The sequence below is a fragment of the Cynocephalus volans genome, chromosome 7 (assembly GCF_027409185.1).
Source record: "Cynocephalus volans isolate mCynVol1 chromosome 7, mCynVol1.pri, whole genome shotgun sequence".
Classification (NCBI taxonomy): domain Eukaryota; kingdom Metazoa; phylum Chordata; class Mammalia; order Dermoptera; family Cynocephalidae; genus Cynocephalus; species Cynocephalus volans.
Genome location: NC_084466.1, coordinates 73,578,349 through 73,650,437, shown reverse-complemented (window position 1 = coordinate 73,650,437; position 72,089 = coordinate 73,578,349). Strand labels below are relative to the sequence as shown.

General features: G+C 40.4%; 1 protein-coding gene and 1 pseudogene across 1 annotated transcript; one reads left to right on the top strand and one right to left on the bottom strand.

Moving 5' to 3' along the window:
- Positions 1–13,351: 13,351 nt before the first annotated feature.
- SERTM1 (serine rich and transmembrane domain containing 1) lies at positions 13,352–13,675 on the top strand. Its single transcript, XM_063101670.1, has one exon. The coding sequence runs from the start codon at positions 13,352–13,354 to the stop codon at positions 13,673–13,675; it is 324 nt and encodes a 107-aa protein (XP_062957740.1).
- A 40,769-nt stretch (positions 13,676–54,444) lies between these two features.
- LOC134381665 (transcription elongation factor A protein-like 4) lies at positions 54,445–55,010 on the bottom strand (annotated as a pseudogene).
- Between the last annotated feature and the right edge of the window lie 17,079 nt (positions 55,011–72,089).

The window sequence follows — 72,089 nt, the reverse complement described above, 5'->3', positions numbered from 1 at the left end:
AATCAAGGAATTGTTGTGTTTGTTGTATTTTCTTTCCCACCCCCATTTTTTTGTTTATTTACTTATTTATTTTTATTAGCTCTTACAAATAAGTGAGAACATGTGGTATTTCTCTTTCTGTGCCTGCCTTGTTTCACTTAATATAATTCTCTCTAAGTCCATCCATGTTGCTGTAAATGGTAGTATCTCATTCTTTTATATAGCAGAGTAGTATTCCACTGTGTAGATATACCACAGTTTCCTTATCCACTCATCCAATGATGGGCATTAAGGCTGGTTCCAACTCTTGGATATCATAAATAGTGCTGCAATAAACATTGGAGTACAGGCATCCCTTCGACATGATGATTTCCATTCCTCTGGGTACATTCCCAGCAGTGGTAGATCTATCTGTAGTTGTTTGAGGAACCTCCATACTGTTTTCCCTAAAGTCTGCACCATTTTATAGTCCCACCAACAGTGTATAAGAGTTCCTTTTTCTCCACATCCTTACCGGCATTATTGTTCTCAGTCTTTTGGATATTAGCTATCCTAAATGGAGTGAGATGGTATCTTGAAGTGGTTTTGATTTGCATTTCCCAAATGCTGAGTGATGTTGAGCGTTTTTTTCATATGTTTGTTGGCCATTCATATATCTTTGAGAAATGCCTATTCAGCTCCTTTGCCCATTTTTAAGTTGGGTTACTTGTTTTTTTTCTGTTGTTTGAGTTCCTTGTATATTCTGGTTATCAGTCCTTTGTCAGATGTGTATTTTGCAAATATTTTCTCCCACTCAGTTGGATGTATTTTTGCTCTGTTAATTGTTTCTTTTGCTGTGCAGAAGCTTTTTAGTTTGATATAATCCCATTTGTTTATTTTTCCTTTGGTTACCTGTGCTTTTGGGGTCATACTCATAAAGTCTGTACCCAATCCTACTTCCTGGAGTGGCTACCCTATGTTTTCCTTGAGGAGTTTTATTGTTTCAGGATGTATATTTAATTATTTAATCTGTGTTGAGTTAATTTTGTTATATGGTGAAATGTATAGGTCTAGTTTCATTCTCCTACATATGAATGTCCAATTTTCCCAGCACCATTTACTGAAGAGGCAGTGTCTTCCCCAGTATATGTTCTTGGAGCCTTTGTCAAAGATCAAATGGCTGTAGGTGTATGGGTTGATTTCTGAATTCTGTTCCATTGGTCCATGTGTCTGTTTTTATGCCAGTACCATGCTGTTTTGGTTACTATTGCTTTGTAGTATAATTCAAAGTCAGGTAGTGTATGCCTTTGGCTTTATATTTTTTGCTCAGGATTGCTTTTGCTATTCATGCTCTAATGCTCTTCCATGTGAATGTTAGGATTGTTATTTCCAATTCTGAGAAAAATGTCATTGGAATTTTGATGGGGATTGCATTGAATCTGTAGATCACTTTGGGTAGTATGGACATTTTCACAATGTTAATTCTTCCAATCCAAGAGCATGAGATATCTTTCCATCTTCTTGTGTCCTCTTTAATTTCTCTCAACAGTGGTTTGTAGTTCTCATCATAGAGATTTGTCACATCCTTGGTTAAATATATTCCTAGGTATTTTATCCTTTTGGTGGCTATTGTAAATGGGAAAGCTTTCTTGATTTCTTTTTCTGTTAGCTCATTGTTAGAATATAAAAATGCTACTGATTTTTGCAAAAACACAAGTATTTTTAAAAATTAGGAAACTGAACACCAATCATAGGTACAATAAGAAAAAAATGAGACTGAAAAATTAGGCTTAGCCAGAGAATAAGGGACACAAAATATAGGACAGATAATATAGGAGAGGTGTTTTGGGTTTCTTGCTCAAGATGGTAACTATAAAAATTATATGTGAATTAGACTCATGCACATATGATCATATTTTATCCCTTCCTATATGTAGTATGTAGTTAATGAGTATTTGTTGAATAAGTTATCAAATGCATCAAAGAATATAGCTCTTCTTAACCAAAGGCAACACACTGCCCCTTATTTGTACAATGAATTGTTTTTTCCATTAGGGATCAGGTGTCAGTCTTAATATCTATGTTGTCTCACACCTATTCCCACTTTAAACCATTTGTTATGTTTAAGTGACAGCTGGTCAAGTTTATCCTTATACAGTAGTAGCTCACCATATTCTAGCCAATATGTTTTTGGCTCTACCAGTAGCTAATACTCATCCTTTCAAGTCTAACACTTACATGAAATTAAAGCTGACCAAACATCCTCCAAAACCTTCTTCCTCACCAGTGCCATAAGGGGGTTTAATATATTACATATGCAATTCATGCAACTCTCAGTTATTCAGAATTTTACATTTTTACAGTAAAGTTATTGGAGACCCATCATAAACTCTATTGTTACAGTACAGTGAGATCTTATGTTGGTCGGTAGAGATGGATTATGCTACAATAACAAATAAGCCAAAAATCTCAGTGGCTTAAAACAACAAAAGTTCATTCACTGTTGACGCTAAGTGTCAATGGGGTAAAGGCAGTCACTGTGGTCACTCAAGGACTCTGATGGAAGCTGGAGGCACCTACACAACGATGGCAGCAGAGGGAGGGACGTGGCAAGTCTCACAGTGGGCCTTACATTTTCTGTCCAGAAGTGACACGTTACCATGTCATTGTCCAAAACAAGTCATATGGCCACTCTAAATTCAGAGGGTGTGGGAGCAGCAGTCCTGTGACATACCTGGAAGGGGGAGCATCAGAAATAGTTTGCGAACAACACTAATGACCACAAGTCTCAAATGTGAGAGAGGGAATGTCATGAACATGGAACTGGGAGACATAGGGATATGGATTTGATTTCCAGCCCTGCCTCTGAGTGTCTAGGTGACCTTTGGCAAACCTTCAAATTCTCTGAGCTTTAATTTTCTCATCTGTTGAAAAAAGGTGGGGAATAACAATATTAACCACCTTGAAAAGTTGTGGAGATCAGAGAAAGTACACATGCGCACACACACAAATGCACGTCCAAACCTGATCAGCGCTTGTATTCGGTAAATATGGGCAGCTACCATTCATGTTGTTGTTTCTGTTGTTGTCTGTTGTTGTTTGCCAGACTGGCTTGTCTGAACGTTCTTTCTCCTCCACAAGCATCCTGGGTTTGCCTTCTTCTGCCTATTGTGCTCTGAAGACAGATCCCCATTCCACCAGGACCCAGGGGTGCCCCCACCCCCTCTCACCCTCCCCACTACTTCCCACCACTCTTCTGGCATGATATGTCCCTCCATCCCAGCCACACCACTGAAATAAAAGAGAACTAAGACTGGATGTAAGAACAGCAGATGATGGCTGAATGCACATTTCTGGCCAATGCTATTTCTACAATTGGATACAATACACAGAGCACAGAACCTTAAAAAGTAAGGTGAAGAGCTCAAACTTGGTAAAGGACAAGTTAAAGTCAGTTACATCTTATATAAAAGATTACCCATGATTTCCTTGAGTAAGACCATATTAATTTATATTTTTTAGATATTTGTAAAAAACAGACTACCCCACTCCTGGCGTATATAAAATAGTTACATGTAATTGTTTATGTAATAGTTGCATTTTATGTATGTAACTATTTTATATAGGTCACCAGTGTAATAGTCTGTTTTCTGCAAATAATTCCTAATTATTTTTCAATTTCAATTTCACCTTAACGTTTTTAAGTTGAAATACATTGGGGAGAATTTGAGCCTGTACTTGTTTATTGCTTCCATATTATCTTTGACAGGTTCTGAGTTGTTATCTAAAGTGACAACAGGCTGCTGAGGACTTGATTTCCTCCCACACTTGATACCCTGCCATATCATTTTGTTCCGTGCTGTGAGGAACATGTAGACATTTTCTTTGTTAGCCAGACTTTTGAGTTTGCTGTGTTGCCTGTGAGAGAAAGAGAGAGCATTCAGGCAAGTGCCACTGCTCTGTTCATGCCAAGGATTAGCAGGACCACAGGGAATCCCACATGGGAACGTGCTTTCCTATCAAGGACACATATCCTCTTTCTGTTTCCTGCCTTCCCTGGTGTACCTGGAGATTCAGGTAGACAGTTTTACAGCCATGGAAGAGCAATTTGTCTCCTTGTAGGGATGGTGTGTTATGTAACTCTGTCTAAAATCTGACTCATCGGGTACTTATCATTGCAGGGTACCTACCCATGTCCTCAGTTGTATGGTTGGTGATGACTGGAAAAAAGCGTATTTAATATAAAAGCCCCCTGCTTTTTTATTCGCAGCTTTTTTTTCAGTGCCTAGATTCAATTTCTAAATTGTTCATTCGTCCCTATTTCACAGGATTCTGACCCTGTACTGTAAGTGAGTTCATGAGGTCAAGGTTAGCCTCTTGCCACATTAGAGAACTCACTCAAGCTGGGTGATCAAGGAAGTGGTTGCTAGTTTTAGGAGTTGTAAGACGTGTGAGCTCTTTGACCTGTGGAACTTGCTGTTAGCAGCCCATTTGCCTTTGGCACCCAGGTTAAGTCTCCCACTCCTGTGTGGTTCATCTGCTGCTGCTGAGTCCTATAGTCCCTCCTTCAAGCCTGGATCTCACTGGCTCTTGTGAGCTCTCCTTGAGCTTCTCACAGTCCACCTACTCATTTTCCCTCATTAGACAACTACCCTCTTGACTCAAGATGCTGCAAGCCCCAACCCTTGACTGGGTATTTAAACTGCAGGAGAGATACCCTGGGGTGCCTCTGAAGATGACTGATGATATAAGATGAACATAACTCGATTCCTTGATACTGGAGGCCCAGATGAGATTCAGCCCTGTGGGTGGTGGCAGGAGTGAAGTCAGGAGTAAGGCTGAGCAGTGAGTCACCGTTCCTGGCCTCAGGCAGCATCTACCACCACCGTGGATCCAGCCTCCTGGCCATGAATTACACTCCCTCTAATTCATCCTCTGAGGTATCACTGCGAGTACCTGGGGGTTAGTGGGCATCATGACTGATGATAGCAGCAAATATTTGAACTTTTCCAATGCCCATGGAAGAATCAGGCTTCCATTCTTGTGTTTCTTTAGAAGCTTCTAACATTTTGGCTGACTTACCACATATTATTCCAAGCATATTTTCTTGATATCCTTGGGGATAAATCATTTTTCCTTAATTTGTATGTTGAAAATTTCAAACCTACTGAAAAGTTGCAAGAATAATAAAAATCAACACCTATATATCCTTCAACTAGATTAACCAATTGTACACATTTTGGCACCTTTACTTTATTATCTTTCTATGTGTGTCTGTGTGTATGTTTTGTTTGTTCATTTTGGCTGAACGACTTGAGGGTTAGTTGCTAATATTATGACACTTAGTGGCCAGATACTCCAACATTCTTCAGCCTTTCCTAGAACAAGAACATTCTCCTGTATCACACTTAAGAAATTTAATATTATTGATATAAAACAATTATTTAATGTACAGTCTGTATTAAACTTTCCCCAGTGGTCCTAATAATGTCCTTCATAACAAAGCTGTTTCTTCTTTTAATTGCTCCGTGATCCACCGGCAATCTTGCATTTCATTAAAAAGAGATAAATCTTGAAACCTGCATCCTACTTTTTTCTGAGTATTCAGCCAACTATTAAATAATATAGTGTGGCCAAAACTGGATGTATCCAAAACTTAGCCTGCCTAAGCTGCCAATTACTAAGCATTATTCTTTTTAAATACCCATTTTACTATGAAAAGCGTCATCGTACTGAGTGCCAGTCAGCCATAGAGGACTGGAAGAAAAAGAGAATTTATTTTGCAAAATTTGTATGTATATATTATGCTAAACACTTGGTTAATATCAAGATGAGATGGGCAATTTACCATCTATATCATAAACTAGGGCTCTATTTGTAGTTGTATTATGAGAGATGGTGGTTCATTAATTTAAGTAAATGCTATGTCTTGATATAAAACACCATTAAGTGAAAGACTGTGAGCTTGAATCCCTGTTGGGAAATGCAAGACACATAACATTTATACATATTTGTGATATTTTGGTCCATTTTTAGGGAATAGGCTATAAACCTCCCTAGTTTAAACAAATATATGACTATAGTTGTTAATAGGGATAGATATAAATAGTGTCCTGCTTTATTATTTTGCTAATACTGAAGTTCTTTTCAGAGAGCCTGTATCATTGCTTTTTTTTCCCTTCCAAAACATGTCTTTTTAAAATACGTGTGATTTCATGGATATATAATGGTTATTCGTTTCTGGTGTATTCTTATGTGCAAACACAGAAGATTGAATACATTATATAATTTATATTCCTCTCTTCCCTATGCCTCAATTATCAAGATATTTTAGGTGGAAGTGAAATTTGGGGTCTAAATTATGGAGTGAATGGAATATTTACTGTATATCCATTCTTGTGAATTGAAAATACACACACACAATGATGGGCATTTAACAGGAACATATACCAACAGAAAGGACCTCATTAAACACATTAGCCTGGACACCTATGGGAGATGGAAGCAAATGGAATAAGGAATGGAGAGAAAAAAAAGACTGACGATGCCAATAAGCCACAAACTGAGGAATGTACCTATTTAAGGAGGAAGGTAGCAGTAGAAACAAAAAGGCAAAGAAAGAGTGGCATTTGTAGGGCGTGAATGGTACGGTCCCACATTTTCCTCTTATATGGAGCGGTTCTATGGCCCATGGCTGCCCATTTCTGAGGGATGTGCTTAAATTTAGGATGGACTTCATCAATGGTTGTAGCAAAAGTAAATTTCCAAGCTCTTCCCTGCTCTCTTAGAGCAGTTTTAGAGGAACCCAAGGGCCTCTGAAACATGAAGATACCTGGTAGTTTACATGTAAAGTACTAAAAAAAGGAGAAGAAAAAGATAAGCTCTGGCTGGCTGACATTCTCATGGATTAATGACACTCACAAAATGAAGTTTATAAGAACAAGATCTTTCCAAATAACACATTATATAAGGGGACTGTTATTTCCTGAGTGGACAAAAAATATATTGTCTACAAATTATTTTAACTGTAGAGACAAAATGAGATACAATATAAAAGAAACAAACACCGTTCCATTGTCCTACTGCAGCATGGTTTAATGAGAATTTTTTAAAACATGTCTATTCTAAAACTTGCTAAAAATGAGCAAGACTTTTTGTAGACTAATGCTATGATTTAACCAATTCTAGCTACCCTGAGAATAAAAAATGTTTTTCTTAATATACTTTTAAAAGATTGAAAATGATCAGAGCTGGGTAGGGGGAGAGAATTGAGCCTAAAGCCCTCATTAAAAATGCTGCAACGTCTTGAAAGGCCAATCTTGCTTTTCACCTCCTTTCTTCCCATTGATTCATTATGACCTTGCCTATGATCTTCAAATCATTATTTCACTAGCTGCTTGCTTTTTCTTTAAATCAGGAGGTTAGCCCATGACCTTTTCTCCTGCTTCCTGAAAGTGACTTTCATCATTCTGCTACTTCTTAACCAGTTCATGCTTCCTTCCACCTTCAAGCTGCAACTTTTCTCATTCTTATTTAGACTAATTGTGTTAGCCAAGGTAGGTCCAATCTTCCTGAAATGCAGCAAGTCCCCTCGGTTTTTTCTAAACACCATAAAAGTATCATGAAAATGCTATGCTTAGAGTTGGTTTTGTATTTGATCCTCTTTTTATCTAGAAAATTACCCGTTTAGGCTACCTATCTTATTCTCAGATAGTATCATTTTTAAATGGTTATTCTTTCTAAGGTAGTGATTTTGACATAAGCTCTTTCCATGGGATATAAATATACTAAAATTTTATTGAGAATAATAGTTTGATTTCCCCAGAAAGACAGTGCTATATAAATGCAGGGACTCATACCTACAAATACTTTTGAGACTGTTCAGTGTAGATGGTCAGAACAGTTATGTTCATATCTTTTGAAATGCTGTGTGCTGTTTTTTTAACTTCCTTCAATCTAGTGTTTTGTGTATCAAGAAACGTATATTTTGAATATTCTGAGAATTATACCATATGTGAACAACTGTTTTAAAGAATTAGGACAAAATAGCTTGTCTAACATAAAAGTATTCTGAGTATAATTTAATATTTTTTCCTGAGGAAATATTTTACAGAGCCTGAGAAATACAAGTAAATGAAATTCATCACTGAGGGAGAGATGTAGGACATTGGATTGAATCCAGAGCAACCTAAAAGCCTGACTTAGAATTGCTTTTTAAAACAAATCACTGACACCAAGCTATTACTTTGTCATTTCCCTAATTTTTGCCAAAGTATGATGGTAAATTCTGATTGTATTTCATATGAACTATAGGTAAAGAGGATTGTTAATTTTAATTTTTTGTCTTAAATTATCCAGTCCAGATTCATGAATTCCAATGCTCTATTCAGAACCTCCATCTCTCCACATTTCTTCTCATAAGACGGCCCTCTAACTCAGACAGATGCAGTTTATTTCTTTAACTTGATTTTAGTTTTTATTGGGCTGATAGAAGGAATCATAATGAGAGCTTATGCAAAATTCTACTCTCCCAAAGCATCGTACAGATAAGTAAGAACAGTTCTCAAATAGGCATATATACAGACGGCTGAATCAGCTTTGAGTGAGGATAGCACATAAGATAATAAACTTTATTTTCATTATTGAAGGCCCGGGAGTAAGTGTTGTGTTAGCCACTGACTGCAAGTAAAGATTTACATTTAGAGAAGGGCAGTGGGAAGAGTGTATTGTCTGTATCACCTTCTCTCATCTAGCAAGACCTAAAAGGCCATTAGGCAAAGAGAAAGCAATAAAAGAGAAGATAATCATGCAAAGGGTAAAGGAGTGGTTGCAAAGTCTTATATAAAACATGCTATTTTTCCAAACAGAACTAAAAACAACTTTGCTCAGATGTGATAAGGTCCCTTCTGGATTCTAGAAATAGTAGTTTCTATGTGTTCTACAGAGAAAGAAATTCGATACATCATCTAAAAGCATTCACTACATTATGATATCAAAGTTTACATTTGTGTCCTGGAAAAAGCATTTTATTATGTCATGTTAATACTCGATTGCACCATTCCTAACGGTCTTAGGAGGACCACCTTTTGGCGTATGACACAGCAAGACTTGATAATGATGAAATGCTGTTGTGACATCGTACCAGCCAGGCCACTCTAAATAATGTCTGCATGGGAACAAGCAGTTTGCCCTAGTTTTCCCCAACAACCAAAAAATCCTTTCCAATAGTTGTTATTCACATGCAGATGGATTTGAATAAAAGTCACAAAATCCAAAATTTCTGTGCCACATTTGAGGCCGACTAGTGGGCTGAGTATTATAACCCATTGTATTATAGAAGTCAAGGCCACAGGTAGGCTCTGCCCACATACTGGCCACCATGGGTCCTGCAATGCTTGCATGAGAGGACTCAGAGATAAAGGAACATGCTAGAGAGTATGCTTTTGTTCTTCCCAAACATTACAACCCTCATAATCACCCTGTAGGAGGAAAAGCTTCTGGTGCCTAAGAGGGATCACAGGCTCGTGGTGCAGAGTGACTTGGAACCAGAGTCCCCAGGTCTGCACTATCTATGCTCTCTCCATCCCCCTGCTCCACTGTGCTCATGGTGAGAGACTGCACATCCCTCCTTCCTGGCTTCAGTGGGTGACTGCTTTTTTTGTAGATTTCTTCCCAGCACAGGTTTTTATTCCCAGAGACAAAGGGAAAGCTGGCTGACCATGAGCTAAAACATTTCCACAGATCTTCATCTATAATGTCGTGATCCAGCTGTCTCATTTCCTTCCTCAAAAATCACTTTCCGAGGATGGCTGAGAAAAAAAGCATCAAAATCCCCACGTGGCTTTAGGTGTCACCTGAAATGAGAGTCTGCCCGCACTACCCGAGACAGGTCAAGGCTATGCATTTAAGATGAAGTCTCTTTCTTCTTTTCTTTAAACCTTATCTTCTTGAGAGAAGCAGCCCAAGAAGCATCATTTTGAAACACACTCATTTGATTTCATTTCCACAGTGCCTCCTCCAGCCTCATTCCTCACTGTCACAATGCCTAAACACGTACAATTTGGTCCATCTTGAGCATTGTATGTTTACTGTCAAATAAAACATTCACCAGGGAGAAAGAAGACATACCGAGTTTTTAAACTTCACTGAAGAAATGAGAATTAATGTTGCCAAATTAAAATTATCTCAACAGTGCATGTATTGTATTGTTTCAGGGTAGATAGTGAAGTGAAATTTGTATGTTGTCATTTTAAATGAAGAAGTACTCTGGAAATGATATTAAACCTGTAATATTTGGGGTGGGGGGTGGCTATTTAAAGGAGAAGATATTTAGTTGTGAAATGTCAAATAAGAAGACATTGTTTCATTTATTTATTTTCCATCGTTCTTCCAAGGCCTCTTAGATCAGATGTTTTACCTAAATCTTCCTAGCATCATTTCCTGGAAACTATTCCATAGATAGTTGAGATTGGCCATGGGCTTTTGGTCTGAAAGAAGACAATCTTCAGGAAATGAAAAAGTACTCCTGGAATCTTTACCCTGTAAAGAGATACCCTTGTTGTAACAAGTGGTCTGGTAGCCAGTTGTGAGCCCTGCCACTGAATTGCTCATACCACAGTGACATTGTCTGTGCCTCCAGACTCACCCCTAGAAAATGATAAGATTTGGATAGCAGAGAAGGCGGCTTTAGAAAAATTAGCCAATCCCAGTTGAATCTATGACTGCACATGTCAGAACTGTAGGACTAGCAGAGACCTTGAAGTTCCTCTGATCTTTCTAGGCACTCAGAAGGACCTGTATGTCTACTGGTACTTTACTTGAGATGGCTTTTTTATTATTTTCTAAGTATGATTATGGAAACATTATCACATCTTAACTCAGGCCCTCCCGTAGAGGTAGGAAAGGTAAGTAGCATTGCTGTGCAGAGAGAAAACTGAACTATCGAGACTGAACTGCAGGCTTGCCCAAAGTAAGCGGCAGAGGGGAACCAACTACCCAAGTCTGGTAAGTTTTCTCTTCCTACCCCAGTTGAGGAAACAAAGAACACAGTTCTGGTCTGGTTGTAGTCACTTGTCTGTCACTGTCTAGCTGTGTACTCTGAGTAAATCCCAACGTCTTTGCACCTCAGTTTTCTCATCTGCAAAACCAGGACTAATTCATGCTCTACCTGCCCTACAAAGTAGTTGTGAGGAATGCACAAGATGCATGGTCCTTACTTCTTTGCCCATGCTAGAAAAGAGGTGGTATAAAATGCTTACTACCAAAATGACAGGAAAATTGAGACCAGATGGTGTAAGGGTAAGGGAGGGCAGCAGCCTAAACTCCTGGCTTATCTTCTAATTAGATATGTTACTTTTGTCAAACCAATTACTTTCTCTGTTTCTCCATTTTCTCAGCTACACCTAGGAGATGGTACCAGAACATTTTGCGTATTTTTTCCAACTCAGGCTAGGAGATTTCTCTGTCCTAGTATTCTTTTCTATGCACCGTGCTGCCTCTGAGACTCTTTGCTGTATTCCCTACAGATGAATGCTTGGAACATTTACGTGCTGTAAGAGGCTAGGTATTGCCAAATCAGTGTAACACATTTGCAGTCCCACTGTGATTCTGTTTTTTTTTTTTTCCAAGCATTGTTAGCAGCCTGCAGCACTCTAATAGAATTAAAATCACTAGGCAAAGCATAATGAGGAGTAGGAGTCAAATTATTTTAGGAACTACTAAGATGTTGTCCCTGGCCTACTCAGAGGAACTCACTAAGACTCATTAGTCTATGTGACACCCGCTAGGGGCAGCCCTCTCTGAAGGGCCCCCTCCTTCCCAGGGATCATTAGTGCCACTCAGCTCTGGCCACAGCAGCAAATGTCAGCCACGCAAAGAATTAGCTGCTTAATTAGATCTTGAGAAGAGAAGGAAAAGGCAAGTTGTCAAGGTAAAATGCAGGGCAGAGTTTTGGAAGGGAAAGCTGGGGGCAGAAGAGATGGCTTCCATTAGCATTGCACCACACTGGAAGCAAGGTTTACAAATTCACAACAAAATTGTCTCATGCCATAAAGAGCTAGGAAGAGCATCGTTTCTGGATTTGCAGAAAGTTATCTACCGGGAGGGGTCCTTCTCTCTCAGGCTGCTTCCCTCACAGCCTGAACACAGTGAAGAGCATCTCTTTGCATCTGGCCAAGAGGAAATCATTCAGCCTCCGCACCCCTTAAAACACACACGTGCACAACTCATTTTTGTCCAACCCTTTACAATTCACAGAGTGTTTTCATGTCTATTAACTTGGTCTGTGCATAACACAATGAGGAGAGGGGGCATGGGCCGTACCATTGTACAGACAGGAAAACTGAAGATCAGAAAATGTAGGTAATTTGCCCAGCTTCGCAAAGGTAATGGGGAATTCAGGACTCAAACCTCAGTCTCTTGACAGCAAACCTAGAACTTGCTACCATTTAGAGGGAATCTTTGTTCTTTGTTCTTCCAAGTTAAAGTTTTTTTTATTCAATGCCTAAAGTATGTAAAATAAAGTACCTAGGTATGAGGGTACTTTACAAAGTTCGTGGAAAATTGAATTAAAAGATAATCTGAATCCTTCCATTAACGTTTTGAAGACCCCTTGAACATTTAAAGAAGAGAAATATGTAGAAATGGCCTCTGATCTCAAGGAGATAAAATTTTTAAAAACAAACCAACATATTATAACACATTCAACAAAAAGCAGACTTAGATGGGCAGAGAGTCTCCAAAGTGTGCAGGAGGGAAATACCAGTTAGGAATTAAGCTGTTGGGCTGGAAAATGTGCGGAATTAATTTTCTGGAGGAAGTCAGTTTGGAGCTAACTTTTTAGATTCTAACCTCAGAGCACCTACTTGGAGCGTCGGTTGAAATCGCAGCAGATGGAGCACATCAGAAACGTATTTTCCTTTTTATTTTATCTTTAGTTCCTTAGAGAAACCTGGCAATAAGGGTACCATGAGAGAAAATAAAAGTTCATTTTTATATCATCACTTGTAATATAAAGACATAAACATTGCTTATTCCTGGGGTAGTTATTTCATTTTTTTCCCCTCCCTGGTGGGTTTTATAGCTAAGTCTTACTGAAATAAAAACTAAAATTGAGATTTAAATGTAATATTTTCTGAAGAATGCACTGAGTTGCTTTTTTCTTTCTTTCTTTCTTTCTTTCTTTCTTTCTTTCTTTTTTTTTTTTTTGCAGTCTCAATGGACACCTGATCCCTTACTGCCTTGTTTGAAATCCAAGAAGTTTTGTTGTGCCGATTTAACAACGTGCAATCTCTGCTGACACTATCATGAAAAAAATGTCAGTTCTGTCCGTTTTAACCCCTGTGTGAAACTTTGACTTTTAATATACTCGTTCATTCCTTCATCCTTCATAAAGATGTCTGAACCCGACCCTTCATCTGGATTTTCAGGAAGTGTGGAGAATGGAACTTTCCTTGAGCTGTTTCCCACATCACTGTCCACATCAGTGGACCCGTCCTCAGGCCACCTGTCAAATGTCTACATCTATGTGTCCATATTCCTCAGCCTTTTGGCGTTTCTGCTTCTGCTTTTAATCATTGCCCTCCAAAGGCTCAAAAATATCATCTCCTCCAGTTCCTCCTACCCAGAGTATCCAAGCGACGCTGGAAGTTCTTTCACCAATTTGGAAGTCTGTAGTATTTCCTCTCAAAGATCCACTTTTTCAAACCTTTCATCATGAAGAAAAGGGAAGAATCTTTGAATGCAGCAGCAGCTTAGGTTTTCCTATATGGGAGCTGTCACATGGAGTGTTGCCTTGTCAAAAAAGTGACCCCTTTGGTTTAGACCTGTTTCCCCTTCTCCTTTGTCTCTGATTTCTTTTCTGTTCATGATGCTTTTCACTTGTGAATTTCACACAAACCAGTTGAGGGCTCTGGGGCTGGCTTCTTCAGGCTGGATCCGATCGGTCCACCTGGTTGGATGCAGTGGACTTACTTGTGGCATCCTCTTGGCGATGCAGTTTGCACTTCATTCCTCTTTTGAAACCAATCGAGCCCCAGAAACTGGCAAAATTAAGTTTGAACTATTTAGAAGATATTTTCCATATTTAAAAGACAAATTGGAGATACCAAATTTTAAAAAAGGAGAGAGAGTCAATTTAGATTTAATGTACAACATTTCTAAAACTGGGAATAAAAATATGCAAAATTGTTTTCTTTAATGTCACTTTAACCAATGAAAATGACATTTTATTGGTGAGGACGTCATTTGGAAAACTTTTGGAGGAGTTTAACTTTAAACAGCAAGACAAGTATGTGTTATGATGCGGTTTGTAATGTATTTCTGCTCCTGGGCTTCTTTTTCTGCTTATATGGCAGTCACGATGCTCCAGGGTTGTGCAACTCTTTGTGACAATTGCTGCTACTATTACTAAGAGAAGCACCAGAAGAGACACCGAGATGTTTTTATTTTATGTCTAAAATTACCATCAGTGGGAATTAATATTTATGTATTTGCATTTTATACAGTAATAACTTCCTGGCAGTCATGTACACTCCTTCACTCAGTTTCATAGTCTTTATAATTTTCATGCAGAATTATATTAAGGCTTCGAGATGTCAAGTGTTTGTTCGCTCACGTTAAGCTGTGAAACTTAGAGACTAAATTTGCTAGCATAGATGTTATTACATATGCCACGAATGTTACGTCTCTGATAAATAATTGCTGTATGTCAACATAATACTTTGCATTAGAATTCCAGGATGTGGGTTTATTTTTTAAATTGTAGACTCTCAGGATGTGTAGCTGCTGAGAACTTCAGTGGTCCCAGGAGCTGCCATCCTGTGGTCATCCTGTGGCCTGGGGGTGGGGGTGGGGTGCCACGAAACGAGGCACAGACATGGAATGTGGGAGAAATCAAGCTGCCCCTAAAAACAAAATAAAGCAAACTACTGCCTCTTGCAAGTAAGAATTTTAATTTAATTTTAAAAATGTTGAGAGAGTTGAGGACTGGGAATAAGGGTCAGAAGGCTGCTGCTGCTTCTTTTTATTCCATAAGCTTCACTTAAATCAGACATTTAACTATTTATATATCAAGAATGTCCGGAAACACCATAAGACCAGCACAGCACTGCTGCTCTAAAATGTATAATTAGTGAAAAATTTGCCTCTGCTGCCATTTGAAGCCTGGCAGTGGGTTGGGTGTTATTATGTAGTACAAAAACTGGACTAGAGAAACTCTGCTATTTTAGAGCTTTATTAGCATTCTCTCAGTATATACATATATTATATATGCACTTATGTAATATATGTGTGTGTGTGTTGTGTGTGTGTATATATGTATACATATATATTCACATACTTTCAATTAAAAGTTGTGTGAAAGCTATACAAGATTACAGAGGCATCTATGTTACCACTTTTGCTCTTTGATTTATCTTGTGCTATTTTGGTTATTGAGTTAAAAAAAAAGGACATGGGTGAGGTGATTTTAGAAGGACAAATTTGTCATACAACAGGACAAGCTGAGTATGATTCTGTCCTTAGGAATGACTTTATATTTTTTCCCCTCTGGAATAGACATGAGGACTTCTGGACAGCAGAAAAATAAAAACAAACAAAAACCCAAATAATAATAATAATTTTAAAAGACTCACAACAGCAAAACTACTTTAAAAATCAAATTAAATCAAATCTGTAAGCACACTCCCACCCCTCCCCTACTGCATCAGTTCGGTTCTTGCTCTCAACCTTCAGTAGAGTGATTAGGAGCAACATTTAAAGAGGTAAAATAGGATTTGTCATTACAAGCTTGCCAAGGTAACAGATTGTATAACTCAAGATGAATTTGTGTTGTTCAGAGAGGTTGGAAGACGGGTTTATAAATAAAGATGTGGAGCCCATAGAAAGCCTGGTTCTTCTTGTTTTTTTCTGTGAAATGATCAACAATCTTCTCTCCTAGAGAGGAGGCTTTCCCTGGGACTTTTAAGTGCATGTACATATGTGTGTGTATACATATGTGTGATAGAGATATGTCACCCCTTTTCTGCATGTCCTCTCTGATGCAGGGTCAATAATATGTGATCCAATTGTCAGCCTAAGAGTACGTAGGGATAAACAAACCAAAGTGCTTTTTCTGTACTCTTTCTCAGCCACAATCAACACAAAAGACACCTGGGACCAAAAGTGTGGAGATTTCTCCCCACCAGCAAGGAAGCAACCAGTTCTGCAGTGGACACTAGCTGGGTGTCCTCTGATTCATATCTGTTCTGACATTATCTATCTGGAGATAGTGTCAGATCCCACAAGTGTAGGGCTCAGTCACCAGGACTGCCCCCACTTCAGATGATAATCCCAAGTCCAGGCCTTTGGAACTTCTGTCCAACCACCTATAAATTGAAGGTTCCCACAAACCCCTCCTCAGGTTCAACTGATTTGCTAGAGCAGCTCACAGAACTCAGGGAAACACATACTCACACTTACCAGTTTATTATAAAGGATATTACAAAGGACACAGCTGAAGAGATGCATAGGACGAGGTATGAGGAAGGGGTGCAGAGCTTCCATGCCCTCCCCAGGTGCATCACCCTCCAGGAACCTCCACATGTCAGCTTTCAGGAAGCTCTCCAAACCCTGGCCTCTTGAGTCTTTATGGAGACTTCATTACATAGGCATGATTGACTAAGTTACTGCCACTGGTGACCAACTTAGCCTTCAGCCCCTCTCCCCCCCCCTTGAGGTTAGGGGTGGGCTTAAAGTCTCAACCCTCTAATCACAAAGCTGGCTCCCTTAGCAACCAGTCCCCTTCTTGAAGCTACCTAGGGGTTGCCAGCCTTCAGCCAACTCATTAGCATATAAGAACACACTTATCACTTTGGAGATTCAAAGGGTTTTAGGAGTTTATGCCGGGAGATGGCGAAGAAGACCAAATACATATTTCACAATATCACACAGCCTCTGTCCACCCCTGCAAGAGTCACTTCCCTCTGGGGTGGTGAGTCCCACATTTCCTTGATGAGAAGCGTCCCCTTGATAGTTGGAAAACATATAGGTTTCCAGGTCACATTCCGAGCCATGGAATAGGTATTTTTAACAAGGGCCCAGGTGATGCTGATGATCTCGAGACACACTGTGGCAGAGGAAGGGTCCCACACATTGTTTGCATATATCTGCAGAGGACAGAGGGTCTCACCTCCCAGCCACTGCCCAGGTAACTGCAGTTTCTCCAAGCTGTGCAATCCCTCACCCCCAGATCACAGTCCTCACTGGGACCTACCCTCCTGCTGGTGTAACCAAGGCTTTTCAATTAAAATTTATTCCCTGTTTCAATTGCTTGTTCTTTCAGTAAAATTCCGTAACTTTCTGTTTCTTCTTATCCTCCTTTTTAAGATGACACCTCTGTGTGCTTAAGGTGTTCTTCAAGATCATTGGAGTTAGCTTGTCCCGACACAAACTGGGCTAGGCTGGTCCAGCTTACAGACCTCTCCACTGAACCAGTGCAAATGTCTGATGGGTGACATTTTTGATATCAGAAGGCTGAAATCTCCACCCCCCAGATCCCGCTAATGCCATCATTTTTCGGAACATGCAGAGGCATGTAGAAGGCTCATGCCTGTGCAGATCACAGGGGAACTCCCTCAAACCTTTTAACCACTCGCAATCCCCACGCCTTGTAACACCCTAACTGCTTCTACATAAATATACCTCCTTTCTTGCTATGGACAAGATGGGTTTGAGATAGACATATATTTCCTATCTTCTCACTTGGCCACCTTGTGAATATACCTTTTTCTCTGCTGCAAAGACCTGTGCTTCAGTGTTTGGCTTTCTGTTGGGCATGGACAAACGAACTCCGTTTGGTTTGGTAACACTGGAGCCTGAGCTCCAGACCCCCTGCTCCTCAGTGGGAAACTGCTGCTATTGTAATGGACTTGGTGGGAGAAGGACAAGAATATGTCACATCTCTTTCCTGTCACGTCTCTTAATTCCCCACAACTCCACTTTCACAAGCTCATGCGCATGTAATAGGCTAGATTAGAGGACCGGGGGTAACGGACAGGATTTATAAGATGAGAGGAAACATTGTACACTGTGTACAAAGGCAAGCAACAGCACAACTAGAAAATTGAACATTTTCAAGGAGAAGAGCCAGTTTCTAGACTTGCTGACCTGCCTTGAGGTCTGCCATCCCCTCCAAAAGAGGCTCTCACTGCAAACAAATGCCAGAGCTCACTCTCCCAGTCTCCACTGGAAAGTCCCCCAGGATCCATCTCCATCAGTCCAACACACAGGACCTAACATTCAGAGGGGCTGAGTTCTTCAGGAGAGAACACTCCTAGGCTGTGCATGGAGGATGCAGTGGGTACAGGTGCATGTGGTGGGTACGGGCGCATGTGGTGGGTACGGGTAATCCAGGGGAAGCTCGGGCCTCCTGGGCCAGCTTTCTCCTGCATCTCTCCATCAGTGAGAGGACACTTGTGCTGCTCTTGCTTCCCAGTTATCCAGCAAGTGACTCTTATAATCAAACATGTGTCTTTGCATGCACACACACACACACATATACACACACATACACACAGAAACTCACAAACATACACCCTCTTCCATACACTTACACCTCCAAGAATAAACAGTAATTCTCAATGTTCAAAGACAGCACCTCAGTTGTCAAAGTCCATTTACCTGCATTTAACCTTGCCTTCAATGGCGAGCAGAGCACGCTTGTTCCCCTCGTTCACCCTTCCACTTCAAAACCATGCCTAAGCACCCACCACCGCATGAGAGACAACTCCTAGTAATGGCGCTTCTACTACACCAGAGCCCACTAACCCCATAGTCATGTCTGACTATCCAGAGGCTTCATAAAACCATGGCGAGTGCAGCTTTCCTTTAGCTTGGATTGGGTCTATACTGAGGAAGGGTGTTGGCCACCCCAAACACTGTAGGGGGACATAATTACCAACAGGCATTTATTAAATAGATGAATACATCCTTTGATAATAGAAAGAGCAAACAGATGTAGTTCTTGCCCTCATGGAGCTTATAATCTAGTGAAGAAGATACTCACAAAAGCAAATGAACAAACCATATGCATAATTGCAATTAGCAATACAAAGAGAATAAAATTGTGAAATGATAGACAACAGGACATCATTTACAATATGCAGGTCAGGGAGGGCCTTTTTGATGAGATTGTATATAAGTATTTGAAGGATGTTTGGAATATGTAAGTATTCTCTGCAAAGGGCCTAGAGTATAAAAGGCAGAACTGGGCTTGGTGCATAAGAGCAGAAGAGTCAGAGTGCCGGGGCACAGCGCATGAGGTTAGAGAGGTGGGCAGGGGCAGGTTAGGGAGGGGCTGGTAGGAGTTTGGATTTTATTCTGAGCACAACAGGAATCCATTGAAGGATTTTAAGCAGAGAAGTTATATAATTGAATTTATGTTTAAGAAAGATTACTGTAGACCAGACATGGACAAAAAGTCCTATTCAGATCCACCCTGGGTGGGGTATGGGAGTGGGCAGAGACTTGTTCCTCTGGCTACAAATATCTGTTCATCTTTTAGCCATGGAAACGGTCTCAGCTAAGAATGAGTGTCTCCGTGGGGCCCCTCCTTCCTCCACCTGTTCCCACCACACGCTCACCTCCCTTCCCTCCCCCCACCTCACACACACACCCCCCTTCTCAGATTCTCCTCTCCTCACCTAAATTGTCCCTATTTGTCCCTTGTTTAAAGTCTTTCAATCATTTTCAGTCTATGTAAATCTTTCTCCAGTATTTTTAACATGATATATGACTAATGTTGCAGTGAAACTCTAATACTGCAGTAAAACTGAAGCATTTAAAATTTTTGCTCCTTTGAAAATTTTATTCCCCCTAAAGCTATCATTCTTTATTCACTGTATGGCCCAATCCTGTGATTTCATTCTCTTGTGAACAGTTGATATTTGGAGGTAGTTTCTTTTCGGTTACCTGCTCTGTTTAACTAACATGACATGCCATAGAACGCAGGGTTTGAATTCAGACAGATCTTTGTTCACATCCCTAAGCCCTAAATGTTACCTCTATGACCTTAGGCAACCTTTCTGAGACTCCAGATCTTGGTAACATGAAGAGAATAACTTCCTTACAATGCTGTGAGGATTACGTAAGAAATTGTATGTAAATTGTCTAACCCCTCATTGCTTAATACATGGTAAGTAATATTATATAGTTGACCCTTGAACAACACAGAAGACAGGAATATCACCTGCCCTGCCCCCTGCTGCTGTCGTAAATCTGCATATAACCTTCGACTCCCCCAGAACTTAACTGCTAATAGCTTACTGTTGACCGGAAGCCTTACCAATAACATAAACAGTTGATTAACATACACTCTGTATGTTATTTGTATTATATTCTATATTCTTACATTTAAATAAGCTAGAGAAAATAATATGTTATTAAGGAAATCATGGGGAAGAGAAAATACATTTGCAGTACTATATAATATTTATTGAAAATAATCCATGTGTAAGTGGACCGAGAAGTTCAAACCTGTGTTGTTCAAGTGTCAACTGTATAAGAAAATGTCAAGCAAACATCATTTAGAACCTTTGGCTTCAGAAGGTTAAAATTTTCCCATCGTTTCCGCCTACCACCTACTTTCTCTGCCTTCAAGCATCTAATCCTCCTACGTTCTTCCTTTCTTCACCCACCTAACCACACCTCTCATTTATTTAGCCCTTATGGCTCCATTCTCATCTGGCTTTTCCTTCTCCCCACAGCTGAGTCTCCCCATGGCCTCAGCAAGGACTCATGGGGAGAAACCAACTGAAGCTATTTCCCCCCAACAGCTCTCTCTGATTATTTCAGCCTATCCCCTTCCCAAGGATGGCGGGTGTTGAGGACAGAGTCATGTGTCATAATGCCAGCAATAATGGTGGAGAAACAGACCAAGAACACATCAGCTGGAGTGCACCCTGTGGGTTATGAAGTGTAATGATGTGCCCGAGGTGTCTGCAGTTACAAGCTTGAAATGATCCTAAGAAAGTCAGATTGGGATGAGATAGTACCTGGAGAAGTCAGGCAACATCGTGGCCTTTGCATACTTGCCCAAATTACCCAGAGTTGTCCCAATTCACCAGCACCTCTGTACTTGCAGCTCAGTTGCATAGCAAATCACTGATTTCCAGACTGGCCTTATTTCCTTATATTTAGAGTAGTTGTCCCACTACTTATCCCTAGCATTCAAGAATGTAAATTTCTTGAAGGATTTTTGCATATTGCTATTCATGGATTACCAAATTTCAAAAAAAGAAATATATAGTTTCTTTAGAATATAATCCACTCAATCCCAAAGCTATAGTAACTGATGATTCAGAAACTAATTCAAGATCTCTCAGTGCCCCAGACTTATTACCATAAATGTTATTTTTGCTCTAGATGCATAAATGGCAGTTCAGAAGGAATTCTGATTGATAACATGCTGGATTCGTTTAATAAAATACCAGTTGTAATAGTGTTCAAAGTATCTAAACATGCTTAGTACTGGTAATAAAAGCAAACTGGTTTAGCTCAAATGATCATTTAAGCAGGAATAATAATAAATATCAATTGTTAGCACTTATATAGTCATTACCATGTGACAGCACTCTTTTAAACACTTTACGTATTCATCTCTAACACCCATGAGGTGGGTACTATTATTATTCCCATTTTATACATGAGAAAACTGAGGAAGTTCACAAAGCTCGATAGTGGTAGAATTAAGCCTCCAACTCAAAAAATCAGGCTCTGAGTTCTGCAACTTACCTACCAGGCTTCCCTCCTCCCTTTCCTTTCATTCAAAAATAGTCATTTTTTAGTACATGTGTTTGGGAAAATGTTTACTCACAAAGGTAGGTTGAGCAATAATACATAAATGCATATGAAACTTTGTAATAGATCCCAGGCAAGTGTGAACATATACTTGATAAAGATGGAGAAAAGAGCATTAGGCTAACGTTTTCTCACCTAAATATGAGCACAGGTCCCACACAGCCTCCTTACTCATTGACATGCCCAAGGCCAATGCTATGCAACACTGAGCAAGGGCCCTGGCTCTGGAGTGTGGAAACAAAGATGTTGTAGTTCCACAGGAAGCCTGGGGAGCACGAGAACACACATGCACCAGAGGCACCGGGAGCCCCTTCTTGGGGCAGATTCATCTCTGATTGAATGAAGATGTGTTCATTCATTTAGTAAATATTTATTGAGCACCTACTTTATGCTAGGTATTGTTCTTTGCTCTTGCTAAACAAAACAGACAAAAATCCTCTAAGAAGTCTACATTCTAGCAGAAGAAACAGACAATAATTAATAAGTAAAATATATAATACATAAGATAATTATAAGTGCATAGGAAAAAAATAAAGCAGGGAAAGGGCATAGTAAGAGTTGAATGTGGTTGAAAGTTTAGACGGGGTGGAAAGGGAGACTTTTCTGAGAAGATGCTATTTGAATTGCAAAAATCTTTTAGCTCTTCCACCCTTCCCACCCCCAAAGGATGATCTTCTGAAGAGTAGAGTAGGAAAATGGTTGTTGGGCCTCCATTATTTCAATCACTTGGTGTAAGCCAACGTAAAACCACAAATCAAAGCACAGATTTTACAGACTTACCTAAAAACAACAACAACAACAAAAAAAACAGAACAGAAAAAATGGTTCCTCATTCATTGAATTGACATGTCATTGCTCTGTCTTCCATCCACTGATGTGGTCTATATGGGCAATTCCAAATCCAGAAGTTTTGATCTTTTTTTTCACCTAATTAAAAAAATTGCACACTTTAGTGTCCTGCCAACTCAGCCTCAGCTAAATGGCTAGAAGTAGGAATAAACTGCTGTTAGAACCTAATAGCTGTAAAATTCCCTCTACTGGAGGTAAGTATAAGGTAAAGCAGACACACAGAGGAAGAAGCCTGTTCCCAAGGTAAGGATGCTTGAGCCAGCTGCTGGCCATGTGATGTGTGCCAAAGAAGGCATTCCTGTAGCAATAACAAGTATGAAGGCATGGAGGCTGAGAGGGTTTAGTATGTGCAAGGAATTACTGGCCATTCCGTATTCTTAGCACATAATGCAGGAGCAGAAAGGAAAATCAGCACAGAACCATCTTTAAAGTGCCTCAATCTTCCATTTCCAGTGCAACATCTTAATTCCCAGTGTCCTGGTGTCTGGACAGCATCTCAGAGCTTGTTGTTAAATACTCTATGCAGCACTTTGACCAGGTAGGAAGGAAGAACTGGAAATCCAGGATCAAGGACAAGTGGCCCTGCATGAGTAGGCTGCACCTGCTCTTCATGTCACCCTATGTGCCTCCATCTCTGATCATCTGAGGGTTGCACTTCCAGCTGATGACCCCAGGATGACAAAATGGCTAGTTAAGGCTCTTCCGGGGAGTGGTGGGAGGGTGGATTAGCCAGGTCTCAGCCAGCCAGGACTTCAACCAGCAGGCCTTTTATGCCACATTAAGTTTGGGCAGTATCCTGTGGCCGGGGATTGCTGCCGAATCCTCACACGCAGGGGAATGACAGGGTCGTATGTTTCACAAGTTTATATTAAAGTAGAAGTAATAATACTGTATACACAAAAGTGCTTTGCAAACTTTTAAAGTCTTGTTTTTTCAGTTCTTGGCACATAACAATGGCTTCATAATGTTTGTAGAATGAATGAGCGAGTAAAAGACAGACCAACCATGCAGGAACAAATTACCTCTACTCCCAGAAGGAGGACAGCATTTGAATCCTGAAGCCTGTAAGGAGAACTGATTCACAAAAGTTTCACCAGCATAGTCTAAAAAGTTCATGGAAATGACTTGAATCAAAGGCCCTCTAAGGATCTTTCCAATGTGCCTATTGTACCATGGCAGCTATAGAAAATATTATTTTGAGGCTGGCCCGGCCCTGTGGCTCACTTGGGAGAGTGCAGTGCTGGTAGCGCCGAGGCCACAGGTTCAGATCCTGTATAGGGATGGCCGGTGCACTCACTGGCTGAGCGTGGTGCAAACCACACCATGCCGAGGGTTGCGATCCCCTTACCGGTCAGAAAAATAAAATAAAATAAACAAAAAGAAAATATTATTTTGCTTAGCAAAGTGAATGGAATGAAGTCAGACCTGAAGATGTGGAAACCACTGCTGGGTCACTGAGTTTTTAAATTGAGTAGTAGTTTGATAAAGCATGCATACCAAATGCCATGGTAATGTTCATGAGGACATGAGGAAAGTGGTAATAAGACAAAGAACACAGCAAATTGCTGAGCACGGAGAAAGATCATACTTGGTTCAGTGAACTTGGCTTCTTTGATGCTTTAAACCTCCTTCTGACTGTGCTACTGCAGCTCTCAATCAGCTGTTCCATGTAAATATCAAAGTATTTCAAGATTGTTGTGCTCTCTACTTCAGTGACCCTGCGGAAAATTTATCCTACACTATTTATAAGGCTGAATAAAATCTACAGTTCTGCTTGAATTCTTTTTCCTGTCTAGAGATTTTGCTGCCTCCTGGTTTGGGCTCTCTCCAACTTGTGAGAATAATTTGTACCACTATACCCTCTCTACCCCTTCCTTCTGATGCTACTCTTACCCCAAAGTTTCCTTTTCTCTAGGGTTTCCACTTGTCTTTTCAACTTCTCCCAGGAACAAGCAGCCCTCTCACTTAGGGATTCGTCTGAAGCCTCGATCCTGTGTTTAGAGTCACCAACACCTGCTGGCTTGTTCTTCTGCACCCTGGGCTACTCAAAACTCTCTTGACTGGTAATCCCAGCAAAGCCAAAGTCCTGGAGACATTTGTACTTCAATCTACAAAAGTTTCTCTGTAGGATTTGATTTTCAACTTTATTGCCATGAGAAAGTACTGAAGGAAGAAATTCGTTTATGAAATCAACATGTATGTTGTAATCATTTGTAACAGAGCTCTCTAATACAAATTTTTAAAAAGCACTTAGAATGATCATATTTGCTTTGGTGATGGAATGGCTTTTTCTTACTCTTAGTACTACCTCTGTTCCAAAATATAACTAAATTATGTAGGAGTATTTCACTCTGGTCTCAACACCACTCTCTTCCTATATGAATGCCACATTCAGTATCTCAAACTTGACATGATAACTTAGTCAAGGAATGTCATTGTGGATGAGAAGCATTTTTAAAGGTGTTCATTTCCTTGTAACACACTCTTTTTTTTTTCTTCTGGGCCTCTGTGGTCCTGACTTAAGCTGGGTGAGGGAGAGCAAGTAGGAAGGATGTCAAGAGCTTGGGAACATGGCTCAGGAAGTGGGAGGAGACCAGGATCGCCAGGAACAGGAGAGCAGTCAGGGAAGGAAATCATCTGGGCCATAAACACAGGTCATCAGGAGGGCACTTGTGTGAGCCAATGCCACCTGTGCAAAGCAGCAGTGGGGACCTCAGCCATCAATCTTTCCTTCCCTTGTCACCTAGACTTTTTGAATGAGTTGCCTTCCCTTCCTCAGTCTCAGCCTTCATTTACTCCTTGACCTACTGCAGTCTGGTTTCTACACACACACACACACACACTCACACACACCTGTGACTGACACACACACACACACACACTCACACACACACACACACACACACCTGTGAGTGAAATCGCTGTGCTCTTTGACAGTAACTAACAACTTTTTTGTGGTGAAATCCGGTGGCCACATCTCCGTGCTTCCTTGTCTGAACCCCCTGCAGCATCTGACGCACTGTTGAAGACCCTCTCCTAAAGCTCTCTCTTCCCCTTGTCTGGAAGACCCCAGACTCCCCTGGCATTCCTGTGGCTGCTCCTTTCCAATACCTTTCTCGGCATTTTTTTCACAACTCTTCTTTTTATTTATTTATTTATTTAAATTTTATTTTGTCGATATACATTGTGGCTGATTGTTGCTCCCCATCACCAAAACCTCCCTCCCTTCTCCCTCCCCCCTCCACCCCCAACAATGTCCTTTCTGTTTGCTTGTCCTATCAACTTCAAGTAATTGTGGTTGTTATATCTTCTCCCCCCCCCCGGTTTTGTGTGTGTGTGTGTGTGTGTGTGTGTGTGTGTGTGAATTTATATATTAATTTTTAGCTCCCACCAATAAGTGAGAACATGTGGTATTTCTCTTTCTGTGCCTGACTTGTTTCACTTAATATAATTCTCTCAAGGTCCATCCATGTTGTTGCAAATGGCAGTATTTCATTCGTTTTTATAGCTGAGTAGTATTCCATTGTGTAGATGTACCACATTTTCCGTATCCACTCATCTGATGATGGACATTTGGGCTGGTTCCAACTCTTGGCTATTGTAAAGAGTGCTGCAATGAACATTGGGGAACAGGTATACCTTCGACTTGATGATTTCCATTCCTCTGGGTATATTCCCAACAGTGGGATAGCTGGGTTGTATGGTAGATCTATCTGCAATTGTTTGAGGAACCTCCATACCATTTTCCATAGAGGCTGCACCATTTTGCAGTCCCACCAACAATGTATGAGAGTTCCTTTTTCTCCGCAACCTCGCCAGCATTTATCGTTCAGAGTCTTTTGGATTTTAGCCATCCTAACTGGGGTTAGATGGTATCTCAGTGTGGTTTTGATTTGCATTTCCCGGATGCTGAGTGATGTTGAGCATTTTTTCATATGTCTGTTGGCCATTTGTATATCTTCCTTAGAGAAATGCCTACTTAGCTCTTTTGCCCATTTTTTAATTGGGTTGCTTGTTTTCTTCTTGTAAAGTTGTTTGAGTTCCTTATATATTCTGGATATTAATCCTTTGTCAGATGTATATTTTGCAAATATTTTCTCTCACTCTGTTGGTTGTCTTTTAACTCTGTTAATTGTTTCTTTTGCTGTGCAGAAGCTTTTTAGTTTCATATAATCCCATTTGTTTATTTTTCCTTTGGTTGCCCGTGCTTTTGGGGTCGTATTCATGAAGTCTGTGCCCAGTCCTATTTCCTGAAGTGTTTCTCCTATGTTTTCTTTAAGAAGTTTTATTGTTCCAGGGTGTATATTTAAATCCTTAATCCATTTTGAGTTGATTTTAGTATACAGTGAGAGGTATGGATCTAGTTTCATTCTCCTGCATATGGATATCCAGTTATCCCAGCACCATTTGCTGAAGAGGCAGTCCCTTCCCCAGTGAATAGGCTTGGTGCCTTTGTCAAAGATCAGATGGCAGTAAGTGTGTGGGTTGATTTCTGGATTCTCTATTGTATTCCACTGATCAGTGTGTCTGTTTTTATGCCAGTACCATACTGTTTTGGTTATTATAGCTTTGTAGTATAGCTTAAAGTCAGGTAGTGTTATGCCTCCAGCTTTATTTTTTTGCTCAGCATTGCTTTGGCTATGCATGATCTTTTATTGTTCCATATAAATGACTGGGTAGTTTTTTCCATTTCTGAGATAAATGTCTTTGGAATTTTGATGGGGATTGCATTGAATTTGTATATCACTTTGGGTAGTATGGACATTTTCACTATGTTGATTCTTCCAATCCAAGAGCATGGGATATCTTTCCATCTTCTTGTTTCCTCTCTAATTTCTCTCAGCAGTGGTTTGCAGTTCTCATTATAGAGATTTTTCACCTCCTTGGTTAACTCAATTCCTAAGTATTTTATTTTTTTGGTGGCTATTGTAAATGGGCAGGCTTTCTTGATTTCTCCTTCTGCATGTTCACTATTGGAGAAAAGAAATGCTACTGATTTTTGTGTGTTGATTTTGTATCCTGCTACTGTGCTGAAATCATTTATCAATCCCAACAGTTTTTTTGTAGAGGTTTTAGGCTGTTCGATATATAGGATCATGTCATCTGCAAACAGGGACAGTTTGACTTCATCTTTTCCAATCTGGATGCCCTTTATTTCCTTCTCTTCTCTGATTGCTCTGGCTAGTACTTCCAACACTATGTTGAATAGGAGTGGTGAGAGTGGGCATCCTTGTCTAGTTCCTGTTCTTAAAGGAAAAGCTTTCAGCTTTTCCCCATTCAGGATGATATTGGCAGTGGGTTTGGCATATATGGCTTTAATTATTTTGAGATACTTTCCCTCTATACCTAACTTATAGAGGGTCTTTGTCATGAATGAGTGCTGAATTTTATCAAATGCTTTTTCAGCATCTATAGAGATGATCATATGGTCCTTGTGTTTGACTTTATTAATATGGCGTATCACATTTATTGATTTGCGTATGTTGAACCAACCTTGCATCCCTGGGATGAATCCCACTTGATCGTGGTGAATAATTTTACGTATGTGTTGCTGTATTCTGTTTGCTAGTATTTTATTGAGGATTTTTGCATCTATATTCATCAAGGATATCGGCCTGTAGTTTTCTTTTTTGGTTATATCTTTACCTGGTTTTGGTATCAGGATGATGTTTGCTTCATAGAATGAGTTTGGGAGATTTGCATGCGTTTCAATCTTTTGGAATAGTTTGTAAAGAATCGGTGTCAATTCCTCTTTGAATGTTTGGTAAAATTCTGCTGTGAATGCATCTGGTCCTGGGCTTTTCTTTGTTGGGAGCCTTCTGATAACAGCTTCAATCTCCTTTATTGTTATTGGTCTGTTCAAATTTTCTACGTCTTCATGGTTCAGTTTTGGGAGCTTGTGTGTGTCCAGAAATTTATCCATTTCCTCCAGATTTTGAAATTTGTTGGTGTATAGTTGTTTATAGTAGTCTTGAATGATTCCTTGTATTTCAGATGAATCAGTTGTAATATCCCCTTTTTCATTTCTAATGAAATTGAAAACCAAAAAACAATTCAAAAGATCAACAAATCAGAAAGTTGGTTTTTTGAAAAGATAAATAAAATTGACAAACCATTAGCATGGCTAACAAAAAAAAGAAGAGAGAAGACTCAAATAACAACTCTTCTTTTTAAATGTTGGTATTCCTCAGATACTCGTGCTTGGCCGTCTTTATGTCCCCTCCACATAATCACTTCTGCTCCCAGGGCCTCATTTCCGTCTGCATGCTGTTGACTCCCAGCAGTCCTGCAGTCTAACGACTCCTGCGCCAGACTCAACACATCCAAAACTAAATTCTTCGGCTTCCTGCCCTGCTGCCCCCAACCTGCTCCCTCTCTTATTGACTCCAGTGATACTTGAGTCCACCTGCGGCTTCCACTACTTTCAAACAATCACAGTATCCTGACGTTCACACCCTCAGAGAGCTCTTGGCTTCACCCACTTCTCTCTCATCCTCTTGCCCTGTTTCAGCCACTTAGCCAGGATCTTTAACGGGCCTTCCTGCCTCCACTCTCATCCCCGCACCAATCCATTTTCCAATCTGCAGCCACAATAATCTTTCTAAAATGAAAATCTGATCCACTGTTTACTATCCTTCAGTGGCTTCCATTGAGCTAATAATAAAGATAAATTTCTCCAGTGGGAACTGCTCCTCAATTCTTACCTACCACTAACCAAACTTTCTCTCTCTGGCTCTCTGTCCCCCAGATCTTTAAACATGCTGCTTCCTTTATGTGGAACCAATTCCTGATGCCTGGCCAGATCATATGCATCCTTGCTTTTCGCTTAGGTGTCAGCTCCTATGGGTTGCATACCACCCCATTTATGGAATACGCGGCACTCACCATGGTGGGGATGCATCTGTCTCCTTCCACGCATCATACTCCACACTCCTTGCGGTGAGGCTGCAAGCTATCCTAACAGCCTGTGGCCCGGCACATGAGGCACCTTTAACAAAGAGTCCACAAATGAATGAGCAATCATCTAAAAAATAAATAAATAAATTTTCTTCATGTGCATCAATATTTCCATACAGAATTCATTTAGAGTAACGAAGCAAATAAAATTCACTTTTAAATACTTGTTTACAAGCTATGCAATACCCCATAAGTGAAAACAGAGAAAAATCATCTTAGTTTAAGTGGTTTTTCTGAGTCATTTAGCTGTGTAACACTCAGTATAGCCTTTTTTCAGTGTTTGTAGGTCCTGACCTGTAGGCTGCCCAAGGCTTTGGACTCGTTAATTCCAGCTTAATGTGCAGCTGGAGTAGAAGCATTGCACTCTCCACCCCAGGCCCTGGCTGCGGGCTGCGGGCTGCGTGTGCCCTCAGGTGCAATTCTCTTTGGGACTCACTTTCTCTTTGTTGAAGGAACCTCTGTGACTCAGCAGCCTGCAACCTGCCTTCTAAAATAAGTTAGATCTTTTTGCTTAAAGCAGGCTGAACGCAATCAACCACCACATACCACACAACAAATGACTTAGAAAAACACTGGACAGATCTCTTCCTAATCAGAATGCACCTACTTATAAGCCGCAGGAATCTAGAATCATTATTTCTTTGCAAGGCAAGATCACAATTCAGCCACACTCAGCCATGTTGTCATAGTGAATGCTAAACTACAACAAATAATTTCTCATGAAAGAAACGTGCCATCAGTATTCAGAGCTCTGACTTTCCCCCCACAGGATAAAGATGACATTTTTCCAAAAATAACTTATACCTTGGCACCCGATGTAATGCAAATTTGATGAAAATGTAAGACTACGTTCAAATTAAAGACATGAAATCCATTTGTTCACATAATGTGCAGAAAACTTTGGTGAATTTTAGAACTGTGGGCTTCAGATTGCGTTCTGAATGCACTAATAGAGGTTGCATGGATGATCTGTTCCTTATATGTGGAAAGACACACCCTGTGTAAAACCCTTAAGGAATATTAACTGCAATTACTGTATAGTGTTTATCCTAGGTTTTTACTTCTTAATATTTTCCTACAGAATGAATGAATATAGAAGATGAAAGATTGGCAGCCTCTGAGAATTTTAAATACAGATCTGGACAGTCTGCATATCACAGGTCCCTGTTATATACGTTCTGTGATTCACTCAACAGTCACTCAGCATTGAAAATTAGGAAAGCACAGATCCTGCTCTCAGGTTACTCACAGTCTGGTGAAGAGAGGAGGGAAGGAGAAAAGAGAAAGAAGAGACAAACGCGTGTTGGGTATCTGCTGGGTGTGAAATGTTATGTATAATTTCATGTAATCTTCACAGTAACCCCATGAGATTGGGGTTATTATCTCTGTTTGTCAGAAGAAGAAAGGGATGTTCAGAGAGATTTATTCCCCAAGAAGATACAACTGGCAACTTGCTGCAAAACAATGTGATAAGAGCTGCAACCACCAGAGAAGAAGGCAGCCCCATGTAACTAGTGAGAAAAAAATAGGAAAGTGAGAAGGAGCTTTGCTTGGCTGGACATAATAAGCGTGGAGAGTCCAATATATGTCTCTATAAGTCACTCCTGAAAAGAGGTCCTTTAGGCAGCTGGAAATATGGGTGTGGAGGTCAGAAGAATGCCAGGGCAAAAGGCATGAATGACATCCTTAGGGAATATATAGAAATCCATAAGAGAAAAGGCTGAGGAATTGAACTTTGGGGTTTAAAGACAAGTCCTTCAGAGGCACATAAAAGAGGAATCCACCAAAAAGACTTAGCAGGAGCAGGAGAACATAGTGCCATAGAGTAGAAGCTGCATAATAGGAGCAGGTGTCAAAGAAGGGCTGCGTTGAATTTTACTGTTAATATAGGAGGACCTGGGTTGTAGTACAGCTGAAGAGAAGCAGTCTGATGGGTGCAGAGGTAGAAGATGGACCGGGAGGGGACAACCTCCCACTGGATGGCAAGCTCCATCCAACACAGCAGGCCCGGGATTGTCTTTTCACCCCTTTACCTCCAGATCTAGCATAGGGCTGTACATAGATTCTCAGAAATGCTTGTTGAATGACTTAATAAATTAATGCTTAAAGGTGTGAGATCCCAGAGACAAGGGGAAGAAATGAGATCCAGAGTGAAAGACAGTGAGCTCAGCCCTGGACAAGAGAATTACCTCTTCCTTTGAGACTAAAATCAACACCAACCATGCTGCTCAGAACAGAAGAGACACTCAAATGTTTGTACATAAAGTGAATGAATTATATTCAGGGCTTTATCAAAGTATAGCTCATCAGAGTCATGTAATTTTGCAGTTACTAGATTTTATTTTAAAAAATTAGTTCCAGTAAACTAAGTTGAACTTTGGTCATCAACAATGATTTTTTTAGTAGATATGTGAAACAGTCTTCTGGTTTTCAGTCATAAGCCTTTTGCTGTTGATAGTTTAACATTATGCTTGAAAAAGTAAATCGATTATTCAGCATTGTGGAAATCAGGTTATTTTCAAATATGAAGATTCTCATGCTGCTATAATATAGGATATATTCACAGATAAATAAAAGATAAAGAGCATAAAAATAAGAATGAAATGTGGAAATTTGCTCTTCTAACTTGGTGCTAATCCAGTAGGTGAGGATAGAGACCGTAGGAAGAACAGAGAGAAAATGTTAAGAAACTCTTTTTAAAATGTAATCATATCAGCCTATAATCATCTGGCCTATGCCAAAAGAAATGTAAATGTGTAGAAAATTTAAAAATGGCTCAGAAGTGTTTATCTTTTCCACTTGTGTTCTCCAAGTGCCACCTGAGGTAGCACTGTGACCTCAACCCCCAGACAAGAGCAGGCCCTGCTGCAGAGCCTGTGACCTCTGTCACAGAAAGGCTGCCACCTCATTTCCCTCTGAATTTGAGCTCTCTTCTCTGACTTGGAAAAGTCTGCATTTCCACACACACTGGCTCCACACTCCAGCTAAAGGATCACGTTGCTCCTGTCTAGCCTTTCACAGACAGGAATACAAAGCCAGCCATTTCCAAGTGATGCAACTGCTCCTGCCGGTTATGGAACTCTGGAGAATCAAGACATCTTCCCAAATTGTTCCATGGATAAACTTGTTCAGCTATTTTCCTAGATTCCTGTCAGGCTAGCGCTCACAGACCCTTGAAACCCCTTGTACAGACTGGGCCACAGACCCCTCACATGCAGGCCACAAGCTAGGTAATAGGAAAAAGACCCTGGGAGCTATGGGTAAATACTAATAGGCTTTATTCCGACACAAGCTCAGGTAGCTAGCAGCAGCTACCCTAGCAGCCTCCTGAGGCATCCCGAGGGCACTTTGAATCAGAGCCGTGTGTGCTTTATACTTTGCTAGTCAGATAACCAAAGAACCTGGGTGCACATGTGCAATTACATCAGACAATAACCAAGGGACACCTGGGTACACATATGTATATTTACACTAAACAGACTAGGTCATGCTTGGCAAGATTCCAAACATCTGAGGGATCCTGACCATTTATATTTCAATTTTCCTTACAATTCCTAATCAGACACCAATTTTCTCCAAACTCCCCCACCCAATGTTTTCCTCAAGGAGTGATGCTTGGGTAATAAGAGATGATAAAATAATTTCCTTTCCCCCCCATTCCCATTGCCACCACATGGTCAACTGGAATCGAATAACTGAAACCACTTGGAAAACTGCTACAATCTCCAAACTGGTTTCTCCCATATCTGATCCATTCTTAGCTGTATTGCCAGATAAATCTTCTGAACACATAAGTTATTTACCATTTTGAGGCCCTGTTCTAGAACCTACAAGGCTCCTACTGCTTCCTACATCATCTTAATTTCTTCGTGCAGCTTTTAAGACCTGCAGAATTTGGCTGCATTCCTACCTGTTGACATTCCTACCCTCCAAGTCACCCTCCTCATGGAAAGAACCACCTCCTTTCTGTTCAGGGCCGTTCTCCTTCCTGCCCACTACCTCTTCTGTCCTGTCTCCATTCCCCTGCCCATCCAAATACTTTGTCTCTCCCTCCAGCAGCTTTCCTACCCTTTCTCCATCTCTCCGGGGCCAGGCTAAGTTCCCCCTTCCAGGGAGTTCTCTGACTCTCCCAGTCCCTGCTGACTGCTCTCTTGATGCCTGCGGCAGTCAGTCAAAACTAGGTAATACTCTGTGAAGGGGATGTGTACTTAAATTGTTCCTTGGTAGTTGGGATTCCCTTGGAAATCCATCTTAAGTTGATTTCTTTATTCCCTACATAATCCAGAGAAGGACAAAACAAGTAGGAGACATGAATACTTCCCGGGCCCTTGCGTGTAGAGCAGGTGCCTGTCTCTTTGCTCTGAGCCCACAGTGGTTGATCTCTGAGTGACTGGCAGCAGCTGTAGACCAGGTACTAACATTTTTACTACAAACCCAATTCTCACAGTACGTCTCTAGCAAATGCAAATTTGCACTGGTTGAGTCAGAGAGAACCTTTTATAAATTCATTCAGTGTTCACCAAAATTTAATGTTTGCCTCTGGCAGGTTTTCGCTAGTTTCTCAAACATATGCAGTTGGGTTGGAATCCGTGCCCTGTTCAAAGTGTGATAAGAAGCTGGATAGAATAACTGATGGGGGAGCTTATGGCTAGGAAAACTTTAAGCTTTGGTCGTCCCCAAATCCTTGGTGTCATCTGCGAGCCTGGACTACACTCATGTACTCACATTGCCTGAAAGACTTTCCATGACTTCAAATGGCACCATTTAAGGGCTACTTACATTTAGCGACTCATTGAGGAGAGACATGGCTGACGTGGATAGAAATGGAAATTGAGATTCTTGGTTTAACTTTTAAAGTCCTGCTCCTCAAATCCAGGCCTCTCCTAGACCCTCCAAAATTTGTTTCTTCAATCATTTCAAATATTAGAATTAGCTTCCTCCCTAGATTTTTATTCTAAATGTTAATTATACATTAACAGAAGAACCAGAAATAAATAGCATTTATATTTTTGGTTCTCTGTGATTATTTATGTCTCTGCCTTCAGAACGAAATCATTTCCTTCCTGCCTAATCAGGGCTGAATTTAGGTAACGGAGTATAGCTGTGGATCTAAGCTAGATTTCAAAAAGGAAAAATAATTTCACAGCTGACTATGCATGTCTCTATTGCTATGACCAGCTCGTCTTAATTGACTGTTGTCCCTGTGCTTCCTGGCAAAGCACATATTCATCCTTCAAGACCCAGTTAAATGTCTTTCTGTCTATGAAGCTTCCCCAGCTCCCCCAGCAGAGTTTAGTATCCTGTCTTCAGATTCTGACAGCACTTGTTTGATTCCTTGAAGTCCTGTATGTTTATTGAGCACCTACTTTCTGAGACTCGGTCTCTAATGCCCTTGCCATACTTATCTGTGTAGACAGCTGTCTTCCTGTCTCACCCAACTTCCACAGGGTCAGTACCACTTTTACTCATTTTCATGCCCCTTGCACAAGGCCTAGTGCCCAGCAGAGGCTCCATGCGGTAATTTACACCACTGGTCACAGAACACTGTGGTTCCTGAGCAGACATCTCCAAAGGTGGGCAGGTTGATTCATCTGGGCTGAGGTTTTGACGTGGAAGACTGTGTCTGGGCTCCTAGCCGCAGGCAACTGAGGGAATGGGATGGATGGCAGAATGGGTCAGTGGCCTGAGAGTCTGTGCCATCCACAGAAACCATCTTCCTAGCTCCTGAATTTTCCCTCTATGACTTCTCTATAACCACTGCCTCTGACTTTCTCAGGTATTTCTCAGTTCTTGCCTAAATTTACTAATAATTCCCAACTAAACTCTATTATAACTCTCCCTAAATTCTATTATAGAATTATTTTCCTCCCTAATCTTCTCTAATCCATCTTTAATACAACCTCCAGCATGATCTTTTTAAAAACAAATCCAAAATTTGTTTGCTCAAAATTCTTTCAAACACACACATACACAGAGGCACACGCACACAGGTACTGCCTTCATTCTGAAGTCCAGAGTCCTTGTTACGATGCTCAAGGTCCATCCCTGGTCCAGCCCTTCCTTTCTTGGCACTGTTAACTCTCCACACCACCCTGCTCTCCAGTTGTACTTGAACTACAGGAAGTTCCCTGAAAGTTCCAAACCAGTGGACCTTTGTGCCTTGACATGATGCTCCTTCTTTCTATCACAAAAGCTTTGTGTTCTTTGTCTTATTCAACCTACGTAACTCAGACTCACCTTCAGGTTGCAGCTAGAGTGGCAGCTCACCTGAGATGCTTTCCTTACCCACCCCCTACTCCCCAGCAGGGTCAGTGCCCAGTGTTCCCACCCCGTGCCATCCTGTGCATTCCCCTAACCTGAACTTCTCACGTGGCACTGCACTTCTCTGACTCCTCCAGGACACTGAGTCTCTTGAGGACAGGCACATTTGTGTCTGTCACTGTCTCGGTGAGTCCTCCCCTGACCATGCCACTTAAAATAGCAAACATGTATGTGTGTGAAAATCACAGACGCACACACTCCATGTTCCCTGATCTCATTCCCTACTTTATATTTCTCTCCACAGCACCTATCACCTTCTAATACACTGTATGATTTACTAGCTGCTTTTGTTTATCGTATGTCACCCCACCTATATAAACTGCATCAGGGCAAGAACTTGAAAGCCTCCATTTTTCTGAACTATCTTGAATTTCCCTGATTGTGTTGGTCCATTTTTGTTGCTTGTAACAATACCTGAAACTGGGTGATTTATAAAGAAATAGAATTTACTTCTTACAGTTTGAAGGCTGGAAAGTCCAAGATCCAAGGGACACATCTGGTGAGGGCCTCCTTCTTGATGGGAACTCTACAGACTCCTGTGGTGACCAGGGTGTCACATGGTGAGAACGGGCTTGAGCAAGAGTGAGCTGAACTTCTCACTCGCTCTCCTCGTAAAGCCTGCAGAGCCACGCCCATTACTCCATGAACGGATTATCCATTCACAAGGGCACAGTCCTCATAATCTAATCACCACTTAAAGCCCACGCCTTTGAAACACCATAATTGTATTTCCCGCCCTCTTAGCACTGTTCTGATGGGGGGTCAACTTTCCAATACGTGAACTTCTGGGGTAAACATTTAACCCTTGGTACTGACCCCATAACGATTTTTGTATTCTATCTGGCCCTACATTAAGGTTGAATTTCTAAGAAATAACCACTTTACCTTTTTCAGAGAAACTACAGGAGTCCTTCTGTTCTCATTCATGCCCACAAATATCACCAAAATCCTATTTTGCCAAAACTTGAATATTACAATGCTTGAAACTCTGCCCTGGTTTCTGCTGTAGCAATTTTTGCTACCTGTCCTCAGACTGACTCTCTCTCATAACCCTATAAAATCCTTCTGCTCCATACTGTATCTTCAGTATGACACCTGACATATAACAAACCCTCAGTACATGTTACCTGAGTAAACTAATGAAAGATTAGAAGAAAGTGGGATGCAGAATCACACTGAGCAATAAAGTGGATGAAAATGCTGTCCTGGAGTCCTCCTCCTTTCTCACACTCTATACCTACCTGAGCAGTCGCCGAGTTCACATCTCAAAAACCTTCCTAGTATTTTCTTTTCTTTTCTGCCACTTGCACTACTCAATCCAGGCCCTGTCATCGCCACCCTGGACTGTGACAACATGCTTCCGGTTGCTCTCCTCCAGTCAATTCTACTTGGCATGATGTTTCCAAAATGTGTCCAGGAATATCACTCCCCTGACTGGTGAATCCTGTTATCCGAGGGATGAGGTGTAGACTCCTTTGCAAGAACAGCAAGGCCCTCCATGGCCTGGCCCCTCGCGTTCTCCCACAGGTGCTCTGCCTCCCTTCCAACCACGCAGCTCCTCAAGCTCCTCTCTCTCCTGCTTCTGTGCCTCTGTTCTCTTTATTTGGACTAGCTCTCATCTGCTTTGTATAAATTCTACCCTCCAAAATTTAGCACAAATGTCACTTCTTCCTCACAGTCCTCTTTAGCTCCCAACTAAAATTCACTGTTGCTTCCTATGCCTCCCAAAGCATTATCACCCTGTATGTTGTTATCACTGCTTGCATCTGTCCTCCTCCCAGGACTGAGTCCTTTAAAGGAAGAGACTCTGTCATGCACTTTTGCATACCTAGATCTTAGCTCCACGGTTGTCATCCAGTAGGGGCATGATAAATAATTTTTACTTTGAAGATTTGCACACTAAGCTAAACACACCAAAGTCCTGCTTTGTGAAAATTATTTAATTTCCGAGTCATTATGAAACCGTCCAGCACATTTCACATTTTGATGACAATTATGGATTCTTAGTTGAGCCTTCCTCTGTGGGTTTCCTAACAAGGGTAGACACTTTTTAAGGATTTTCTCAAGTTAAAACTTATGTTTTTTATATTGAGAATCCCTTTTCTAGGTAGACATATCCATTCACGTTTTTCTCATTCTGTTTTACACACAGTTTATACAAATTGTAGAAAGCCAGGTTGTTTCGTAGGTTCAAAACCACACTTAGAGTGGGTGGGGAGAGTTACTCTTCACTCTAATATCAGCTTGGGAGGAAAGACTGAATGACTTTTAAAAATCCCTAAGCCTATGCTCCTGTAATTTAGAAAAAGCTCATGCTCAAAGTCTCACCTTTTCCTCCAGGATAACCGTGAGCCCAGTCCCAGTGACAACTCAAGAGGATTGCTGGAGCATTGATATTACTGTGTGGAGTGACTCAGTCATTAAACCTGGGTTTCATCTGTTCCAGGCCTAGCAAGATGGATAGATTTTCACAGAGGAGAGAAACGGGAGATAGTAACTTTGTCATGAGCCCAGGAAACAATTCTCCAGTTTTCAGCAGGGCCCAAAGGCATAAATTAGAGAGTGGAAAACCACAGGTTTTGTACCAGAACTTATGCACCAGGGGTTACTTTGCAAGTACTCTTATCCTCCAAGTATCATGTGGTCTATGGTGAGCTAGAGTAAGACTCATTAAAGCAGGTTTGAACCATGTGAGATCAGAACTTTCAGATGCCCTGTGCACCTGAAATGTTAGGGCTGGGGCCCATTACAGAGTGAACTTCTTGAGGGCAGCTTTGCTGGTGGGAAACCTCAAGGTTGAGGTGTCCAGTGTAGTTTCCTCTAATAGAGAGCCAAATGTTGACACTCTTAACCTCTAATTCTTCATCCAGGCTCACCCTGGCCACTTACAAAATTAATATCTTTGAGTAAAAATATTCTAATAAAGTTTAAATAGCTTCAGTTAATTATAAGTGTGCAAACTCATCATGCCCAATCTTTGTTAGAATTTTCCCTTCAGGAGTTCCCATGCCCCTTCTCACCATTTTTAACTCCTTTAATTTCGTCCTTATGAGATTATTTTTTCTTGGCTTCCTGAGATGAAAAGCAATACAAGAAGGCAAGTGTATCTAGGAATAGAAGAGGTTAGCCCTGATCAAAGTGTCTGACAAATACTTAAAAATACTTAAAAGCCAGAAAGTAATTGATGAGGAATACTTTTGGAAACTCACTTTACAGTCCAAAGCAGAAAAACCACCAACTTAGGTTAAACTTCCTTTTGTCTCATCTTCTTTAGCGTGGCCATCCATTGAGAGAGGGCCACAGAGGACGGCTGGGTAAGGCTGAGTGTGTGCTGGTTCTTCGTCTTCCCAGGAGAAACAGCTTGGGAGCTCCCTGGTCTTGGCATTCCTCTCAGATTGAAGGTAAAGTCATTTCTGAACCGTTCCTGGGAATTTCCTAGTCACCCTCCCATCACAGATGAGTGGATTGGTGACTAGGACTATTCACAAGGTCAAAATGTGGATCTGGAGAATCCCATGCTCCGTTCTCAGTATTTTATTCTTATCAAACTCTCCCAGGGCAGGGTTCTCATGCCACTCTGGCCCCCAGGTCCTGTTCTTCTACCCCTTCTTATGGATCTTACCTGTCCTGCAGGTATGTTCTTGGCCTAGACACACTGGGCTTTCCAAGGGGAATTAGCTAACTCAGTAAATTGTCTTAACCTCTGCAAATAGACAGATAGAAGAAGCTAACAGAACTCCTGTTAAGACCATGCCTCTTTGGAGATCATTTTGCTTGTAACAGTGACCTCCTAGAGTCAATGTCTTAGAAGGGAAGTAATTCTGATGAAGAAGTGTTTCCAGTTATGTAAAAGGAATAGCAAGACCATAATAGATGTGATGCAATGGATACTTTCAGGCAGGGAGATTTTTGCAGAATTCCTCAGAGGTGGGTATCTGATGCCCTGGATATAAGTGCAGACCCTACAGGTCTGAGGAGTTCTGGACCATTCTCTTACTCATTCAGTCACTTAACAAATATTAATAAGAGGCCCATTAGGTGAGGCCCTGTACTAGGTGCTAGAAATATAAAGGTAAACAAAATAGATGTCTCTGTCCTCATGGAGCTTACATTCTAATGGGGAGATAAATCAAAAATAAATGTGAACAGACAAAATCTGTAAAGTGGGTTAGAGCTGCATTAAAGACAGAGTGTCAGGAAAGTCTTCTGTAAGGTGCAAACATTTAGGCTAAGATTTCAAAAATGGAAAGAGCCAAGTATATGGAGAATGGGGGACAGTGTTGCAGGCAAAGGGAACAGACTCTACCAAAGCTCTCAAAGAATTTAGCATATTCAGGAAATGGAATGAAGACTAATGAGGATGGAGCTTGCTGACAGTGGGGACAGTGGCACAAAATAAAGTTAGAGAGAGAAGCAGGGAGACAGCATGTCAATAGTAAACTAGTAGAGTAGACGGGAAGGAGGGCTACGCAGTCCTTCCAGTATCACCACCCCCACCCCCGCTGGCTGTGGCTCCTGATGCCTTTTTGAGCTTCTCAGAAATCACAGGCCTTGAGAGAAAGTTCTTGCTTGGATCCATTAAAGGCTTCCTTCTGCATGAGCAAAACTATCCAAGAGACCCATTTAAAGTTTTCAACATGGATTAGGAATTCTTTCTGAGAAGGCACAAAGAAATCAAAAAGACTTCTCGCCTCTGTGAACTGCATTGACATTGGCATGAGAAAATGATGCCTTGCAGGGCTGAGCCCATGGCGCACTCGGGAGAGTGCTGTGCTGGGAGCGCAGCTACGCTCCCGCCGCGGGTTCGGATCTTATATAGGAATGGCTGGTGCACTCACTGGCTGAGTGCCGGTCACGAAAAAGACAAAAAAAAAAAAAAAAAAAAAATGATGCCTTGCTTTGAGATAGCAGAAGATTCTTATTTAACTGTCCAGAGCAGGTATCAAAGGGTTTTTAAGAAAGAAGTCTAGGAGTCCCGTGTAATATGGATGACTGAGCGAGAATTCTGACTGTGAACCTGGGCATAATTTCTTTTTTCTTCAGTAACTCAAGGTGAAAGCCTTTAGGTGATCTCTTCAAAACATAAATAAATTCTAATGGCAGTGAGCAGTACTTTGGTACTTCCTGTTTTTTTTGTTTTGAATGCTATCTATTCCTATAGATGGCCTTGGAAAATATTCACGAATAAACACGATTCTCTTTCCTAATAGCTAGCATAATCACTATCAGTAGCACATATGGTACATCTCTGAAAGTAATCCCAGAAGTATTTTCTCCTATTTCCTTTTACAACAATGCTGTTGTTAATGTTTGGTGAATCGAAAAACATATAATTTATTTGGCAACCTTTTTTGATATTGTGCTTCTCTCAAAACTTAAATAAAATCTACTTATGTACGATAGTTAGGACTTCACACAATAAGGTAATTACTTTGGGCTTGGCTTCTCGTGAAATTCTATTGCTAGGCTTTAAGCTGAACAGAAGCTGGTCAAGATTTGAAGGAATGAGTTTAGAAAAGGTGTCACATGTCTTCTTATTCCCAGCATTGAAAAGTGACTGGAATAGAAAATTATGTACTGATTCCCAGATCAAAAAACGCTAGTGTAACTAACCAGCATCACTATGTTCTCGGCAAATGTGCTCCCGCTATGAGGCAGTGGGATGCAAAGAGATCTAAGGCATGGTCTGTGCTCTCAGGGAGGTGACAGCCTTCTTCCTACAACTTCCATTAGCCTAGCTCCTTCCTGCCTCAGGGTCTTTGGACTTACCATTGCTTCTCCCTTCCACAACTTTCCCAGCCCTCTGATCTGGCCAACTCCAACCTTCCATTGATTCTCAGCTTTAATACCACTTGATCAGAACTTGGGGCAAAGAGGACATTTCCCATCTCTCCAAGACTAGCTCCCTCATTATACTTTCTTCTAGCACCCTATGTGCTCTTACATTGCATCTATCAAAATTGTTTTCATACAGATGTTTGAGATTTGGGGGGAGGAGGGATGGAGAGGCTTATTATCTTCCCAACCAGACTATAAATTCCATGAGAGCCAATGATTTTTCTCACCACTACACCCTCAGTCCTAACGCAGTGCCTGGTGCACAGTGGGGTCTCAATAAATATTTGTGGAGCAAGTAACTTAATTATATAAACACAAATTGCTGAAAAGCACTTCAAGGTGACATAGATGAGAACAAAACAGTATAGCTGCCTTGTGAGATTAAAGGAGGGAAACACCAACCTGGAGTTGAAATGGTTGCTATCAGCATCGTGAGAAGGGCTGGAACAAAGATAGACCTAGAAGGAAAAATAGGATTTGTTTAAGAGAACATGGGAAGAGAGTGTCCCTGACTGGGGGAATAGAAGAGTATGCATGGCAATTCAGAGGGACGTAAGAACACTGATATGGTTGAATGGCAGGGTCTGTGGGTAAGTAGTGGGATTAATAGGAAGGGCAAATTTAGGCAAAGGAACACAACCTTTTATCTCTAGGTCACATTAAAAGTTTTTGAACAAAGTGATTATGTATACAAAACTGATAGTTTTGCATCTACACTGCAAAACAGATGAAATAAGTGGTTTAATTCCCCTTATAAAGATCTCTTGGCTTTACCAAAAGATTACAGAAGGGTTGTTTTAAATAAGATCACTTTAGGTAGATTAAAAGGTTTGTTTATAACCAAAAAAATAGTTTGGTTACCACTTATCTAAAGAGATCCATGAAGAAGGAGCAAGAAAATAAGAGACCAATAATTAAAGAGCAGAAAAATATAAGTTGTTAGCCACTGCTAATTAAAGATCATTTTAAAATTAAAATAAAATAACACCTCAATCCTAATGCATGGCAATTGACATCTGGGATTTGGTTTATAAAGTGTTAATTTATGTAAAGCTTTTCAGGACCACATGTGTGGCTTTTGGTAAAGTGTCTTGGATCCTAAAACACCACTGTAGAAGATTTCAGAATACCTTTATTTTCAAAAACATAGTCAATCAGTTATTCTGCTAATAGTAGAAAAGTAGAAATGCAGCTCAGATGTCAGCTGAGTTACCTTACCCTGCAAATAAAATCCATACCGAGATAGCTGGCTCCCCCCGGTTTCCCCGGGGGTGACGGAGGACGGCTTTCACCTAGCGGCTTCTCTCCTGAGCCGCTCTCGCTGTCTTGCAGAGCTGTCCATTCTTCAAAACACTACATGTCCTCAAATGGGGAACATGTGGCCAGCTTTATGTAAAGGCTGATAAATATAAAATAAATGCAAATGTGTGAAGGAAAGAAATTATTAAAATCCACCAAAACCGACATTCCCATTGCATAAGGGAAAACCATCCCAATATCAAACCTTTGGTGGGGTCCCCTCCACAGGCCCTCCAGCTCTTAAACATGCTGTTGATTTTCAGACAACGCCTCCTAAAGCGGGGTTCTCGTTTCCAATCTCTACAGAACGTGGCTGCACCCCACTTCTGAAAAACCCCCTCCTTTGCCCAGAGCTCCAGACCCATCTGCACTCGCTTCCAGCAGCCAATTTCCTCAAGTTTGAATTACTTTGGCTAGATCAGAAAAACACCCTGGGAGCCCCACTAAGATCTACCAATCTGATCTTTCATGGTATAGAAATAATCATCAAGGAATTGACTAGGGAACCTACCACTTATAATTATTAGTGCTACTCAAGTAGCCTTTCTTGCATTACACTGGAACATATGCCTTTGTTCGTAGATCAGGCTTTTGCTGATTGTCAGATATTGCTAATATCTGGAAATACAGGACAAATTGTAAAATTGAAATTTTAAAAATCTGCAAAAATGCTGAATTTCATTAAGTCCATGAAAACATGTTGAGAATTTTGCTAGAATCACAAGCAAATTGACTGACAAATGAGGGTCAAGCATAGTTACCACAGTTAACCACCGAAAATTGACAAGAGCTGATGACACAGAGGTACATCCTTAGATGACGATTTACATTCAAAGCCTTGGAGAAGCCTGAGTGGAAGCCAAAGAGTTTTGCAAAAATGACACTCTTCATGACTGCGCTTTGAAAGTCAAACTTGGAATAAAGGAAATTATATTTACTATCACATTATTTTGTCAGAATATTTACATCTAAAACACACTTGATTCATTGCTTATTATTCTAAACATTAGCATAGTTCTGGTTTTAATTAAATTTTGTTAAATAAAATAGAACTAACTTATTTTTACATTTTTTAGCTTCACTTTTCAAATATAATTTTAATAATGTACTTTCTCCATAATTTTCTATGAAATTTTGGCCCCCTTTTTCAGTGAATTCACTTTTCTAGTGTTACAGATTTTCTGCTGCAGAGGATCTTCTAAGATCCTCTAAGCTAAGGGGAATGTCAGTCCTCTTAGCTGTAAAATGTCCTGCTGAGATTTTGGTGTTATGCCTCATGTATGGACTGAATTGCATCCCTCCAGAATTCATATGTTGAAGCCCTAACTCCCAATGTGACTGTATTTGGAGATAGGGACTTTAGAGAGGAAATTAAGGTTAAGGGAGGCTATAAGGATAGAGCCCTAATCCAATAGGACTTGTGCCTTTACAGGAGGAGGAAGAGACACCAGGGGCATACATAAAGAAAAGGCCACATGAGGACACAGAGAGGAGGTGCCATCTGTAAACCAGGAAGAGCAGCCTCACCAGAAACCCACCCTGACAGCACCTTGGTCTCAGACTTCCAGCTTCCAGAACTGTGAGAAAATAAATTCCTGTTGTTTAAGCCACCCCTCTGTGGTATTTTGTTATGGAAGACCAAGCAGGCTAATAGAGGGTCCAACTGCATCATTTGACAGGGGACCGTTCTTACCATCTTGGAGTTACAGAGAAAAGCTAAAAGTTATTGAGGATTTCCTATGTCCCAGGTACTACTGAACATTTAAGAGTTATGATCTCATTTTAACCTCACAGAGCCCCAGGAAGTAACATCACTTTTGTTATCAGCACCCAATCCAACCAGTCGATCTAACTGGCCATAAAAATACTAGGTTCAAGATGGCCAGTTAGATTGGTTGGTTGGATCAGGTGCTGATAACACCAAGGGCTGGGGTTGGATAGAAAATAAAAAAGGAAAAACACAGTAGTTTCATATGGTTCAACCTAGTATCATCTTTCCCTGATAAACCATGTGCCTGAAAAAATGTGGTCAGAGTTTCAGGTAGAGAAAGTCAGAGGCACTTCACATATCATAACTTATTCTCAACAGGTGGCAGAACTTCAGTGATCCCATAGCAAATCTAAAACATTGGTCATTCCATCTATGAAATATAGTCACATTTTCAAAATGAATGTCAGTGAGACTGAAAAGCTTAGAAAGTAAAACTATCTGGTTATGAATCAAGAACACTTCGTTTTAGAGACAAAATTTAAATGATTTTCAGCTTGAGACGTTTACAAAGAATGCATCAGGGGTTAAGGACTACTTGAGCAGAAACAAAAACAATTGGCTAAGAGAAGTTCGTGCTGTCTGAATAGAAAATGTGAATTAGACTGAGTGAGCATTTTCATTAATGAAGTACTCGACTGCATCTGCTATGGAAATTCTCTGGGGTGGGTAGGCTTTCCCATCCCAGGCACTACCTTCCTGGGTGGAAGCACTGGAGGTCGCTGTCTGGGGGAAGCTGAATTGTAAGATGGTGACTCTAATTTCCTTATGTGGCAATTTGCCTGGAGATTTCTATCCAAAATGATCTCCCAGACTCTCCATGAAGGATTAAAAGCAGCTAATTCACTACTCCTAGGCCTGACTGGAATATCATAATCAATGGGTATGTTTTAAGTTCAATTTCAAGGAAGAAAAGTCTAATTTTGGGAATATGAATATTTTAGGGGCATCATAACAGATATCTAAGGATGTTTTCTTTGCCTGGTGAAACATGCAACTCTCTGTAAAAATACTCCAGGCCCAGGCCCCTTTTCACAAAAGGACTCCTGGCCTTCTGAGAGTTTATGCCACTCTTATAATGGAAGAGTCTGTGGCATGAAGAACCCAGTACTCTCGAAGGAGGTTTTTACTCTGAGAACACACTGCAATTTCCTCCCACTCTCAAATACTTTAAAACTGTGCCATCTAGCACAGTAGCCACTAGCCACATGTGGCTCTTCAACACCTGAAATGTGGCTAGTTTGAGTTGAGATGTACAATAAATGTAAAATACCCATCAGATTTCTAACACTTGTTCCAAAAAAAAGGTAAAATATTTCATTAATAATTTTTACATCAGTTACATGTCGATGTGGTAATATCCTATCATATGTTGATATGCTGGGTTAAATGAAATAAATTACTAAAATTAGTTTTCCTGTTTCTTTCTGTTTTAATGTGGCTATTAGAAAATTTAGAATTACATATGCACCATGTGTGTATTTCTACTAGACGGTGTTCCTCCAAAACTGTGAAAACCCATCTTCTTCCTAACTAATGGGATTGGATTGAACCCAGCAGGCATGCCAGCTTTGAAGGCCTGAGCTGGGACTCAGATTCTGGATGCTGAAAAGAAGGGTTGCACAGCAGAGCAATAGAAGGATTCACTCTCATGAGCAAGGTGGGGCAAAAAAACAGGCAAACAAATCACCAGGGCAAGGTTTCCATGAGTGTTTTGGGAAGGAAGCTGTGGTCCTCAGACCAGCAGCAGCATTACCTGGGAACTTGTTAGACATGCATATCCTCACACCCCATCCTCCACCTACTGAATCAGAAACTCTGAGGGTGGCAGCCACTATAGAAAACATTGTGGAGGCTCCTCAAACAACTACAGATAGCACTGTCATATAATCCAGCAATTCCGCTGCTGGATGCATACCCAAAGGAATGGAAATCATCATGTCAAAGGGATATCTGCACTCCCATGTTCATCACAGCTCTATTTACAACAGCTAAGAGTTGGAACCAACCTAAATGTCCACCAACAGATGAGTGGATAAGGAAAATGTGGTATATATACACAATGAAATACTACTCTGCCATTAAAAAGGCTGAAATTCTGCCATTCACAGCAACATAGATGAACCTAGAGAAAATTATGTCAAGTGAAATAAGCTAGGCACAGCAAGAGAAATACGGCATGTCCTCACTCGTAAGTGGGAGCCAAAAAATAAACAAATAAAAAGAAAGGAAAGAAAGTTACAACAATCACAATAATTCATTGAAATTTCAAAAGGAGAGAACAGAACTGAGGCCACCAGAGATGGGGGGTGGGGGTGGGCAATTAGGAAGAGATTGGTAAAGGACTACAAAAAGTGATTACATTGTGTAATGATAAATATGGTAATTATCCTGATTGGATCATCACATATTGCACACAGGTATTGATATTCAATGCTGTACCCCACAGATATGAGCAATCAATTATATTTCAATAAAAAAAATAAAAACTCTGAGGATGAGACCCGGTAATCTCTATTTGACAAGCCCTCCAGGTGACTCTGATGCACTCTCAAAATTTAGCACCCCTGTTATATCTCATTTAACATCCCACCTGCCCTCTGGGTTGGAATACAGAAACATATGTGATAAAGAAATTAAGAAACTTACTCTAATTACACAGCTATTGAGTGGCCAAAAAATTAGGCTTTCAACCTCTGTATGAGGGATCCAGATCAGTGGTTGTTAAACTTTTGGAGTCAACAACCAGAGGATCTGATGAAGCTCTGGTCCCTCTTCCACAAAAAAAGCACTTTTACAGAATACTGATACGATTTCAGGTGGCTGCTTGGCCCATTGAGAGCCCTGCCTGCATCCAATTTTATATCTCTGATCTAGAGCCCCAAATTGGATGATGAGTCATGCTTCACAGTAAATTAGTCCCCCTTAATAGAGGAAGAGGGTTTTTGTGCTTGTAATTCTTCCTACTAAAGTTACACTGAAGGAATGATCTGGTCTTAAATGTTAAATGGTGTCTTTGTCAGTTCAGGCTGTCATAACAAAATACCACAGAGCAGGTGGCTTAACAACAGGCATTTATTTCTCACAGTCCTGGAGGCTGGAGGTCTGAGATCAGGGGCCAGTATGGCTGGGTTCTTGTGAGGGAGGGATCCCTGCCTGATTTGCAGATGGCTGCCTTCCTGCTGTGTCCTCACATGGCAGAGAGAGAGCTCTGGTGTCTTTTCATCTTCTTGTAAGGGCACTAATCTCATCATGAGGGCGCCATGCTCATGAACCCATCTAAACCTAAGTGTCTCCCAAAGGCCCCATCTCCAAATACACGGGGGGTTAGAGCTTTGACATGTGAATTGGTGGGCAAGGGGTGGCCACAATTCAGTCTATAGCAGATAGATAAGCAAAATACTCATTAGTGGCTTATAACCCAACTGCCTTTTAGTGGAGGGAGCAGCAGGCACTGGACTGATTTTGAAATCTGAAAGGAGCAGGGGAAAGGAGGAGCACAGATATTGGTCCCATTTGGCAGTAATGTCAAAGCACTGCTACAAAACAAGTAAAGGACCTTGCTAGTAGTGCCTGCCTCTCCCGTTTGAAGATAATGTTAATGACAGTAATTTCCATCTGTGATAGCTTTGAGAGCAAATTAGGCTGAAAAAATTGATGCACAATGAATGAGCCTTTGTGTTCTTAGTATAGAAGGTATTTGCAGAGCCTGGAGCTGTTTGATAAGCACAGCACAGCTCACTTTTAACCTTACCTGGACCTTTTATAATTTATTCTCAGACAATGGAGATCAAGTGCTTGGGGATGGGGATGAAGGAGAGGAGGCTGGTCTCTTTCTATCAACCTGCAAAAATAAAGCTGAACATTTATTCTTTCCTAAAGGGAAAATAGGTTAACTTGAACTATACTGGTAAATCTTTATTTTTTCTTTAATAGGTAATTTTACATTTAAGAAGACAGGAAAGTATTTAAGGGTGAATACCTACCTCTGTTCACTTGATGTTTATTTAATGCCTTCAAGGAATAGGTAATCACTCATATAAATGGATTGAGTTCTGAAAGTTAGTACTTGTGAAAAATTTCCATAAAATAATTTTATAATTGTAGCTTCATAATTATATGTAATTATATACATATATATATATATATATATATCTGTTTGTTTTTTCTAATTGAACCAAGGATTAATTAAAATATATTTTAATATTTTGCTTTTGGAATCAACCTGCAAACCTATTATTTATGGCACTATTTTCATGGGGGAAAATGCAATTAATGTTAGAACACTATTTAAACCTACCTCTGGAAAAAGGAGAGACCTTTACTATCTTCTGTGACTCTGGCAAGAAGATCAGAATTTTCTTCTTGAGCCCCTCCGGTGGAAGCAGGTTCCTTCTCTCTGGTGGCTGGTTTCGCAAGTGGAAGGGAATTTGCCCCCTGGTGGTGATCACGCATAAACACGAAATACTCATAAATCTGGTGTTTTAAGTAGTACAAACTGCTTATGCATGACTTTCCTTCCCTCCATGAGATCTTCTCCTACATCTCTATATCTCCCAAAACTTCTAAGACACTACCTCATATCCGAAAGACACTCTACAGTGTTTTGAATAATTATTAGGAACACCTACTCTTTACTACTTTACTCCTATGATAGGATCATAAGCAAGTGCACTATGGTAGGATTTGCTTTATGGTGCTTCCCAATAGTATTAATAAATTTCTAACAAATTAGTCACTAAGTTGGAATTTCTGTCACACACACACACGCATCCTGCCTATCACATTTAATGGTTCAGTTAAACTGATCTTGTCATTAACCAGATGCAATTTTCAACGCCCCCTCCTACTGCCTTTGCTTAGGACTTTCCTTTGGCCCTACTGCCTAGAAGGATTTCCTTTTTTCCCCCACATTGCCTTAAGCCTCATGATCCAACACTCCTACCCTCTAACAATATGAAGTATTCATTCTTTCTTTTCTGAGATGTATTGTGAGCTTAGAACACATAATGCTAGATACTGTGATCTCAACTGTATTAAAAAGAAAAAGAAAAGAAACTTTGTGCTGGAATTTCCCAGCCTGGACTATGCAGTTAGTATCTTTGTATACATTACATTATCTCCAGTATTTCATTCCACACAGTTCAAAACTTCATTATATAATATGCAGGTATATATACTTGAATATTCACTAATTAATTCGTAGTAACAAGAGTTAGTATTTCGGTATTTCTAAATCAGATTATAAGCTCCTTCTGGACAGAAAACTTTCTTATACTTCTATACTTACCTTTCTATTTATTTATTCACATGAGGGATTGTTTACCAGGTTTGTTCATTCATTTACCTAAGTCACTCATTCAGTGAACATCTGTGAAACAGGAAGGAGACACTGTTGATGGTATCATTGGGCTCATGGTGCCTAATACAGGGCTACTTCACACAAGAGTGCTCAGTAAATGCCCACAGGTTGAATGATCCACTCTCTCACCCAGTCCTGATTTTCATTATCTGTGAGATGGAAAGCTTGTTGCTATAAAACCAAACAAAGGTAGCTGCAAAAAGATGCTTCCCAATATCCTGCTATAACAGCCCTGGCTCTGCCTCAGTTTAACACAAGCCCTTTATATCAACTTGAGATCTTAGTGTGTGTGTGTGTGTTGGCCAAGTGATATATTGGGAGGACCATGAACTCTGAGGAATAGGAGAGGAGCTATTTGTGCCTGAAAGTGTCTGCCTTTCTCTGTGATGCATGAAGCAACATCATCTGCTGAGAGAAAGGAGATGGCAGCAGGGAGGTTGGGATTTAGGAAAAGGGAAGAATCCCTGGGAAGAAAGCAAGAGGCTGCCCCCTGGAGAAACACCAAAGGATGGGTTTGAGAATCTCACTGAGATCGGGGACCAGAAATATGTAGTGACATAGCACGTGGTTTACTCCAACAACATTCGGTATCTGCATAACGCAGCAGAAAAGGCCATTGTACATCTAGCCAAGGTCAGGGCTTGGCAGGCTGGTGCCGTTGGAGGAAATTAAGGCCCAGGCAGAAGAATAGTTGGAAAGATACCGCTTCTTTGCTAGGTGGGGAAGGAAAAAAAGGAAGGGAAGTGGTGAGAGGATTGCGAGCTTGGAGGACTAGAGGACACAATGGGGCATGGTGGGTGGAAGCTGGAGGACTAAGAAGCTGTGGTCACAGGTTGTTTCTGTATCGAAATTCGCTGCCTCAGAAATGCAGTACTTCCTGGTGAGGATGAGGCTGAGGATGGATTGCTCATGTAGAATGGAAGTAAGTGTTTTAAAAGCTAAGGAGGTCAAGCTGAAGCTTGGATGGATTGCTCACCGAGTGTTAACGCTGTCTATAGTTATGGCAGGAGCTCTGGAAGTCAAGGCTCCTGTGCGTTGTGTGGCAAAATCTTCAATAAAAGAAGGCTGATGGGATGGAGAGAGTGACATAGCCACACAGCCGTGAAACTCGAAGAGCTATCAGAAAAATGCAGGGAATTTTGCCTATTAGTAAAGTTTTATTGGTTTGCAGCTTGTTTCATTCTGTGAAGAAGAGAAGCTCCTTATCTTCTCTATTTAATAACTCAGAAAACATAAGCATGGCTGATAAGTACATCAAAACTATATAAATTCATAAATAAATACTTAGAAATGACAATTTTATTCTGTGGTTTTTTAATGAGAGGCAATTTAGCAGTCATCATGCATTTCCTATCTCATTTGAAAATAACACAGACTGTCGTTTTACTAATGCATTATGCCCGATATAAATCATATTTTGTTTCATCTAAGCTCAGGGTAGCATTTAAGTGTTATACTGGAAAGCCTGTTTACAAGGATCATGCCCAAGATTAATTTTTTTTAATGACTAGATGTGAGAATGTTCTCTTTCTGCATCACTTCCCACCCAATTAAGGATGTAAAGTACAAATCTTTTTGCAACATAACAAAGCTCCTTGAGAGTCAGTCTTATTTCAAAAATGAGAACGTGTCATACTAAGTTTTTTAAACTTAAAGCAAAATGATAGTGTGTAAATTAAAAATAATAATGTTAAATGCTAGACATTAGCAAGTCTTTATTTCTTAATAAGATATATGAGGAAGTACTCATATAATCTACTGGTTATGACCTCATTGTCTCTATTTTATGAGAGAGCCCATGGGCTGCCACCTCCACCATTTTGACCCCTTTAAGTTCTCAAGAATATCACTTGACTTACCTGGATAAGGTAAGTTCTCAGCCAAGCAATGGCCAGGAATGATCAAAGCACATAGCTACAATTCCAGGGACATGAAGCACAGAAGGATGCAGTGAACCCCCTTGATGTTGTCAGGGCATTTTGGTTGGGGATGGGCAGGTTTGGGGAATAATTGTTGCAGGTCAGTAGGGTTGGATGAAGACATGGTTTTGGCTGGTGCTCTCAGGGTTTCCATGGACCTGCCCTAAAGTGAACTTGAGCTTTTTGTTAGGCCCTTGACCTATGCAAGAACACCCAGAAGAAGCTTGGCCAGACCAACCTTCCCAAGGGATAACCCTGTACTCCCACGTCTCAGCCACATGCCCAGCTCCATACCTGCCCTTCTAGGCAAACTCTCCCACTATGCATTATATGCCAATGAAGTCATCATTGTGAATAACTTCATGGAACACATTAGTTGCGTCCTATGCATACTAAATTAAAACTCTCCATTAAGTCTCACCCTCTTTCAATAAACTGGGACTATCACTGCCCCCTGCAATTTCTGCTCCTCCCCACTTAACGGACAGTTGTAACTTTTTGTGCAGTGCCAGCCACGTCTGTGAAACACCATGGTCAATGCTGAAGTAAATGGATTTGGCAATGTTGGGTGTCTGGTCACCAGGGTTTCTTTCAAAATTGGCAAATTGAACATTGTTGCCATCAATGACCCCTTCATTGTTTTCAACTAAGTGGCCCACATGTTCCAGGATGATTCCATCCTGGCAAGTTCAATAGCATCTTTAAATCGGGGAATTCATCATCAATGGGAAGCCCGTTTCTATCTTTCTGGAGAGAGAACCCACCAACATCAAATGGGTGATGGTGGTTCGGGTCCTCTGGTGTCTTCACTACCTTCCAGAAGGCTTGGATTCACTTGAAGGCGAAGCCATAAAACTCCTCATTGCTGCCCCTTCTGCTGATTCCCTCGTGGGTGCAATGGGAATGAACCACGAGAAGCATGAGAATTTTATCAAGATAGTCAGCAACGCCACCTGAATCTCCACCCGCGTGGCCCTCCTGCCCAAGATCATCCGTGAAACTTTCACATCACACAGGAACTCATGATTATAAACCATGCCATCAGTGCCACCCAGAGACTGGGGATGGCTCTTCTGGCAAACCATGGTGCAATGGTCATGGGGTTTGCCCAGACTATCGTCCTTGGAACCATTGGCACGGCCAAGGGTCTGTTACGGATCTGACCTACCACCTAGAGACCACTGTTCAATACAATAACATCAAGAATGCAGCAGAGCAGGTGTTGGAGGGCCCCTGAAGAGCATCTTGGGCAACAATGAAGACTAGTTTGTCTCCCAAGACATTAATAGTGTCACTCACTCCTCCACCTTTGATGTGGGGCCTGGCTTTGCCCTCAGTGACCACTTTGTTACACTTATTTATTGGTATGACTTTGACTACAACCAAGTTATAGACCTTATGGCACACATGGTCTCCAGGGACTAAGATTCCCCTGGAAACAGGCCCAACAGCCTTGAGTAGAGAAAGACTCTCAGCTGCTCAGAAGTCCTTGTCTTATCTCTACTCCCCATACACTGAGAAACTCCCAATCCCAACACATTTCCCATTCCAAACCCCTTAAGAACCCTACCTTGTCATGTACCATCAGCACCATCAATATTGTACTCTGTACCCAGAGGAGGAAAATCTACATGAGTTCCCCATTGAGAATCATATCTGAGCTCGTTAGCGTGGCCTTCCCTTCCTGGTTAATCCCAGATTATTCTTCTGTGCTCACCTCTAACCATTCATCTGACCCAGGGCCCTATACTTCAGCCATACTGACCTATTTGCTACATTTTATCAGCTCTGTCTTAGTAAATACAGTACTGTTTCCTGTGCCTGAATGTTCTTTCTGTGATCCTTGTCTACCTAAAAAAATGATAGATATCCTTGGTAATTGGTGTAAGGGAGAGTTAAAGAAAGAAGTCAGAAGGGGCTGTGGGGAGAGGTTTTGATAATGAAAAGTTAGCAGAACATTATTACTTCCTGATAAGTAAATCACTGATGTTGGTTGGTTGTGAGATAACTACACATATGATGCTACCTAAGAAGCATGACGAAAATGTCACATCTTCTCCTTTGTTTTCCCTGGTCCCACTCTTCATCTCCTAGTAAAATATCTTCCTGCCAGAATTAATTGTTTCTTCCTATATGTTAATGAGAAAACCAAGGCCATCATTTATGAGATCTTTTATTTTCCATTCTCATTTCCTTTTTTGATGGTTCGGCAAATTGTTTTGTTTTTTTAATTTCACAATTCACTATAAACATTTCTTCCGTGCCATGGGTGAAAAACTGACACTGAAACACAGAGCATTGCAGTCAGGTGGAAAGGCTGCTGGTAACAGCAGGGGCACCTACAGCAAGGTGTTAGGACAAGGCCTGGAAAATGCCTGCCAGGGGCACTGCACATAAGGAAGGTCTTCAACGCTCTTTTGTGGGGCCCGGCAGCCTCCTCTGTGTTCCCTTGGGCCCCTTGGGTGGAAGGGGTTCCGTAAACTTTTTTGCACCCAAATAGCCCCCTCAGTGTCTGTCTGGTCTTTTCACCCTAGCCATCTCCTCAAATTCTCTTATTTCCTCATTGCTCATGCTCATCGAGTGTGGCCTCCTGCACTCCCAAGGCACTGAGCCAGCCCCTTGCTGGCTTTTCTTCTGGCTTTCCCAGGTACACCATCCTCAGCTGGCTGCTGTCCTGAAGACCTTGCTTTGTGCTCTGGCTTTCCTTCTTCTTTTGCTTTTCCTTCACTCTCTGGCTTTTCCTTACCCTTTAGCATTTTCTCATCTTCTGTCTTTCCCCCTCTAACTTTTCCTCATCTTCCAGATTACAAGCTGCTTCTGGTTTTCCCTCACCCTCTGGCTGTTCATTTTCTATCTTTCCTCGGCTGTCAGGCTTTCCTTCGTTTTTATAGTTGGGTTTTTCCATGTTGAGATTTCCCTTCCTTTGTCTGTCCTGCAGGGATTCTGGACAGGTTTCACCAGCCCAGCCAAGTGCTGGGAACAACAGTCGTGCAGACCTGAAAGAAGCTGGAGCAACACTGGGAGCCCCAGGGACCAAGCCAGTGGCTCTGGGACCTGCCACAGGGAGGAATGGCAGATGCCTGACTCCCATTCTCATTTCTAAGGTTGGCTCCTTCCTGCACATTTGAGCCCATTCCTTGCAACCTGTTCTGGGACTTTGCTTCCTGAATCCATCTTGTAACATTACATTCACCCTTTCCCTCTCTGCTGAGACCTCCCCATCTGCCTACACATTTGCACAGATGCCCCTACCCTAAATCACTTGACCTCAGAGACTTTTTAGCTAGCACCCTGTTTCTGACCTTTCCCACCCAGCAATTCTGGGAGCAGTAGACTCATCTTGCTTCCACTTCCACGTTGTTATGAAAGCTTTTCCCCACAGCCCCTTTGGACTTCCTCTTTTACTTTCTCCTAGGCTGCAACCCCAGCTCTCTCAAGGTTATTGAACTAAAGGTGGGTGGCAGGGGATGGGGGAGAGACCAAATGCAGTGGCCTTATTTTCAGTTTCCATTTGACACAGGTGACCTAGCCTAGCACTTGAAATGTTCTCTTCCCAGGACACCACAATTCCCTTGGTTTTCCTCCTACCTTTCCAAGCACACCCTTTCAGACTTCCACGTGGATTCCTCCTCTCGTCCTCCTCCAGGTCCTCTTCTCTTTTATTTAATTGTCTCACTTTCACAATTTTAACCATCATTCCTGCATGGATGAATCCCATAGGTAAGTCCTGATCTCTCTGCTGAGCTCTGGTTCTGATTTCTCTCTGGCTGTGCCTCCACCGACAGGTACCACCAACACCTGGATAACATGTCTACAACTAATTTTCATCATCACTTTTCCAAAGACACCTTGGGGTCTATATCTCACTTTTTCCTTCAGGCAGAACCATGTTAGAACCATGAATGAGAGATGAGGATCTCTCCCACTCTTAAACGCTTCCAGAAATAATTTCCTAAGGTTCTTTGGCAAACAAACCTTATCAACCAGGCTATGAGAACTAAAGGGGAAAAGATGACGCTTTTACACCTTAAGATAGACATAGTTCTGTAGTTAAGGCTATATATCAAAAAAGGCTCATTTTACAAAGAAAATCATTTCTAAGGAAGCATATAAAGAGTGCATATTTTTAAGATGCATTTTTAAGACAAGGTGGGCTTAAGAGTACTTACCTTAGACGTATCATTTATTTATAATATGAAGCAAAAAGAGATCTTGGAAATATAGATGCTGCACGAATGCAAAGTTTGTTTCTATTCTAATCATGTTAATTTAATCCATTTACTCCATGGGGATTGTGCTACTAAAGATTTTAAAAGATTTAGTCATCTTCCTCTGTTATAGACTTACTTTAAATATTTTTTCAGCTTTTTACCTTTTGGACTAGAGCCTTTTTGTACCAAACATTCCCATTGGAAGAAATGTTTCTGACTAACCCTTTAAAATATGAACAAAATAACATCTATTCTGGATTACTAGCTGCTTTTTGAATAATAAACCTTCCTACAGTTAAAAATGGATAACTAAGGTCTGTTTTAGAGACTTGATTTCAGAGAAAGGAAGCTCAGTAATTAAAGAGAAAATGAAAATGGAAACTGGTCAGAAGTGAATAACGATTTTCCATTTCCATTTAAAAGAATCTCTCAGGCACTGAGTTTTATTCAAATTACCCAGGAGGCTACTCTATTTATTTGCTTTCCAAATAGTCTCAGGTTTTGAGTAAAGGAAACACACGCTATGCTATTTTGGTTCTATAAATAATGAGGAATAAAATGCAATTCAAAAGTTCATGTTGCACGGGGGGTTGAGAAACAGGAAAAAAGAGCAAGAACGTGTTGATCTGCAGCAACTGGTCAAGCCCCCTGCCCATCCCCATGATACGGCCTCTTCCTGAAAAGCATTCCAGCCAGGCAAGGGCACCACATGACGCAGGTTAATGGTTGTTGTGCCTTCAAAGCTCATCTGTCTCTCAACCCCTCCAAGCCAGGAAGGACCTTGGTTATTAAGGGGCTGCTGCAGCTCTCCAGAACAAGGCTTTCTACCTGAGGGCCTAAGATACACCTAACCTCAAACAAGGATGCCCTTTATCCTATCCAAAACCGTTCAACATCATGGTGCCTTTTTGCTCAGCCCCAACAACAGGACAGGAGCACAGAACATCATAGGTCTGGGAGAGAACCCCCAGAACACCTAAACCATCCTTTCCAACAAAATCTCAAAATTTCATGGAAACCTACAAGAGAAGACCACAAGAGGAAAATAAATTTCACTTCTCTTTTCTAGACAAATAATGTTTACATTTCCAAGTACAATCCACAGCTTTCACACAAAACTAAAGCAATTAATTATCTCAGTTGTCACCTTCATAAAATTTTAAGTTTTACTTGAGATGACTGGGGAATAGCTTAGCAAAAATCAAACAAACAAAACCCAACATAACTAATTGTCCATTATCAGCTGAAGGAGCTTCATTTTTAATGTAACTTGTATTCTCAAAACTCTATTGAGTAAAAAAACTAAGGTATTAAAGACATTGATTCTCATATGCAAGGCTTCAAACATTATGAAGAGTTTAGAGATAATCAAGAAAGCTTATTATCAGGGTTATAGGTGGGAGAGTTATAGGGGTTTTATTGATGGTCTTGCTTACTTCAGGTGGGCTCCAAATGGCATTCAGCTAGATGTCTTTGAAAGTGTTCAATCTTTTCACTGCTCTTGGGCACTCTATCTATATTAACCACTGTATTGATGTAACTTCCTTTTTTAGATAGCATTGAGTCATGTGCCAAGTTTTGGCTATCTTTCCAAATGATTTTTTGCTTAATATAATAGAAAGGTTATACGCAAAACACTGCATAGTTCCTTTTTGTTTCACTATTTTTCACCATGTATGCACAAACTCAATTGAATTAGCATACCTGGAACTTCTCAAAATAATAACTTCATTCAATAAATATTTTTTAATGTTTTAGTACTGCACATTACTGAGTAGGGTAGTGTGATGAGTAGAAGGCACAATTCTGATGTGAAGAAGTTTCATTTGGCTAGACAACCAATCTTAAGCCAAGCCAACAATTAGGAGACAATCATGTAATTATGAATTATAAGTTTTAACATAAGCAAGTACACTACGATTTAGTATGAATAAGTCATGGTCATGTTTTGTTAGATTTATTTCCAATTCTTCATATTTTGTTGCTATCTTAAATGGCATGTTTTCTTTAACTACATTTTCTAAATATTTGTTTTTGTGTGTATAGAATGCAACTGATTTTTTATGTGTTTTCTATATTTAGTATATGCATACTTTTAAAAAATTACAATAATGTCTTTATTTCCTTATTTAATGTTGACAATAATTATCTGTGAATAATTACAACTTTATTTTTCCATTTTTTTCTTTGTATCTTTCACTTCAGTTTCTTATTTTGTACTTACTGACTGGGACTTCCAATTCAATGTTGAAAAGATGCTCTTATAGCAGGCATCCTTGTCTCACCCTGATTTTAAAAGAAATGTTTTTAATAATTTATCAATAAGGATGATATTTGCAGTAGGTTTTTGTAAACACATTTTATCAGATTAATATAGTTCCGTCTATTCCTAGTTTGCTAAGAGATTTAGCTTGAAAATATGTTGAACTTTAACACATTTTAACAATCTATTGAGATGATTATGTATTTCCTTCTTCAATCCTAATATGAAGAATTGGAGTAATAAATTGTTCTTATGTAGAACCATCCTTGCATTACTGATATAAACTCAGTTACTATGTATTGCCTTTATATATATTGCATGATTATATTTGATAATATTTTATTTAGTATTTTCACATTTATGTTTTAAGATTGGTCTGTAGTTTTTTCCATAATATCTGTGTTGGGTATCAAGGTTATACTAGCTCCATAAGGTATTTGGGGAATTTCTGCTCTTTTTCTATCCTATGGAAGAGATATCTTATCTATTTCCTGAATTATCTATTCCTTGCATGTGGTGAAATAATTCACTTGTAAACTCTCTGGGCCTGATATCTATTTGGTGGGTAAAATTTTAACTATGTCTTTAACAGTTATAGGTAGAGTCAAGGTTTCTGTTTCTTCTTGAATTAGTTTTGGTAAGTACCAGCAATTATAAAAGTGTATCTATTTCATTTAAATTTTTACATTTTTTGACTATATGATTAGTATTCATACCTGTTCGATAAGTATTTAAGAAAAAAAGTATATTCTTTAACTGCTGGGCCTAGAAGTTTATGTCTGTTTATTAAGACTAGTTTGCGAATTATGTTCATATCTTTTATATACTTTTTTCTTCTTTATCTATAAATTACTGTGAGAACTATAAAATGTCCCACTCTAATGTGAATTGTTTGATTTCTGTTGGTAATTCTGTCAAATTTCTGCTTCATATAAGGATGTGTTATTAAGTGAATTCAAGTATGGGGAGGGGGCCAGTGTGCGGATGGTTTGCTGAAGAGGTTTGGCAGGTGACTCATGGATCCAATCCACCATTTCGACAGAATTCAGGGATAAAAATAGGGTTATTTAGGAAAGATCTGTAGTGAACCCTCTAGACTAACGATATGAATCCCTGTGACATACATCAGAGGCCTACAAGGTTTTTGAGACTGTTACACAGGCAGAAACACTGCCATCATAAACTGAAAGAAACAGAGACTGGATGAAATGTAAGAAGGCCGTGAGACTCCCACAATTCCACAGGCAGGAAAGAGGCTGCTGGAGCTACCTCTGTGCACCTCCGTTGGTTCAGAGGGTGAAGCCTTGAACCGAAGAGGATATTCTCAGGACTTGAAACCTAGTGAAATTTGCCCTCTTGTGTTTTGAACTTGCTTGGGACCAGTGCATCCTGTACTTCTTCCAATTTCTCTATTTGGGAATGGGGCTGTCTATCCTATGCCTGTCTCGCCACTGGTTTTGGAAACAGATAACGTGTTTTTTCATTCACAGGTTTTACAGATGGAGATGAATTTCCAGGGTGGATCATATCTAGAGTCTCACCTACACCACAGTTAGATGATTTAGATCGCGAGATTTGGAACTTTTGGAGTTGATGATATTTAGATGAAATTTTGGATTCAGAGTTGATGCTAGAATGAGTAAACACTTTTGGTAATTCTAGAATGAAATTAATTTATTTTATACATGGGACAGACATGAATTTTAGGGGACCAGAGGACAACCTACAGTGGACTGAATAGTGTACTCCCCCAAAAAGATATGTTTACATTCTAATCCCTGACACTTACGACTGTGGCTTTATTTAGAAGAGTCTTCAACCACATCATTAAGTTAAGGATCTCAGGATAAGATCATCCTAGATTTAGGATTCGGCCCTAAATCCAGGGCCTGGATCCTCATAAGGATCCTCATTTAGTGATACCTGTAACCCTTAATATATATATATATAATTCATATATAACTGAAAATTAAAGTTAATCAATACCTCTACCCTCCTCTAACAAACAAAAGCTCTTAGAAAGCTTTACATAAAGTCACCCAGCTCACCAGATATTCTTACCCCATTTCCAATTATCTTACATTTTTTTACTGTGGAATTAAACATCAAATAGACTCAACAGTTTACATTTACCCACATGTGAAGCTTTGCTCATCAATTCTTGCACCGAGAAGGCAAGAAAGCAGCAAAGTTGACTAAGCAGGAAACAAGGAGGGAAATCAAGTGTTTGCAGAAGCCATGTGAACAACATATAGTAAAGAGAAGTGATCGACTATGTCATGTGGTGCTGGTAAGTGAAAGGAGATAAAGACTAAGAAGTAATAAAAAAAAATCTTCTTGCATCTCAGATACATCTTCAGTTTATTTTTTTCTCCTCCCAAAGTAAATCCTTTAGAAGCTTTTTTAACAAGGGTCTGTTGGTAATAAACCCTTAATATTTGTGTGTTTGAAAACATCTTTATTTTACTCTTGTTCTTGAATGAAATTTTAGCCAGTATATATTACCAGATAAATAATTCTTTTCTTTCAGCATTTTGAAAATATGATTCTCCATCTTAGAGCCTCTGTGGCTCATATTGAGAAGTCTGCCCTCACACTGAGTGCCAAAAGTGTGGCCCATTATAAATGTGGATTTATATCAGATCCCACCCTAGATCAGTTGAATCAGAACCTCAGAGTAGCAGGGCCCAGGAATCTACATCTTTACCAGCTTTCCAGGTGATTCTAAATCTCGTTAGAAGCTGAGAACTTAAGAGTATGTGTAGGCAACTTGCTTTTAACTCTTCCTACTCTTAAGATCTTTAAAACACAATGATTTGGCTAGATATAGATTTATTTCATTTACTGTGCTTGGAAATTTTTATTATTCTTACATCTGAGAATTGATACCTTTCAATAATTCATTCAATAATTCTGGAAAATCATCAGCTATTATCTTATAAATATCACCTTTCCTACATTTTTTTCCTTCTTTAACTTTATAACATGTATTTTAAGCATTTTCATTTTCCCCTTCCTGTAGTTCTTAACGTAGATTGCCGTACACTAATATCCTTAATGCTGTTTTTAATAGGAAGAAAAAATTCTGAATGGGAATATATGCAAATGACTACACCTGCAGAGATTTTAATTCAATTCAACAATCCAACAGATACTCAGGGACCCCCACACACTACTAATCACAGAATTGGAAGAGAACTTCCCACAAAAACAGTACAGTATTTTTACTGTACAATACCTGAAAGCCTTACTATAAGAGCACCACCAAAGATAAGCTGTAAAATGAAATAACTGAGGCCCTTCCAGTATATTTATTAAGTAAAATCTCTTGGACAATGTTCAGAACAAATTTATTTTATTTAGATTTTCATATTTTAGTGTGTTCTCTTACAGAAAAGTCCCCATGTGTCATGTTCTCTGTTGATATGCAATAATAATTTTTAAGTGCTAGTTAGTAAAAAGCAGCCAAGCTGAAAAAAAATCCCCCCAATTTCCCCTTGATTTCAAAATTCATTTTGTTAATAGCTGTGTTCATAGATCTCACAGAAAATCTGTTGCCTGATGTTTCAGAGATCTTTCATCCAATTTGGTGATTCAATTATCTTCAAAGAAAAGAATGTCAGAAGTTTTAGAACACTGGAACAACAGCTTCAGCTAGTTCCCTCAGCCCCTTCCCTTGCTGGAAAATAAGAGGACCGAGAGCTCCAGCAGAAACACAGTCAGACCCAGAACCTAATGGAAGGAGGAGGCATGTATTTTCTTAACATGCTGATGAATGAATGGGAAATTTAAAATGAATATTTAACAGATAATGCTTTTAAGACGAATTACCTGTAATGACAATATGTCTGTGTGCTATGTAAATAAGAAGTCGGAATGAGAGACAGCTGTCATAATCAAACGTGACACAGGGGAGATTAAAGCTTTCCTTACGATGAGTTTTTGGATAAACTTTTTCTCTGATTAATAAAATGTTCAATTGTTGGAGACGCTTGCACTGAGCCTCAGATAGTGATAAAATCATATGTTGTGAAAGTTTTTTATGGATGAGTTATGCAGATTCAACCTGATGAGTTCATTATGTGCAGCAGAGACTGTAGATTCTCCTCCTGTGTCAGCCATCGCCATTGTTTGTGTCGAAGCACAGGATAACCTGGGACCTGAAGACTAGCATCTGACATTAATGGATTGGTTTATTACATCAAGAAAATGATTTAGAAGAAATTCTCTTTTCTCTCTCTCTTCATCTAGAAACTCTCATAAAACAGACAGAAACTATGGTGATCTGAGCCTCACTTTGCCTCACTCTCTCTCTCTCCTGTAACTTCAACCTCCCCCTTTCTGATGGCTCTGTCCTGTTCACCTATGTACATGCGCATGTCTCTGCCATCTTAAAAAAGTGATGAGCAGAAAACAAAGAAAGTCCTCTTTGAATTCTGCCTACCCATTTGGTGACAAGTCTCTGTTTCTCACTCTCCTTTTGCACTCAGCTCGCTGGAAGAGCTGTGATTCCCACGTCAGCTCTCACTTTTATACTCACTTTTATAATGCAGATCTGATCCATCAGAACCTGGCTTCTGCCCCAGCTCAGCTATGACATTCCTCTTGCTAAAACCACTAACAGCAACATAATGGCTCTATTCCAGTCCTTACCTGGTTCAACGTCTCCAATGCACCCAATGCCATTGAAAACTCCCTCTTCTTGAAGTCCTTTACTTGGCCTTTGGGACCCCAGTTCTCCTGCTTCTGGTCCCCTCTCTTCCTGTCTCCTTTTGGTCTTTTAGCCCATTAAAAGTCAGCGAGCCCCAGACTTCCATCATGAGACTGCTTCTTTTCATGCTCTGCCTGGGCAATTTCATCCTTGCTCATGGATTCTCCTTAAGGCTGAGGATTCCAAAATCTGTATCTGCTCTTCAGAATTTTTCCTCAGCTCCACATCTATGCATCCCACAGCTGACCTGGATGTTTCAATGACACCTCAGACTCAATGTGACCAGAAAGGCTTTATTTTTAAAAAAAAAAAAAAAAGTTTTTTTCTTTCTGTATTCCTTATCTTCTCAGTTATTCCAAACAGTAGCCAAAGAGTCAGTTTTGTCTCCTCCCTCTCTCCAGTGTCCCACATTGATAGCACTAAGTCCTGTGGATTTCTCCTAGCATCCCTGTGCCTTCCTCTCCATTCTCAGTGTCACTGCTGTGGTTCATATGCTCACTGTCTCTTGCCTGGAATATTGTCTCCTAACCAGTCTCCTTGTCAATATATTTTCTCCCTTCCAGTCCATTCATTTTACTTCTGCCTAAAGTTGTATCAATCTGTTGTTGAAACCCTCTGTACTGGACATGTCTTATGCAGCTCTTCAGATTCTTTCAGCCTCTGTCTCCCATGCCTCTGCCACCTGCTCTGCCTTGACCACAGCTACTTCAAACATCTCAGGGCATGCCTGTGGGGATCTTCCAGCTTCCCTCCACCATTTCCAGACTCATATAAAGCACCATATGTCAGTCCAGGCCCTCTGAGAAGCAAATGCCAAGATTTAGACATGCAAGATCATAATGCAGATCTGATCCTGACTGAAGGAGAGAAGGAAGGAAGGAAGGTTGGGCGGAAGCATCTCAGACTACAGTATATTTTTTTTCTTTTGACCCATGCATATATTTATGGAATACAATATGATATTTGGGTACATCTATATAGTGTGCACTGATCATATCAGGGTATTTAGCACACCTATGACCTCAAATATTTGTCACCTCTGTGCTGGGAATGTTTAATATCCTCTCAACTAGCTACTTGAAGTTACACAGTAATTTTTTATTGACTGTAGTCTCCCTATATTGCTGTAGGACACTATATCTTATTCTTCCTATCTCTCTACAGTTTTGTATCCATTGCCCACCCTCTCCCCATCTCTCCCTCCCCACTCCCCTTAACAATCTCTAGCAACCACTATTCTCCTCTCTACTTCTGCAAGATCAACTTTTTTTAGCTTCCACATATGAGTGAGAACATATGGTATTTCTTTTTCTGTGTCGGGCTTATTTCATTTAACATAATTTTCTCCAGGCTCATCTATGTTGCTGCAAATGGCAGAATTTTGTTCTTTTTTATGGCTTAGTAGTATACATTGTGTGTGTGTGTGTGTATGTGTGTGTATACCATATTTTCTTTATCCAATCATCTATTGATGGACATTTAGGTTGGTTTCAAATCTTGGCCGTTGTGAATAGAGCTGCAATAAACATAGGAGTGCAGGTACCTCTTTGACCTGTTGATTTCCTTTCCTTTGGAGTTATACCCAGTGGTAGATTACGGATTGTGTGGTAGCTCTATGTGTAGTTGTTCGAGAAACCTCCATAATGTTTCCCATAATGCACTGTACTAATTTATATTCCCACCAATAATGTATATTCCCCCCTTTCCACGTCCTTGCCAGCATTTATTTTCTATCTTCTTGATAATTGCCATTCTAATTGGGGTGAGATGATATTTCATTGTGGTTTTGATGTGCATTTCTCTGATGTTTAGTGATACTGAGCATTTTTTCATATACCTGTTAGCCATTTGTATGTCTTCTTTTGAGAAATGTCTACTCGGCTCATTTGCCCATTTATAAATCAGATTATTTGTTATTTTACCATTGAGTTGTTTGAGTTTCTTGTATATTCTGGATATCAATTCCTTGTCAGATGCATAGTTTGCGAATATTTTCTCCCATTCTGCAGGTTTCAGACTACAGGGTAGTTCTAATGGAAGTTTGGCAGAGCCATTGGGGAGTTCTCAAGCTCAAGCTCCTCCTGTTAGAGGAGCCCTGTCTCTGAGGAACAGACTTGCCTTAGTATCTCTGCTACATTCAGTCACTGGGCACAAACAGAAGTGTGGCCTCTGTACAGCACAGCGTGTTCTCAGATCACCAAGTCACACTATTGGGCAGACATAGCAGCAATCCACTGTATGACAAAAGTGGTACATTTGGGAGGGGGCTGGATCAGGTCCAAAATTGTGAGTAAATTGTCATTAACTGCTGGCCCAGACTGTCATGCCAACTACCTACTGCATCAGTGCCTCTCCTTCAACCCATGGGTTTCTGCTGACCAACCCACAGAGGAAGAAAAGACAAGCCTGGCCACAGATGCGTCAGAGCACTATGTTGGTATAGCTGGAAATGGACAGTTCCTATATTACAGCACTAATTCTGGGTAACCTTGAAAGATTGTCTGATGGGATAACCTTGGATAATTGCCTCAACCATCCCAGTGCTTATACAATGGGCTCATGGACAGATTGGCCAGGGTGGCAGGAATGAAGGCTAGGCATGAGCTAATAACAATGGCTTCTTGTCACCGTGGCCAATCTAGCTACAGCCACTGCTGTGCAGCCCACATGCCGGGGCATATTGAGGGCATATTGCTGGTGCCTTCAACACAGCACCATTCCTTGAAGTATCAGCCAACCACCTACCTACTGGCAAGTCAATTATATCAGGCCATTTACATATTGGAATGGACAGTGATCACTAACCCACACTAAAATTGATATATACTCTGGGTGTGGAGTTGCCTTTCCTATCTGCAGTGCCTCTATCAGCATCACGATCAAAACACTTACAGAATGCCTTGTCCTTTGACATGTTTTCCACATGATGTTCCCTCCAACAACAAGAGAATTCCTACAGCAAAAGAGGTGCAAAAATGAGCTTATGACCAGGGGACTCACTGGTAATAGCATGTATGCCATCATCTAGAAGTAGCCATCCTAATACAATGATGAATGGCCTGTTGAAGGCTCAGCTTAGTCTGACATCTTGCAGGATTTGGTTTCTATCTTCAAAAAGTAATGTATGGGATAAACCAACAGCTTGTAGAGTATCCATAAAGCAAATGTACTTCACAGGGCCTGGTTTTCCAAAGCCTTGCAGTTTCAAATATTGACCTTGCAAAGGACAGGAAAATTTCCCCAGGCTATATAGTCTCTGTTATAAGATAAAGAATTGTAACACAGCAAGGTTTCTGACTCAAAGACAGACAGGTTACTGATTGATATGTAAAGATACTGGGAAATTGCTGTAAGAAGAGAACGTTTGCTAAAATCAAGCTTTTGTTAGTGGATCGACTTAATTGCATGTTACCAGCTTCTATTGTTAAACTTGTTAAATGGTACTTAGCAAAAACCCCACCTGTGTTCTCTTCCTGTAACTTCTTGGTCTGAAGAATAAATGCAGGGAGAGAACCTCAATTCGTGGTTAATTTCCCAAATGGAAGAAATACCTCTATCTTGAGGGTTCTGGGAGATTAACTCCTTTCTGGGGCTTCTTACAGCTCAGAAGAGATGGGCTTTGAGTAATCTTTGGTGGCTCCATCACCCAGGGGAAAAGGGGTGACAAATCCATGGGAGGCAAAGCAACAACAACTGAGATATATATACTATCCCTCCTATAGCCAGAACAATGGACCCAAGAACCAAGGGAACTTCCTCCCCCCCACCACCATCAAACACAGGGACCCATCTATAGTATTGTTTCTACTCCCTGCAATCTAAGTTCCTGCCAATTAGAGGTCCCAGTTCTCAGGGAAACAACACTTCTCTGTTGGTGTATGTAAGAGTTCCACTGAAATTAAAGTTGTGACTACAGACTGATCTCTGTGGGCTTTCATGCAATAGTCCAACAGGCAAGGAAATGATTTACTGTTAGCAGTAAGTAAGGAATTGGTGTAACTACCTCAGAATGGGGTCATAGAGGATAATGTCGGAAAACCAGGGGATTTGCTGGATCTCTCTCAGTACTTTCATTCCCACTGGTAATGGTTAATGGGAAAATGCAGCAACTACAACCTAAAAGGTACAGGGCAAATAAAGGGTCAGACCACTTGAAGTTCTGGGTCATTGCACCAGGAAAGAAACTTAGACCAGCCAAAAATAGGCTGAGGATGAGGGAAATGTAGAATGGGTGAAGACAAGAGAAAAAATAAATGTCAACCAGAGCCTCAGGACCAGCCCTAGCATAGGGATTGTAACTTATTTCACTTATTTCACTATTTTGCCTTGATTGTTTTAGGAAATCCACTATCTACCATCTTGAAAGAGACTCAGTACCTGATTGACTTGTACCTCGCTTTTTGGATAAGCAGGAAGGGCAGCTTGTTCTCACAATAATAAAAGTCCTATATTACAGGAGAGGAGCCAGAAGTAGTGGAAAATCACAAGCAGATCTGAGTCACAACAAGAAGTCATCTCTGTTGGGCACATATTATGCACTCTCAGATTCTCTCAGCCTCACTCATCAATCTGCTTTTGATCATTGGTTCTGTCTCAACCACTGCCACAATGACCAATTCCATGTGAGCCCACACTGTTTTCTTCCCTGAGGCAGACACCGGGTGTCTCTGACTCCACCTCCTACTCCAAGATGGAATCTGGCTTTCCATAAGGTGCCAGATAATAAAATCCAGAAGAACAGAGGAGTTAACACCCCATGAGTACACTTCATTCAATGGGACACAAGAGAAGAGAGGGTGTTATCAGGTGAATTCCTTCTCCATACACCCTCTGATGGATGGCCCTGAGGCACAGTTTTTCTGCAGAGCCTACTTGGAGATGTTTCATGTGGCTGAGAAATGCTGCATTCCTTCATGAAACAATGGCGAGCTCCATAACATAAGACTTCGTGTTACCTCCCATCCTTCCCTGACTCATTTTGCTTTCCCTCTCACTACCCTGAGATCACCCTTCCCAGGAGAGCATTTGCATTTAATCCTTGCCTTGGATTCTGTGTGGTAGAGACTCTGAGTTGGGACTCATTTCATTGCTCACTCTTCCTAAAGAATGCCTTAGATCTGGCTCCTGCTGGCGTTTATAATCTCATCACCTGATGGTCCCCTACATTTGTCTCATGGTAAATCATAATTATTTACAGTTTTCCAAGTTGGCCACTTTTTCCACAGCATCATATATCAGTATATGCTCTCTCTGCTGGCTGGAGAGTCCTCCCTTATCCACACCCTTTGGTCAATTCCCAACCATTCCATAAGTGAAGTTGTGCAATAGTAACTCAGCATGGTGTTGATAACACCAAGGTTGAGAGTTCAGGTCCCAGTACCAGCCAGACACCAAAGGAAAAACAAATAAATTAATAAATTAAATTAATGAAAAAAATTTAAAGCCTCTTTTGAGTCTTCTTGCTTAACACCAAAAAATTAAAAAGATGAAAAATCACATATGATTGAGTAAGCACTTATTCTTTCTATTATGGTAAAAAATGTTTGAAATACAAGGAGATCAATATGGAGACAAGCCAAAATGCATTTATTTATGAGCAAGTGCAGTTGAAAGATTCTCAGCAAACATTGCTAATGATGTAAAGAAGCAAATAATAAAGTAAATTATACAGTACAGGAGGATTTTTGTATAGGTAGAAAAGAATAAAGATGTTGCTAACAAGTCAGCTTATGGTATTACTAGTCTAGTAAAAACAAAAGTTTTAAAAAACCTCATTTTTTGTGAGCAATTAAAAGAAAATATTTACCAATTAAGATATATTCTCAGCAGTAACTTCTTTAATAAAAGTAATTAATTTATGAAAAAATTATGCTTAACGGAATGGCTACTTTAAATGGAATAAAAAAATCTTCTGGGGTAAAGTCACAGAGATATTTCCACACATGAAATTCTTCATTGCATCATTCATAGTCAAGACATTACAGCAAAGAAGTTGAAGCTGAAAGTGTGCCAAGGAGTTCCAGTCAGGATGGTGGAATATACGGTCCCCAGTGTCACTCTCTCCCACAAATCAACCAATTTACAACTATAAAAATGTAACGACAGCCAAGCTGGGGCTGCTGGAGCTCAGGGGAAGAGGTGGAGAGACCTGACTGCATGAAGGTGGGAGAAATCATGATGAGAGTAAGAAAGCTGCTTGGAGCATTTTGGGCTATGGCTGCTTTGAGACTGGAGCTGCTGAGTGCATGGAGCAGGAGCCAGCAGAAAACGCAGCTGTGCCCTTTGGATGGAGTTGCTTGGAGGTGGCAGGGGAGAAGAGGGCCTTGGTGGCCCCCAGGACAGGAAGACCACAAATAGGGCTCCCGTGGACCCACGCAGAAGTGAGGAGCCAGAATAGCTGGAAAAGGGGAGCCATTCAGAGGCCAGTTTGTCATCGTAAGGGACCGGTGCACAGCCAGTCCCATGGGAAGTGTTTGGAGCATGGGCAGTGGGGGATATGGGCCCACTGGGAGAACACTGAGACACAGGAAGGACAGACAATCTGCCCCCAAATCAGCACAGGACCACTCAGAGGAGACTGGTCAGGAATGCAGAATTGCATGGGGTGTGGTTTGATGAAAAAACTCAGGCCCGGGTCAGACTTTCTACACAACCCAGATGCACCAGGTCTCTGGAAACCTCGAAGTACCTATAAGGTCAACCATTAAACCCTGAGCTGCACAAAGAGTCTTCCCTAGGGAAACAGCAGCAAAGCAGCAATTTAGCTCAACCACACAGCTCAATTACTAGTTCCCAAAGGAAGTTCCCCATTTTAGAAGTAAGCAAAGGACAAAAAATTAGTTCGGGCCAAGGCATACTGTCAGTGCCTTGGGGCCACCAGGGGACCTGAGGCTTGAAGCCAGGGACCAGACCCCACTCTCACAACCAGACACACTGCCAGCACCTTGGGGTCTCACCTGGGGGCCTGTGGCATTGAGCCAGGGACTGGACCCCTTGCCCACAACCAGGTCCACCACCAGTGCCAAGGAGTGTGCCATAAACATCATATCCATGTGGGTGGCTCACCACAGCCAGCACAGTAACCACAGCTGCCACAAAAGTGTCTAGATGTCACAACCACCACAAAGATGGTCCTCCAGCCACTGGAGTGCATTGACACAATGAGAGTCATCAGAAGAGAGTAAAGAAAAGAATAGGATGTCTCTCTCCACAAAGCCCATTCCAGAGTGACAGAAGAACCATCTGCTATATGGTAATATTGGAGGACCTGAGCACACCTCTCGGCATTGGACAGATCATCTAGGCAACAAATCAACAGAGTAACCATTACTCTTTCAAAAGGAGAAAATAAATCTAGGGTTATCAGTGGTGGGAGGGGGGAGGTAGAAAGGGATAGGGAGAGATTGGACAAGGGGCATAACGTATAAGTACAATTTGTAACAATATGCATACTGGTAATTTTGATTTGACCAACATATGTCAACATTGAATCCCCAAAATATGTATAATCAATTATGATTCAATAAGAAAAATAAAAAAATAAGTGTGCCAAGTGCCAGGTATGTAAAAAATGTAGTTTCTGTCCATGAAGACAAGACCTATAAAATATAGTAGACTATTTTACAATACTTTGGCAATGAGAACAACCATGGTAATCTTTTGAATGACACAGAGGTCTTTTTGACTATTTGTGGAAAAAACACTGAATATTTGTTGAATATAAGGGCATTACACATCTTTATTATATAAAACACCATGATCCAAATTTGCTGTCTTGTCTGGGTTGACAAGTGGCTGTCAGGATATAATGTTTGGAAAGTATTCTCAAAGACATAAACTCCCTTAATCACTTCTTTCAGGGCAAAGCTGCCATTTTAATAATGAGTGGGAAATAACAGCTTCTTGAAAGAAACAAAGTATGAGGAGAATATTTTGAAAAATGGGTGTTTGGAATTATTTCCATTATTATTAGATCATAAAACTGAAAATAACATACGCCACTTGTAACAAGTCTTATGTGCTCACTTTTTAAGAGTTAAAAATGTTTTTAAATCTTCCACATGTAGAATTTCTGTGAGTCTGTACACATTTGTAAAAATGTATAAAATGCAGGACCTTTTGATGACTTTGCACAAATAACTGATTGATATCAGGGAAGATGGACATCTGGTAGGCGATTTTTATCTAAACTTTTTGCATAACTCAGTGAGTGGAATTGAAAAACCAGCATCACCATCTAGTAGGCACCACCAACAATGCACATCTTTGGTTTTCATATATGTGTCTTTGCAAGGTATCTTGGTCACTGTGACCACCATTATAACCAACTATGGGAAAAAACCCCAAATTTAGAACCAAAACTTAAAGCCAAAATTTTCCAAATCAATTGTAGCTTATTCAATCACATATTTGAAATGATAATAAAATAATGTAGTCGCTTATTTCATCTGGGTTTCATCCTTTTTGAATTTCGATTTGTTTCTGTTTGGTATTCATGTATATAATTTGTAATAAATAAACATACATTAATTAAGAGTACATGACTATTTGGCAATGATTTCTTAAATATGACACCAAAAGCACAGGCAACAAAAGAAAACATAGATAAACTGGACTTCATCAAAATTGTAAATGATTGTTTATCAACAGACACTAACAACAGAGTGGAAGGTAACCTAGAGAATGGGAGAAAATATTTGCTAATTATATGTCTTATAAGAGATTAATATCCAGAATATATTTTAAAACTCCCTACAATTTACAGCAACAAAAAACCAAACAACCTAATTTAAAAGTGGA

Excerpts from the sequence above, each read along its gene's own strand:
- SERTM1 (XM_063101670.1), top strand. The coding sequence starts at position 13,352 with ATGTCTGAACCCGACCCTTCATCTGGATTTTCAGGAAGTGTGGAGAAT.